This window comes from Benincasa hispida, chromosome 3, assembly GCF_027475165.1.
Source record: "Benincasa hispida cultivar pf3 chromosome 3, pf3_genome.v1.1, whole genome shotgun sequence".
Lineage (NCBI taxonomy): Eukaryota > Viridiplantae > Streptophyta > Magnoliopsida > Cucurbitales > Cucurbitaceae > Benincasa > Benincasa hispida.
The window spans coordinates 23298107-23370195 of record NC_143480.1 but is presented as its reverse complement, the minus strand read 5'-3'; the positions used below and the strand labels follow the sequence as shown (position 1 = coordinate 23370195).

At 34.0% G+C, this 72089-nt stretch overlaps 3 protein-coding genes and 1 pseudogene across 5 annotated transcripts in view; 2 read left to right on the top strand and 2 right to left on the bottom strand.

Annotated features, from left to right (window-relative positions):
• Window positions 1-15298: 15298 nt before the first annotated feature.
• Window positions 15299-16992, bottom strand: LOC120073937 (glycosyltransferase 6 pseudogene; annotated as a pseudogene). Its single transcript, XR_016528611.1, has one exon. The product of XR_016528611.1 is annotated as a glycosyltransferase 6 pseudogene (transcript).
• A 314-nt stretch (window positions 16993-17306) lies between these two features.
• On the bottom strand, window positions 17307-20992 carry LOC120073938 (heptahelical transmembrane protein 4-like). Of its 2 annotated transcripts, none has more exons than XM_039026858.2 (5): window positions 20661-20992; window positions 20488-20589; window positions 19881-20143; window positions 18761-19085; window positions 17307-18151 (listed from the first exon to the last, which is right to left on the bottom strand). In XM_039026858.2, the coding sequence occupies exons 3-5, from the start codon at window positions 20138-20140 to the stop codon at window positions 17498-17500; spliced, it is 1239 nt and encodes a 412-aa protein (XP_038882786.1). In that variant the 5' UTR covers window positions 20141-20143; window positions 20488-20589; window positions 20661-20992; the 3' UTR covers window positions 17307-17497. The 2 variants fall into 2 exon arrangements, with proteins under 2 accessions (XP_038882786.1, XP_038882787.1); XM_039026859.2 differs by having other exon boundaries at window positions 18761-19030; window positions 20661-20890.
• A 19873-nt stretch (window positions 20993-40865) lies between these two features.
• On the top strand, window positions 40866-43812 carry LOC120074768 (DUF4228 domain protein). The gene is made up of 3 exons (XM_039028009.2): window positions 40866-41627; window positions 42151-42302; window positions 43298-43812. Exons 1-3 carry the CDS (start codon window positions 41375-41377, stop codon window positions 43442-43444), a joined length of 552 nt encoding a protein of 183 aa, XP_038883937.1. The 5' UTR covers window positions 40866-41374; the 3' UTR covers window positions 43445-43812.
• Window positions 43813-71601: 27789 nt separating this feature from the next.
• LOC120072981 (putative amino-acid acetyltransferase NAGS2, chloroplastic) overlaps window positions 71602-72089 on the top strand; it is an 8031-nt gene continuing 7543 nt past the window's right edge. Inside the window, exon 1 of the mRNA XM_039025533.2 lies at window positions 71602-72089. This exon is cut by the window's right edge and continues 225 nt beyond it. Within this exon, the coding sequence (XP_038881461.1) occupies window positions 71910-72089 (180 nt within the window). The 5' untranslated portion in view covers window positions 71602-71909.

The following is a 72089-nucleotide window of genomic DNA, read 5'->3' as shown; positions in this document are numbered from 1 at the left end:
AGTTCTGTATCGAATACTTGACAAACATCTTGTAAATGTATGATGCCTGAGATAAGGCCAACAATTTTTTCTCTCTATCCCTAGAGATCTGAACACCCAAAATAAATTGTGCCTTTCCCAAATATTTTATTTGGGATTGGGCCATTAGCCATTGTTTTATCTTAGTCAGTAGACCTATACCATTTCTAATGAGTAGGATATCATCTACGTTAACACTAAAAAAGCTACTAAACTATTGATGATTTTCTTGTAAACACAAGGTTCATCAACATTTTGATCAAAGCTATAAGATTTTATCGCAATATTAAACCTTATATTCCAAGATCAAAAAACTTGTTTCAATCCATAAATAGATCAATTAAGCTTACAGACCTTTTGCTCTTGATCTTGGGTTATGAATCCCTCTGGTTGTCGCATATAGACGGTTTTCTCAAGATTGTCATTCAAAAGACAGTCTTGATGTCCATTTTCCAAATCTCATAGTCATAATATGCAGCAATGGATAGGAGTATTTGGATAGACTTCAACATGGCAACAGGTGAAAAAGTCATAGTCAACTCCCTCAACCTGGGTAAAACCCTTTACCAAAAATCTAGCCTTGAAGGTTTGCATCTTACCATCAACACCATTTTTTTCTCTTGTAGATCTATTTGCAACCTATAGATTTTACCCCATCAAGTAAATCTACACGATCCTAGACCGATTTGAAGTACATAGACTCCATCTCGAGATCCATAGCTTTGATCCATTCATCTTTATCTACATCCTTCATTGCCTTCTTATAGGACAATGGATCCTCAATATCATCATCAGATACGACGATTAAGGTTTCAGTTAAATCCATATAACGAATAGGCGGGTTCGTAACTCTTCCAATACGTCGAGGCTCCCTCAATGGTTGAGGTGGATGTGATCTACTAAATGAACCAACATCAACAACTTTTGTTGATGTATTTGGCTTTTCAACAACTCTTGTTGAAGGTTCAGTACTTTCGTTAAAAAGCTCATTCAATACTATCTTACTACGCCTAATATGGTCTTTTTCTAAAAATTTAGCATTTGTAGACACAAACGCCTTATTATCTTTAGGATCATATAAGTAACCATCTCTCATTCCTTTGGGGTAGCTACAAATAAACACAAATTTGAACAAGGTTCCAATTTTTTAGGATTAGCCTCAAGCACATGTGCTGGACAACCCCAGATCCTAAAATGGCATAAATTACCTTTACGGCCATTCCATAATTCCAAAGGTGTTTCATAAACATTCTTAGATAGAACAAAGTTCAAAATATAGGTTGCAATTTGTACTGCATAACCCCATAATGAATCAGGTAAATGAGTGTAACTCATCATAGACCGAACTATGTCCAACAAGATTCGATTTCTCCTTTCTGATACACCATTTAACTAAGGTGTACCAGGTGCCAAGAGTTAGGATACAATTCCATGTTCAATCAAATAGTTTAGGAATTTGAAATCCATATACTCTCTACCTCGATCAGATCGAAGTGTTTTAATTGTTTTACCTAATGCATTTTACACTTTAGCCTCGTACTCCTTGAACTTTTCAATGGCTTCAGACTTATTGCATTAAGTAAACATACTCATACCTTGAATATTCATCAGTAAAGGTGATGAAATATTCAAACCCTCCTCTTGCCTTAAAATTCATAGGACAACAGACTTATTGCATTAAGTAAACATACTCATACCTTGAATATTCATCAGTAAAGGTGATGAAATATTCAAACCCTCCTCTTGCCTTAAAATTCATAGGACAACAGAGATCCGAATGTACAAGTTTCAAGGGTTCTTTGGCTCTGTGACCTTTTCCAGTAAAAAGTATCTTAGTCATTTTGCCTTCAAGGCATGACTCATATACTGGTAGAGTATTTTCTTTTAATTCACTTAGAATTTCATTCTTAACCAATCTCTAAATCATATTGAGATTTATGTGACCTAATCTTCGGTGCCAAAGTTGGACATTTTCTTTAGGAGAAATTTTGTGTCTTTTGTTTTGAGTTACCGCAGTCCTAAACAATTCAGTATTTAGTAGGGCCTTAGATGCTAACGACCTTATCACATAAAAATTATCTTTCAACTTTGCAGAACAAATCTCAAAACCATTTTTTAAATGAAACTTTATTTACAATAAAATTAACAGTGTATTGTTGTTCTAATAAGCACTTTTTAGAAAGCAATTTCCTTTTTTAAATCATGAACAACATATACATTTTCTAGTAAAATATAAGATTTTTGTAAACAAAGTCGGAGCCCTTCTACTACCTTAGCCGAGATGACGTGCCCATTTCTAACCTACATCATCATCTCATCAGTCTTCAGCTGCCACCAGAAACTAATTCCTTGAAACGAAGAATAAACATAGTTAATGACGCATAAATCAATTGTCCAAGCAGAATCTATTGGTGTTGATGCCTAAATCTTGTAATGTTCTGTAGTTTATAATTGTATTGTACAAACATTTTATTTATTTAATGAACTATGAGATGTTTTATTTGACATTTAGTATAATTAAACCCATAAACCAATGAACTAACATCCAAGCTTATATTCTGTAGCTTAAACATGTATGTAGAGACATATAAGTGGATCATGTTTAAGTTGAAGGGAAACTCAACATGAGGAGTTTCTTGAGCGGAAGCAGATCTTCTAAATTCCATTGTGATTGAACGCATACATTTACAGTCATACATAATGGATTATGCATCAGAAACTAAATTACAGTGTCGAGTTGAGTATGACACTACCAAAAATTATTTCAATAAACATTAATATATATTTGTTTGATAACCAAATTGTTGGTTTATAGAAACATGTAGCGGAAGAAAACAGAATCATTAAGCATTCTAATTCCTCAATTTTGACATCAAATTAAGCTTGTTCATGAGGTATCAAGAGGGTTTCATTAAATACCTTTGAAGATCCTCTTCTTTAACGAAATACAATTGCAATCTTCTCCAATTCAGGTCGTGGACCACCACTAGAGCTTTCCTACTATTCTCTAGAAGTCTTAGATTGAGTTGTGGGACTTAAAACTCAGCAATTCAACTTTCAAAAACTTAGGGAAATTAGAGGATAGGTTTTCTGGTTTTTCAGCTTGTTGGAGAATAACTTCTTCAACTTTCAAAAACTCAGCAATTCAGCAATTGCATCGGCTTTTCCATCAAATCAAGAGTGGTTTTATTACATGACTCTTATGCAAACTGATCACTTGAAGTAATTTCAGCTACTCCTCAAATTTGGTGGTGGAATTATGTGTAAGAAAGTGACTAACCTTTTTCCTTGAAAGTGGAAAAATCCCACATTGGGATTTTTCTCCATTTTTAATTTCCCTTTTGATTTTGAAATTGATTTTCAAAATCAAAACTTTTTCCAATTTTAATTCTTTAATTTAAATTGAAATTTTATTAATTTTACAAAATTAATTCAATAATCATTTTTCTAATAAAATTAACAATTAATAATTAATTAAACAATTAATTAATCTATTAATTAAACAATTAGTTAATCTATTAATTTAATATCAAATATTAAATTAATTTGTCACCAATTCCATTACCGTGAATCCCTATTCATGAAATTAATATTTAAATCATATTTATATATTAATCGCTTCTCTAATTACATTTAATTCTATAATTAAACGTGTAATTATATCACATATGATTACTAATTCCCTTAATTTGAATTTAAATGTTTCAAATCAACTTATCACGGTATTCTAAGGCTAATTCTATTTGTGAGCTAGTAAAGAGACCTAATGTAACTACAGATCATAGGCTCCAACGATCCGAGATTAATTGGCTAAACTCTTTAGCCTAAATTAACCCTCATTCCTTAACTACCGGGTCACTCCACTAAAATCTAGTAGTTGCACTCCCCTCACTGTAGATATATTGTGTCTACTCGATATAACCATAATTAGTAAGTTAACCCTTCACAGGTTATTCAAAATAACGGTTGGGTCAAAAGGTTGTTTTACCTTCGAGATTACATCTTATTCCTTAAGTCCCACTGATTCTCTAATGAACAATTGGTTTGTGATCCGATCATTAAACTGAGTCCCTCTCGGGTTAATGACAGGGTAGGGCCCCTTTTTCAAGACCTGAAATCAGCACTTAAGGAAACAACCTCTCTACTATCTCTAAAAGCGGGTAGAAGTGAATTCCCTCTTGCACCCTATGTCCCCAGCTATCTACCCGGTCTTACCCCTGAAATGAAAGACTTATTGAGTCGGCGCTATTGAGCCAATCCTTACCCATAAAAATCTAAAGATAATACTAAATAAACAGGAGTTCATAGTTAGCTCAGGATTAAGGTAGAGTTACCTAGGTCATCATTTTGAAATAGTCGGTCTTAAACAGTAAACAACATTATAAAGAGTGATTTATTTCTTGGTCTGATCTTATGCAAACTCATTGTATAGGACACCCCCACTCCTCATATTGCCACGTGAACAAATCAAGTGAAGGAACTCTATGAGGAGAGAACCTTGAGCGGAAGCAAGATCGTCCCAAATCCATTTTTCATTGAATGTAAATTTTACAGTAAATCAAGAAAAAGATATGCATTTACATAAATTATAGCATGCATTAATAAAGGAAAACTTAGGGTTTCAGAAACTCTTACCTTTGAAGATTGTTCTTCAAGAATCCCTCGAATAAGTCACGAACGGATCTCCTTCTCTAAAAGGGACACTACCAAAATGAAGCCTCCTATATTCTCCTTAGGGATTGAGAATGACAGGAGATGTGGGCTCTGCCTTAGGGTTTTGGAAGAGGGAAAGAGATGGAGAGGAGGAGAGGAAGGAGAAGAACTTTCTTCTTTTTTTCGTTTTTTTCAAAGAGATCTATTCTCTCAGTTGTTTCATGGAGGAAGATGAATCTACAACATCCCATTCTCTGACCCCTCTCATCATGTATTTCGCTGAGAGAAATTAGGGAGAGTTACCTCCCTTTAATTAATTAATATTAATTTAATAAAATTAAATTAATAATAATTATACATATAATAACAACCTTAGTATATGTATATAAAATATATGTTATATCCCATATAATACATAATCTATAGTTACATATTGTATCAAATGCAATATAACATATAGATGTATTTTCTCTCAACCGTACATGATATTTAATATAAATCACATTTATAGTAAACTCACATAGATGAATCTCATTCATATAATTGATATTTGGATCATATCCAAATATTTAATTCCTCTCAACTTATTTAAAGTATTTAATATAAATCATATTTATATTAAATTTAATTACATGAATCTCATTCATATAATTAGTATTTGAATCATATTCAAATTCCTCTCATATTATCTTATATTATGATGTATCAAATACATTATATTAATTATATCACATATATAATTAATTTAATTAACTATATCATATATAATTAATTTCCTTAATTTAATTAATTTGAACACTTCAAATTAATTCAAAAATAATTCTCAATTCAATCCTTGTTGAGCTACAGAGGGGATCTTATGGACCTGTAGATTGAAGCTCCAACGGTACTTGGATAATTAATTAAACTCTATAATTAAATTACCTAACATCCGTTAATTGCCGGTCATTTCACTATAGACTGACAGTTGCACTCTTCGCACTACAGATAAATTTCTATGCCCATTGGATATAACCAATCAACAACGTAATGGCCCTTCACAAATTGCTCGTAAGTATAGCTGGGCCAAAATTATCGTTCTCCCCCTGTAGTTACATCTAAGTTCTTAAGTACCACTGATCCCTCTAATAACCAATAAGTCATAGTCTATCTATGACCAAGTCTCTCTCGGGCCAGGAGAGGGTGTGGCCACTTTGTTCAAGCCCCGGAATCAGTCATTAAGGGAGTAATTTATTTACTTGCCCCTGCATCAGGGAATGAGTGAATTCCGTCTCGTGTAGCTCTGTTCCCAGCTCCCCAATCAGACAAATCCCAAAAACGGTAGGCTTATTGAGTTGGCAATCTAGCCACTTTCACCCATACAAATCAAAGGACCGTCTTCATGAGCAGAAATTCACAACTCATTCCGGATTCAGGTCATGTCACCTATGTTCATCCTAGTGAAATGTAAGTCTCTATTATTAATGGCATTATATAAAGAGACTAATCATTTTTTGGTCTGGTCTTCTACAAACTCTTTGTATAAGGTACCTCCGCTCACATGTCTCTACATAAATGATTAGGATCATATCATTTGTAGCACTTTACAACACTTATAACACCTACAAAGCGGGTTGTAACCATAGTGTCACTAGGATAAGGTATCCAGCCTTATCCATCTACTATAGACCGTTTAGATTATTATTTAAACAAGATCCACTTGTATGTCTCTACATACTTGTTTAAATTACATAAAATAGCCTAGAATCTTAGTTTATTGGATTGAGTATATGCTTATAAAATAACTTATTTTATTAATAACAATATGTTTATATAAAGTTTACAAACTACGAGATTACAAGAAGAATTAGGACATCAATCCCAACATCAGGATCAATACGTTTGTAGCACTTTACAACTCCTTGTAACAACTACAGAGTGAGTCGTATCCAATAGTGTTACCAGAATAAGGCACCCAACCTTATTTGTATATTATAGATCATTTTGACTATTTACTCAAACCTGATCCACTCTTATGTTTCCATATAAAGTTCAAGTATTCATGTAATAGTCATGGATCTTTTAGTTTATTGGATTTATTTCTAAAACGAAATAAGCAATTCATATATTCAATAACAACTTTATCAATTTACAGAATTAGTTTATTGTTTATAAACCACGAGTTTTAGGACATAAAACCCAACACAAATCTAATATATAATACATATTATATTTAATATATAATATATACTAAACTGTATGTTATATCAAATATAACATATATCATATAGTTTAATATTGCATCAAATACAATATAACTTATAGTTTTCATTCTCTCATTAATGCACGATATTTAATATAAATCTCATTTATATCAAATTTAATTATATGAATCCAATTCACATAATTAATATTTGAATCATATTCAAATATTTATTCCTCTCGAATAAACTTTATATTATAATGTATTAAATATATTATAGCAATTATATCATATGCATTAAATTAAATTAATTATATCACATATAATTAATTGCCTCAATTAATTTGAAGAATTCAAATTAATCCAAAATTGATTCTCATTTAATTTCTATTGAGCTACATAGGGAACCTCATGGATCTGTAGCTTGAAGCTCCAATACTTACATAATTAATTAAAGTCCTTTAATTATATTATTCAACATCCATTAACTATCAGACACTCCATGAAAGACCGACAACTGCACTCTTCACAGTACAGATATATTTCTATGTCCATTGGATATAATCAGTCAATAGTATGATGACCCTTCACAAATTGCTCATAAGTATTGCTTTGCCTCCTGTAGTTACATCTAACTTCTTAAGTACCACTGATTCCTCTAATGAATAATAAATCATAGTCCAACTATGACCAAACCTCTATCAAGCCAAGAGAGACTGTGGTGTCACATTGTTTAAGTCCCGGAAGCAGCCTAAAGGGAGCAATTTATCTACTTACCCCGACCTCGGGGAAGGAGTGAACTTCGTCTTGTGTAGCTGTGTTCCCATCTCTCCAATCAGACGAATCCCCAAAATGGTAGGTTTGTTGAGTCGGCGATTTGGTCATTCTCACTCATACAAATCAAAGAATCGCCCATATAGGCAAGAGTTCTCACTCAAGATTCAGCTCATATCACCTATAGTCATTCTGGTGAAATGTAAGTCTCAATTATGAACGGTGTTATATAATAAGACTAGTCATTTCATGGTTCAATCTTATACAAACTCCTTTATATAGAATACTCCCACTCACATGTCTCCACATGAATGATCGGGATCAGCTCATTTGTAGCACTTTACAACAATTATAACATCTACAAAGTGGGTCGTGCTTGTAGTGTCACTAAGATAAGATATCTAGTCTTATCCATCTACTACAGACCATTTAAGTTATCACTTAAACATGATCCACATGTTTATCTCTACATACATGTTTATGCTACAGATGATAATCTTGGATGTTAGTTTATTGATTTGTGGGTTTAATGCTACTAAATGTCAAATAAAACATCTCATATTTTATTAAATAAATAAAATATTTGTACAATACAATTACAAACTACAGGACCTTACGAAATTTAGGGCATCAACCCCAACACTGTAGAGCCGTGGCACTATGAACTTCAACGAACGCGCGGTGCATCTTAGCAACGCGGCGCTGTCCCGAGCGCCAAAGTGCCACCGACCTACTATAAATGAAATTTAGGTCGTTTTTATAAAGGAAAATGTCGTTTTTCCATTTTCTTCACCTGTAATCTCCAACTCTCGGCTGTAAATGTTAGTTTATCCCATTTTTGGTTAAGATTGAACTTGAAGAACTTGATTTTGAAGATGACCAATGGATAGAGCTAAGAACTTAGCTTGGGTCTTTTGGTTTATTTCCATTCCTTTAGAATTTTTTAGACTTGGGATTGTATTTTGCTGAGATTTTCTGATTTAATAGAGATTTCATCTTGTAATCATTCTTCAATCTTTATTTCATGGGATTATCTGATAAATTAGTCGTGCTAGTTTGATTGTTTGCTTTCGAGTAGCACTATTTTGTAATCGGTTAGTAAGTAATCACTTAGAAGCAAAGGTTAAGTAAGGTTTTCATGTTAATTTGAGTTTCCAATTAATAAGCACTCTTTCTAATCTACATGAATCTCACCTTAAGTAGTCGATTAGATGATGGAAATTGATTATTCAACTTAGCATACCCTTAAGCTTAATGTTTATTAGTATATCATTTAGAGGAGGATTCTTGCTTAAGCTTTGAATTAACTCGATCTTGTGGATTGCCACTTAGAAATGAGTTGGTTAAGTTTTAATTGAAAAGTATCATGCTAATTTTGTGATTAAGTCTATGATAGAATTATAAGGAATGAGAAAACCTAAACCAACCCAAGCTATGTGTTTGCTAAATTAATTAATTAACACTCAATTCACTCAATTTGCTCAATTCACACTCCGTGCATTAAATGCACTCCCCAACATTTTATTTCACAGAATTTACATTTATTTTGCATCACCAATCACACACCCTCCGGTTACTTCCTATAAGCTTTGTGGTCTAGAAATCTTGACGACTCCCTGTGAATCGACTCTATACTTTCCTTTGCTATATTTAGTAGAGTAAGGCACGGAATTTATATGCCTCGGATCGTTAGGTTTTTATGATGCCCTAATGGTTGCGATCACAACTATATTAATTTAATTAATAAAAAAGATAAATAAAGAATTATTGCAAATAATAATTGAAAAAATAGGGAAAACCCGTCGTTGGACCACCAAGAGGAGTCGAACCGTCGGTCAAAACCACTTGACCACAAACCGCTTGTCAAAACGGTTCGTGCGTGTCACTCAACTCGGAGCATCACGACGCTACTGTACAAACAGGTTCTGTATAATGCATTTTTGCTCTAAAATTCTCCGTTTTGGCTCTGAAATTTACCAAATTGGCTTCGAATCTCGATCAGGATCGATAAGGACTTCAAATTACAGATTCGATAGCAATTATTATGCCCAAAAACGGTGGGCCCTTACATATCGAATCATAAATAAACAGTGGCAAAACTAAAGCTAATCCCAAAAATATCCAAAACGTGCAAACCCACATTCATCATACATAAATGCAAAACAGTAAACACCCACCACAACTCTAAATTTAATTCCAAAAAATAAAACTGGGACTCAAATGCACTCTTTAATACAAATTGAAGGATGCACGAACACCCGATGCGGAAGCGAATCATAACCCAATTTTATTTTTACAAAAGCATACATAAATTCATAGGACAGAAACAATCATATGCAATCAGCATACTTAATTATACAAAAAGAGAGAAAATAAGGGATTTAGTATTACTAACCCTGATCTCTTCATTGTGACTTCTCAAATTCTCCCACGAAATCGAACACGTCAAATATAGCAACACAAAAAACCTAAAAGCAGACACCACCACAGTGAAACCTAAGTATTCTCAGAGAGTGAGAATTAACGAGAGTGTGTGGGCTTCGCATTTAATTTTGGGAGAGTGACGAAGAAAGATTTTAAGAGAAAAAAAATTGCAGAGAAATCTTTTGGAGGACACTCTCTTCTGCATTGAATGTCAAGGGAGAAGACAAAAATAGAAGAAAAGAAATCAACGCTCTGCAAAGACCTCCCACTTACACGTTCATTTAGAGAATCAATGGGGAAGTTATCAAATACCTCCCTCCCAAATAAGTTATGAATTTAAAAATTAATTAATTAAAAAATATAATTTTTAAATTAATTAATTTAATATATATAATAACTAACTTACTATATACATCATATATCAAACTATATGTTATATCTAATATAACATATAGCCTATAGTTTATATTATATCATATATAATATAACCTATAGTTTAATATTCTCTCATTTAACATATAGCATTGAATGTGATTCACATTCAGAAAATTAACATTTGAATCATATTCAAATATTTATTTTCTCTCAAATAAAACTTTATATTATAATGTATCATATACATTATATTAATTATATCATATATAATTAATTCCCTATATTAATTTGAACTATTCAAATTAATCCAAAATTAATGTGATTCTCAATAATCTCAATTGAGCTACCAAGGGGACACAATGGACCTATATATTGAAGCTCCAATGGTACTTGATTAATTAATTAAAGTCTTTAATTGAATTAATCAACTTCCATTAACTGTGAGTCACTCCACTAATGATCAGTAGTTACAATCTTCACACTACAAATATATTTCTGTTGCCATTGGATATAACCAATCAACAGTGCATTGACCCTTTACAAATTGTTCGTAAGTAAAATCGAGCCAAAATTACCATTTTGCCCCTGTAGTTACATATAAACCATTGATCCTCTAATGAACAATAAGTTATAGACCACTCTACATGTTTAAGTTACAAAAGATAACCTTGGATCTTAGTTTATTGGTTTTGTGGGTTAATGCAACTAAATGTCAAATAAAATACTCTTATTTTATTAAATAAATAAATAATGTGTATAATACAATTACAAACTACAAGACCACGAGATTTAGAGTATCAACCCCAACAATTATCACTTTCTAAATCCAAGAATCAGAGCAGAACAAATAGAGGAAAAAGATACAAAGAACCAAAAATAAGAAAATATCTAATCTAAATTATATGAAAAAATTAAAATGAGGAGATAATTGAGAGGAGCAGCTGGACGGACGAAAAATTAAAACCTAAAATGGGGGAACTTACCTCTAGATGGTCGATTTGTTGAAACAAAGACACGAAGATGGCATGGAGACAATGCCAGTCGACGACAGGGAGTAAAGGTCGGAGATCAATTGAGAGGCACAACTAGGCGAAAAGTAACAACAGAAGATCGATGGAGAGAAATGCACGCGGTGTAAGCCCTAATAATTTGGATAGCAAATTTGGAAGGGGAGAGGAATAGATCTATCGATTTGAGGTTTTTTTAACCCATATCCCAACGACTTAATTAACGCATCGGAAGTTCTAACCCATCTTCTAACATGTAGGAAAAATGCGTATGGAGTTTTTACAAACTCACGACGGGCTCTATTCGGCGTCAGGATTAGTACTTACTCCCAACGCCTACAATACAATGATAGACGAGAGACTTTCTCTCGACTATCCATCTCCTAACAGGTAGTTGTAGTGTCAAGAGAGTATATTTTTCTTGTAGTGTTATGAACTCCGCAGATATATAAACTCCATAGACATATGAACTCCAAACATCATATCTCAACTTAGCACCCCAAAAAACCCCTTAGTCTTTTAGATGTTCAAATCATGTACGACCCACGATTTTCATAGCACACACATGGCAAATTTTCTATGTAGGTCACGATTTTTGTTTAGACCATGTAATCAGTGTATATCCAAGTCATGTAACTTGCCTAAATAGTAGACATGGTACATGTGTAAATCGTGTACTACGTCCGCGATCCATTAACGTACTCATGGATAAAGTACACAATTTATCTAACATTGTGTATCATGTCTACGAGTTAACAACCTTATTTTTAGTAATAATTTCATGTCAACTTTATTTTTATAATTAATTATTTAAATTACATTATTTTCTTTTAAAGAAAACTATTTCCTTACATATCTAGTTACTTTTGGAGTTCAACAACGTGGAAAAGGAATTTGAACCACCATTTCATTTGAGATTAATGACATTCAAGAAATAATTATAAATCCTGGTGATGCCAAAAAGTAGACTAATTGTAAGTTTGTAATTTAGAGAAAAATCATACTAATACCCTGCAAAATGAAGAAATTGAATGCTGGTATAGTGTCGAGCCATCAAGACTTGATGCTCAAGTTAATAACGGGTTAAGATAAGTAATATTAGTGGATAGTAGCATGGAGTATTTTTAAGGTACCTTTGTCGAATAAATCATGTTGCTTATATAAGCTTAGTCTTATGTAGCATACACTGAGACTCATAATTGCAGCTCTTTAATTCATGAATCTGCTAAGTTGTTATTCTTCATATAGTTACGATACTGTTACTCAAAAAGACAGCTGATGCCTCACCCACTCAACTTTCCACTAACTCCTCATGAACTTTTTGTTATGAATTTGGACCCTTAACGCTCACCTTAGTGCAAGAGTCTAATGATTCTTCTTGGTACTGCTAAAACTTTCATGGTACTATTAGGCCCTCCATTTTATGATTAGGTCCTCTACAAAAGTGTTCTATTGGTCTTCCATGATACTGCTAAGACCTCTATGATACCACTAAATTCGACTACATGTACATGGGTCCTTCATGATACTACTAGAACGTCCATTGTACCACTAGGCACTACTACATGGGTACAGTACCGTTATATATTACTAATTACCACCTTCATGATACCACTAGATACTACAACATAGCTCCTCTATGATAAATAGGGGTAATGATTGGGTACATCCCAAATGCATTCATCTTTATGCATCTCTCTCTCACCAAACACACTAAAAAAGAATTTAAATATTTTAGAAAAGAAATAAAATAAATTTTTCATATGATAAATTATGATTAGACAATTTAATTGAATGTGTAAAGATAGGCATCATTGAAACGAACATAAAATTTTTTTAAAAACAATTATTTCTTAAGACAAAAATAAAAGAATAGGTTGTGGGTAGAGTAAAAGTTCCCAATAATATAAAGCTGTAAAATGAAAATTGGTTGATTGAGGTGAGAGAGATCTATCGTTTTGAAGGGTACCCTACAAGAAAATTAAATACGCACCATATGTGTACACATTATAATGTCTGTCTCCAAAAAGCATCAGACCATCCTTGTGCTTGAGCTTGTGCTTGAGCTTGTGCTTTTGCAATCCCCAAAAGACGCAACGCCGACACATTTTTGGTAATAAAAGCAAAATTAGAGGAAAGAAAAATGAAAAATGAAAAAACAAAAACAAGAAAAGGGAAAGTAGTAATTTGAGCGTCATCCCCACGAGGCCAAATGATGAAGTTAAAATTCTTGATTTCCTAGATATAGATTTCAACTCACTACGAGTCTAAATTTTCAATTTCTTGTTTAATATTTTATTGACATTATTATAAAAAAAAAAAAATTCCATTCAAAATAAATTTAATTTTAATGAAATTTGATTTTTTTTAATGTTGTGTTTAATAGGTCTATAAATTTTAAAATATATCGAATAGGTTAAAGATCTATTAAACATAAATATGAAATTGGGGAATCTATTCCATTAAAGATTGAAAGTTTAATGACAAACTAAACACACTTCCCTTTAAATGGACGGCAGAAGATTTGGTATTAAATCTCTTTAACCTTTTTAGGTGTAAAATAAAATTCTATACTTCTCTTATTTTGAGTGTAAGTTTTCTAATTTTAATTTTTACTAATAAGACATGCATAATAAAAGTCAAATTTTGCAATTCAATCATCTAGGATATTCAAACATGTACACTATGCAAATCTCAAATTTATAGTCTCAAGCTATACAAGTTTAAATTTATTGGAATCATATAAGTCAAATGTTTTCGTGTCAATTTGAAGTACACTTGTTAGGTTGTTTGAAGCTAAAGTGAGCGAGCAAAATTCTGCGACAAATGAGATGTAATCTTTCTATTATGGTTGAAATGTTATATCTCACATATTGTATTAAAAAATATATAATTGAAGTAATAATTTTATATAGACTATATATTATATCTTATCTTAAATCATTTTAGATAATGTTTGGTTTATCGGAATCTTTGATGTCCCATCTTATTAATTAACATCCAAGATCCTCACATTTGTTTTATGGGATATCACATACAAAGATTTCTTACCCACTAATATAAATGAAACATTTTGATTCATGGCACTTGGTGGGTATGGGTATGAATAATGGCATGTTCATTCTATACTACAACATATATTGTGAAACTTTATCTTAAATACATTTGTATTCATCCATACATATGTGCATGTGTTTATTAGGTAAATTAAACTTTTAAAACTACATAAAATTAAAGAAGAACATCTATCTTGGTGCATTCCAAGTATTTTCTAATAAAATATTGTTATGTGGCATTTTTGTTTTTTAAAAAAATAATTTTTTTCCTAATTCTATTTTTGTGTGGTTAACAAGTGGGGAGTACAAGGGTTCGATGCAGCCAATCATTTTCCAAAATTAAAATTGTGTCCTATCCTTGGTCTCACCCAATAGTTCCTTCAAGTTGAATTCCAATGTAACAATCCTTAATGGGGATATGGGTATTAGAGCCATTGTTCCTCCAGTACAGATTTTTTTTTTTTTTTTTTTTGTCAGATTCCAATTCCCCGATTATCTAGAACATCTTGATTGGAAATCTCGATATACTAATGAGATTCAATTTTTTTTTGTTGATTCCCTCCATGATTTATATCAATGTCACTTGAGTTAAGGCTTTTTTTGGTCAATCGTTAGTATAACTAATGTTGCTCATGCTTTCATGCTTGTTGTTTCAAAATTTCAAAAATCCATGAGTGGATTCTATTTTAATTTTAAATTTGTTTAGTTCTTAATTTCTTTTGTATTCTTTTTTAGCATTGTACTAAGAAAAAATTGTGTAGTTGAAAATCTTGATTATTCATATTTGAGATATTTGAAAGTTCTGGGCATTCAATTTAGAGCCGTAAATAAAGTCACCTACACCAATTTTCCTAAAATTTTCTTCTTTATGGGAGTGAGAAAAAAGAAAAGCTCGATTCATTGATCATTCACCGTGAGGATAATCAAACGGCAGAGAATAAACCGCAGAGGAACTCAAATCAGAGTGGACAAAACCATACGTGCGAAGCACCTGATTATCCGCAAAATTCAAAGCCCTACCAATCTCCTTCCAACACGTGTCTCCATCATAAGTTGGATTATGATTTCCACTACAAGGCTGACATCCCGCGAAGTGCGTGACAAATGGCCTCCGACCGGCTCCACTTCTAAACCCGGCTTTCTGAATCTCCGGTTCTCTCAAACCCCCATAGAACCGGCTCACTCTCTCCGCGTGTCTTCTCCTCAACCTTACCTCTCGTTTCTCCATCTCCCTGTAACCGCAGGTGATGATATCATAACTCTCCACCACCCCAATCCAATGCGACTCCAAATAATACTCCCATTCTAAATAAACTTTGTCGCCCCATTTTCGTCTGTCCTTAGAGATCAAATAAATGAGACCCGACTGATCGTCCGGAAGTGGAAATTGCTTGTCCTTGAACGTCGACGTCAATATTGGGCCCCATTTTTTGTAATCAGGTGATTGGGGGCCCATATTGGCCCATGAGTCCATTAACTCCATGGACCATTGACAGTTTCTTATCAGGAATACTCCAGCATTGAGCCCGGTCCAGCTTTTATTATCTCTGTCCTCGTAAACCATATTGGGCCAACCGTGGACCACGAGGTTATGATCCTTGTATCTCTCTAATGGAACCTTGAATTCCATGTCTGTGAACACAGCGTCCGAGTCCATCCACCAGATCCATTCCACTTCTGGATGGGCCAACATTGCGGCCCGGATTATTGGAAGTTTGGCCCAATAAGAGCCCATTTGAGGTTGTAAATAAGCGTTGTTGTAGAAAATCTCATGGCCGTGGATTCGGCAGTAGTCCACCTTGTTTTTGAAAAGTCTCAGAAGAAGGTGATCGCCGATTGGGTTCTCGCACGACGATGGCTGTGATCCGGTGACTAGCAATATTCGCTCGCCAGCTCCAGCGGAGAAAAAGCAGTGGTGATCCAACCAAGTTTTCCGTTTGTGGTCCCAATTCTCCATTCGTCTCTCAATAGAGTAACTGAGATTTGGGTCGTCATAGAAGGTTGGTTCTGGTGGATCAATTTCGCAGGAGAATTCATCTCCGGCAACAGATGCATTGTTAAATATGGAAGTAGAGTAGAAGCTAGTTTTAAAGAGGAAAACCAGAAATGATCCTACGAGAAAGAGAAAAACATTACTAAAGAACCAGCAAGTTTTGGTTTGTATTGCCATGGAGAAATTTGGGACTTGAGAAGTGTAGGAGAAGGCAACCCCATTTGTAAGTGTTTGGAGATGTAATTTGTTGCACAATATTTGTATTATTACAATAGATGGCAATTTGGGAAAGTAGAGTGAGCAGATTCGTTGGCAAAAAAAGACTTGAAAGAAATCAATAATGTTCCTCGAAAGCTTTTGACTGTACTTGGTCATGGCGGGCTCATTCGCATCTGACAGATGATGCTTACCGTATAAATATAATAATATAATAGAGAAAGAAAAAATGAGCCATAAATGGTAATATAATTATGCATTTCTTCCATTCCATTTAAACAATACTAAAAAAATAAAATACATCACTCTTAGTCTTCACTCCTCAAAATCCCTCGGCTGTTGCACGCCTCGGACAGCATCATCATTTTAAATGATCGATCTCATGAGACAATTATAAAAATATAAGATCCCAATAATTTAAATCCTAATGACGCAGTTTAAGATAGATAATTATTTTTGATAACCGAGTTCACACGAAATACAATCATCATGCCCATGTACAGAATGTGGTAAAAATTTACTTCATTTAAAGGAAGAAGGATATAGGAAAACCTGTAATGCACTGCAAGAATGTAGAATTAACCTTTCAAAATAGTGGGAGTTGAACATTGAGAACGAACCCTCTCATCGATCTTTCAACCATATTGTAGGAAAAGCATGAAGCTGGTTCTGATCTTACACTGAAGTGTTGGGACTGGGAGTAAGCTTTTTTTCCAAGTCCAGCTACATATTATATACATACATATCCAAAATATTTAACTACATTCCAACAGTGCACTATGCTTGTTGAAATTCTAATCTAACAACCTTGCAGGTCACGCCACTTGAGGTAAACCAGTCCTGCATGATAATGAGTATACGCCCCAGCAACAACTAGAACATGGAATAGTTGGTGGCTGTGGCCAGCAATGTCAAATTTTCCAGGCATCCATCGCTCGGGAATCCTTGCCGCATAAACGAGGGCTCCAAGACCATAAAATATCCCCATCAGTATCTCATACCCTGTTGTATGGAGTGCTTCGGGTGAGCCCCAGAACAGGATAAGCTTGTGTAGAATAGGGGCAATCCCGCACAAGCCCATGCCGAGGAAGAGGGATGCCCGAAAAGTGCGATATGTGGGGCTTTGAAACATTGGCAGCAGAGACACCAAGATAGTTGCAATTCCCAGGAGAGTAATGAACCCCATATAGAGACTGCAAAAGAAGGGGTAGCACATGAAGGAGTAGTAAACGGGGGGGTAGAAAGAGGTAGATATAAGGGCAGCAATTCCGGCATAGTCAAGTCTGAGCATTATGTATGAGACACGCTCAGAGTGGCAGGAAAGAAGGTGGCAGGTGCTGCTGGCAAGCAGGCAAAACATGGCCCCACCCAAGAATGCGAAGAAAGGCCACCGAGTGATTGGTCTCATAGCTAAGGGTGCTATCATGTTGGCAACGTCCTCCTTCATACTTCTCTGGATTAAATCAAGAAAATAAGAATGCAGAAAACAATTAGTTTATAGCAAAACAAGTTTAGTCTTCTTATATTGTAAATCCTAAGAACTTAGAAGAAAAATCAGAAATGATAGATGCACTAAATACTAATAACATAAGGAGCTGCAACGTAAAGTATTTGAAATCATCACAAAATTACTTGAAATTTATTCCCATTAAATCATCAGGGATAGTAAGACTAGAAAAGCACGGCAAACCATTTCAGAAATTCATTCAACACTGCACATAAATATCAGGAGGTTTCTGCAAATGGTCCAAGTGTCACAATAAACTGTACAATGGCTTAATGGGCATCTTCATTGAAGGAATTTTTTTTGCCGGAATACAAATATCAAAGTCTACGCCCCAATAGTGAATACAATCTTTGATTAGGCCAGCAGAAGTTAGGAAATTATAGGATAAGTTTCAGGTAAAATTTCAGAGGTTTTGGACTACAGTAGGAAATATAAAATCAGGTTCTTCTGGATGAATCCCCAGGAAAAAAGGGAAGAAACTAATAACATAAAATTCCACAGAATCCAGTAAAATAACCTGGGAATCCCAAGATTAGAATTGAGCATACAGCTTACCAGAACACAGTCATCCGTTTGATTTCCATGGGAGAATCGCTCTGGTAAACAATTGTATAGAAGTTCCACGACATGCCACCGAGATAGTGATGAAAGCATATCCATTGAAGGCAATGCAGTTTTCAACTCCTCCCTGAGTTTCTGCAGATCAGGGAAGTGAGGCAAGGAAGGAAGGCACGTCAAGAGTTCTTCTCGCAATTTGTGCATATCAGCTTTCTTCAACATGTCAGGCAAACGTTGAAGAGGATGAATGTCAACTACATCAGGAATCTTCGTTGCAGTGTATATGGTCAAGGAGAGAAAGAGGAAAAATCCAATTAAATGCCTGAAAAATACAGTATTCAAATGAAGTGGGAAAGGGGCATGAAAGGAAGAAAATATCAATCTAGCACATAACAAAGAATAGGCAAAATTCGTTGCAAAAACTGATGCTGAACTTAAGGGCAAAGCACAAAATTTCTTGATGGATAAAAAGGATTATTTCTCATAGTATAATTTAAAATAAGTTTCCAAAGGAAGAGGGAAATAAAAGAGGGGGAAATAGCCCACTGCAATACTGAGTTGAAGATTGTTAGAATTTATTAAACTAAAGTGTTCAAGACATAAAGCAACTTCTTTAACAGTGTCATGAACCAGATTACTATAGAGGAAGCTTTCAGATTTTGATTTATACTCCTCAGAGATTTGTCTTTATTGCAAGTCCCATCGTCATATCAGAAAATATTATTACTTCACTTCTCCCGTCTCCCCAGCTAATAATCTTAAAAGACTTACACCAAACAAAGATATGGCAGACACCATGGTTTTCTAGAAACAAAATTTCCACATTGTGCACAATGCTCCAGAGATTACAGAACATAACAATCTAAACACGTTACTTGGTACATCTAATATAAAGTTCGACAATCCCATTGGTAATTAAATTTAAGAACAATGATGATTTTATAAACAAACATGATCTTCGTGCTTTTTAGTTTAAATTCGTATTTAATCAAAAGTTAACGACATCAAAGCGAAGAATGTGCCAGCATAACTTCTTCTCAATCTCATTAACATGAACAATTTTATATTTTTTAAAAAGCCTCCAAAGTAGATAGCAAAACGGAGTGAAAAGCCTTACGTCCAAACATTAAGAGTCTCGTTGTGAATGGAAAAGATGCTGAGCAATGTCTGCTTCATAGGCCAGTTGGCACGGTAATGACCTAGAATGAATTCATTATCCCTCAAGTAAGCTGGTAAAGCGTGGTATTCAACCAGCTGATACTTGACCTTCTTCCAAAGTCTTTTCCCCTTTCCCTCCTTCGAAGAATACTTATGATGGCCCTCCATTGTTTCAGCAGTAGTTTTAAATTTCTCAGTCATTTCCTCGTACGAATCCATCTCCTGCTCAACCAAATGAACAACACGCTACGAACTATAACCAACCAATATTCTTCCTCAAGCCAATCAATTCAAAATAAGAAACAATTGAAAATTGTCTCAAACATGATCATAAACTTCTTATTTCCCGCCATGATTGACTAACAAAACATAAGTCTTGAAATCGATTGTTAGAAAATGTAATATTCCAAACGATCAAACCAAGAAAAGATAACAAACCCATTTTCATTCCTCTTTTTCCAAAAAAACACACTCAGAGGTAAAATTAGAAGCGAAAAACACGTCAACAACTCGGAGAATCAAAGAAGCAAAGAAAGCCCCAGAAGAAGCAAAGAAAAAAGAAATACCTAAAATTGGAAGAAGCCCAGAGGAATAGAGAGGGTTAGAAGCAAACCCTCGTCCCCTCCAGCAGCAGCAAGGGAAAAAAATGAAAATTAGCGGACGGAATCCTGCAAGAAGGAGAATAAGAAGGGGAGCAAAGGAAAATGCATTAAAGTAGGGAAGAACAGGAAAATCTAACCACTAAATTATGAAGGAGAGAGAGTATGGTGGATGAATTCCCGACGTCGGAGACCCCCACGAGGAGAGAAAGCTTAGAAGTTAACGAAAATGAAGCTATATGATGCAACGAAGACAAAAGAGAGAGATTCGTTGGCGAGATGCGAAGATGCGATTTGGCATGTACGAGATTAGTTGGCGCAACTTCAATTTCTCCTCAACTTAACCGCACAATTTGATTCTATCAACCTTTCTTTCTCTTCCATTTTTATTTTGCTTAATGTATGCTTTTTCCGTAATTAAATAATTAATTAATTTTGTTGGTGTTGAGGATTACACTCTTTAAGCCGACATATCTGTTGAGGATTTAATTTGAATTTCCCACTTATATCCTATTTGTCACTCTCTTTTTCCTTTTGGAACGAATATTCATGATTTGTCGAAGTTAAAAAAATAATTTTTTCATTACAAATATCACTTTAGGCTAAGACCATGTTTACTTTCCATTTAAACATAATTCATGAAATTTGAAAAGTGAGTCTTAATTTATTACTACTAATGAAATATAGATTCCACTATGAAATATGTAATCAACACAAACGCAATGCTATTGCAGTAGAAAGGGTCATCAATTCAATTATCTTTGAATATTACTTGGAACTCACGCTCTCTTTTTACTAGTTTTTCATCATTTACGCTTTTCATTATGTTTACCTATGGAAGTAAACAATGTCAATGAATGTTTTATTACGATTGTTTAGTAAATACAATTAAAGGAATCTCATTCCCTTTGCAATTAAGAGTCATTACAATTGATACATGAATGTAAATTTATTACAATTGCGGCAATTTTAGTATAGATTAGTAAACATGGCCTAAGTTCTATTCACTAGAACTTTGAACTAACAAGGCTCGAACCCAAATGGAATCAAGACGAGGCATAAAGGAACCGATGTGTTGAAAGAAAAATGTTAGAGCCTCAGAATTTGGGTCAACCAACCGAGCTGGTAAAATATACCAATAAGAAAACTTCAAGACCAAGTATAAAAGAAAACAAGTAAAGTATAAATCAATTTTAGAACTTTAAAATGTTATAATTTAAACATGAAATAATTTCATTTTAACAATTGAGTTGCACTCAATCTAATATCTTGTAGCCTCAAGCGTAAAAAATAACCCTGACATCACCTAAATTACACGTAACCATAGACAACTGTAAGGAGTAGGGCATTATAAACAATCTCATTTGACGACTCAAATGAGAGAGTATATAATCTTCAAAGGAGAGCACCAAATCTCATCAATGTGTACTTAATTGAACTATGCATTCTTTATACTAACTTAGACATTAGAGTATGATATACTTGACACCACCATCGGTGCAAGGGTCTCTTATGCAAATTCGCTCGAAAAAGCAAGATCATACAAAGAGAAAAACGTTAGAGGTCAAATCCATATAAAACTCACGATGAGAACAAATGCATACAAGGTTAGAGCACCAATAATATTTTTCCTAATTTGAAAATTTCGAAAGTGTGCCTTAATTTATTAATATTTAATAGTCTTTAATGCTTCATAAATATAATACAATTTGTCTAAAAAGAATCATAATGAATATTGAATAAATTATGGACTACATCAATCCATGTCGATATTGCGTAAGTGGATTTTATATCAGGATTTCAAACCTGCAGGCTGCGTCCCAATTTTTCAAATATTTTATAGCCACCTTGTAGGTATCCAATTTCTGTCCAAGTAGTTATCTCCAACCAACTTTTAGTTACCTATTAAAAACATCTAAACTTTTGTATTCATTTCACTGGTATGGAATATAAATTATTGACCTAAAAATTAGAAGTTTGATCTCTCACTTCACTTATTGTAAAAGAATAAATTTGTAGATTAATTATAAAATAATATATTAAAAACGAAGGCGTAAAAGTTATTGCAAACATGAGTTTCTGGCATTTTTTATATTATCAATGAATTTGATTTAAATTTTTTAATTTTTAAATATTTTATTCATCTCTCCCTTTTGAAGTATTTATAGAGTAATTTTGCATACCCAACATCTTTGAGATGTTCACAATTACAAAATGCACAGAGTTCATATAAATACATGTACATGTTTGTGAATGAATTTTGAAATGACCAAGTTAAAATTATTTTTACAATGTCTTATTTAAAATTACTATTTTAATCATTTAAAATTAATTTAATATTTAATTTTACATTTTTAAATAAAATTCTCATATTATCAAAATTTGATTTTAAATTATTAATATATTTAAAATTGATTTTGAAAATGAGAAAAATAATTATAACCATCTTACAATTACTTACAAACTTGTTCAAAATGTTAAGTTTAAATCAAATTTAATTTTGAAAAAAAAAAAAAAAAGAAGTGGCGTTTGGAAATTTTTTATTTGAATGAATAAGATAGGGGTTCAACGTATTGTGTGGTATCTTGACTAGGAAATGGCGGCTTCGTTTATAGTGAGAATTCAATTACCGTATTGTATTGTAATGGACGTTTTTTTTTCCTTCGAATTAATTGTTAACAATTTATTTGGATTATAGACTAATATTTTCATTTAAAACATGACGAGCTTGTTTTTTTAGCATTATCTAGTGGTTGAAATGTGTGGAAGTTGCGATAAAAATTGCACCACAACTACTAGGCAATAATAATAGAATTGTGGTTGAACATCTTAAATGTAACAATAAATCTTCCAATACATAGAGAACGAAAGGGAGCAGTAAAAAAATTTATCCGAACTAGAATAAAACAGAGACAAAGTTTATATTATATGTCACTGGCTCGGTTCCGTCCCAATTAGGGGTATACATGGGTTGGATTGGGTTGGGTTGAAAGACTTTTTAAACCCAACCCGTTCGGATTGTAAATTTTTTCAACATAAATAACCCTTATTAAAAAAATGAACTCAACCCAACCCAACCATGAAAAAATTTGGGCTGGGTTGGTTCGGGTTAATCGGGTCATTTATTTAAAATTTTGTTCTAAAAATAAGCCAAACGTAAATATGTAAAAATCTAATTTAATTATTTTCATATATTGAATTAAGATTAACTACTCAACTTCAATTTATATAGTATAAATTTTCTTTCTAAAGTGCACAGAAACTATTTTAAGAGTTGTTGAAGAATAAATTATTAAAAAAATATTGGAATTAAATAAAACTAAAATCAACATATGTATAAATAATTGTGTTATAAGTAACAAAATAATATATTTTAAAATTAATAATAAATTTGGGTTGGTTCGGGTTGATTTGGATTATATTAAGTGAACCCATAAACCAATCCAATCAATAAAAATTTCATTTATTTGAACCTAACCCAACCCAAACCGCATGGGTTGGGTTGGGTTGATCGATTTTTTTGGGTCATTGGGTTTTTTGAACACCCCTAGTCCCAATTATTATTATTATATCCTTAAAAGCATTCTAAAACTTTGAGGTCTATGTTGTTGTAATATTTAAAATTGTATTTTGGTTGAAAATAAATTATTCTTTTGGTTACAATTTTTTTTTATTTATTATTATTATTGAAATTAGTGGGCGCCTGAACATCTCAACGATGAAAGGATGGTCGGCCCAACTTAGCTGTACACGATGAAGTTCGATTTTAAATACACGCTGCCCATGTTCAGTTCTAAGGCCCAATAATATGCATTCTAAAGGCCCAATCTTAAATTATCATGCAAATTTGCTAAAGTTATTTCACAAATGTTATTTTTTCTTCCAATCTTACCCTTATTTAAGATTCTACATTTTGAATTTATATGCTTTTCTTCGTATTTTATTAAGACCGTTATTTCATACATTTATGATAGATCTGATCCTCGAAAATAAATTGTTTTATTCATTACACATAATATTTATAATTGTAGATACTAAAATCTAGATGAAGAAAAACACACCTAATTTTTATGGGATGGTATCGTAAATTTTTATTTCAAAGAGGAGAGGATCTGCAAAATAAAGAAAAAATGGCTCTGATACCTAAGTCGAAAATAGAGAACTCTAGAATGGAGAGGAAGTCATAAGTTCAAGTTTCGTATTAAGATCAAGTTCAAGATTGAGATCAAATTAAGATAGCTCATATGGAGTCTAGAGTTATACGAATGCAATATCTACAGGGATAATAACATATTAGGATGAGAAGAATCTTTCTTTATCCTACATAAATTAGGATTAGATCTTATTGGATTTGACACCCGAACTTATTTAACCTCAAACCACTTTATTTTGGATTTATTATCTGATTTTTTTTTCTTAACATTCGACCTATTTTGTCAAGATCAAATCACCCATAATATTAACATCCACTCCAAAATTGGAATTCATGGTTCAACTTTTTAATTGTTAGAGGGATACTTGAAACTCAACTTTTGAATACTATTTTCTAGAACATACGGTTTTACAAAGAACCAAATAGTTATAATAAAATAATCATATCATGCATCATTTGGTTATTATCTAACATGAGATTTTGATAAGCTCGCTTTCAATTTTTAACGTAGCATTAGAAATAGTGAGTTTGAAATAAAACTTCTTTAGGATTTTGCAATTTGGTAAAAATCTTCAACATTGAAAGACACTTTATGTATGATTTCTTTGTTTCAATCTAAGGTCATAGTGTCTTGCATTATTTGTTGTTATTGTTCGTTCTAACCTTAAAAGGGTTTGCCTGTTCATTAGATTTTTTTTTTTTTTTTTTTTAAATTTTTAATGGGCTGAAATTCTTCAATATCTCGTGTCACAAGATACTTTTTCCCACCTAAAGTTTGTATTTCTCTAGTTTACGATGGTTGATGTGAAAGTCCCAATGTATTTTGTCGCAAGGCTTTTCTCTTAGGTTAAATTACGAACAAGTTCAACTTGGTCTTTATTTTCTTAAGTTTGGAATACAAAGGTAGAGCACTCTCGTCCCCACAGATGCCACCAATTGTTGATGGAAAAATCTGATCAAGAAATTCATATGACCTTTATGTGTCCCTAACTGCAAAGGAAAGAGACTTGCAAAACAAAAAAAAAGAGATACACCAGTGGAGTATCTGCCATAAGAACTTCAATACTAAATCAATTTCAGCAAAGGACCAAAGCAAGTGCTTTTAAAAGAATATCAACTTACCTCTCGTTGATGTTTTTGTCTCCTATATATAGAGGAGGGAACCTAGGGTTTGTCTTTTTCTATTCTTGGTAGGACTCAAAAGGAGTTAGGTTTGGGCTTCATTAGATAGATAAGTTGTGCCCTATGGGAAGCGGACTTCCTCAGAAGGGAGGATGTGGCCAAGTTAAGCCTCTTGGGCCTCAGCCTAATTCCCTCACTTTCCCTATGCCAGACTTTCTCCTGGCCTGTTTTCTAGTATGTTTATATTCCAAGGTTTACCTTTGGCATCACATCTCTTTTAGGCTTGAGGTTCTCGTTCAACATTTCAAACTTTTAGGCGAAAAAAAGCCTCACATATACCACATGCACATTTTTTTTTTTTTTTTTGTATTGTTCATTGTAGCCACATATACCAGTTATTATTATTGTCACACCAAATATAAGTAATAATATTAATTTAATATAAATACAATATATGTACACCATTATTTATAAATTATTCCACATATTTCATCATATACACTTAATATATTTAGTTATTTGCAAATATGTTCTTACTATATTCATATCTTAAAGAAAAATAAACAAAATGTACCATATATTATTAAACATATTCATACATTTCAAAATTATATAAACAATTAGACAACGGTAAAGAATTCTCCTAGCGTTTAGTTTTTAAATATATAGTTAGTTTTCTAGCCATTTTCTACAACCTAGTTTTCATATTTCAAATATTTGAATTATTAGTTGATTTCTTAAAATAAGAACAAGTTACAACTATTTTTTTTTTTTTAAAAAAAATCAAAACTTCATTTTGTTTTTTTAAAATTTAACAATTATAGGGATGAGATCAAAATTTCGACCTCTAAAAAGAAAAGTTATACCGAAACTGTTGAGTTAACCTCATTTTGATTTTTATCTTGACATCTAAAATACTCTAGAAAAACAATAGATTACATAGCAAATGAACACAATTTTTTAAAACTTTACCGTTCACACCCACGACTGGGAGTGAATGAGTAATGATAGCGTCGTGGAAAATTGGCAGCCGCATTTGTGTTTTGGCTCTGAAAAAATTGGAGTCAAAGGGGGTTGCCAGTTGACTTTCATCTAACAAAATTCGGTAAGAAAAATTTGATAGTGGTATTTCTTTTTCTTGTTTGGTAAAATAACATTAGTTTCCGAAAGCCTAACTAAAAGAATACGTACATGAACACGATGCATTCGTTATAACTTCACCATATCCTTCAATTCTCATTCCTCCATCAAAATGTGTAATTGACACATGTTTTTAGTTTCAACTTCAAACTTTTACATTTTTATTTGTTGTACTAACAAAATATTTTCTCCCACGTGTCAATTTTAAAAGGTTTTGGATTTAAATCTTATAGTCAAAGAGTGAATAAGAACATCAAATGAAGAATTTATGAATAAAGAATGAACTTACTTCTTCTACATAGCTACAAATAATGTATTTTATTGCGGTAGTTGATTTGGGTTATCTCTAATAATCTTGAATTTATAGTAGAATTATCCTTTCATTCAATGGCCGAAGCATGCGAGGGATGTGTCCCATTTGGCCTTTTGCTAGGTTCGACCTAGGCGATCACTTTCTTCTATATCTATTTTGGCCAGGCGTACCCCATTAGATATTTTGTTAGGCAAAACCGTGGCCAAGTAGATTCGCTCGAACAGTCCAAGTCAACACATTCTCTTAACCTCATTTTGGTCATTGGGAGTTCTTTTTTGTCCAAATCTAATTATTTTCATGCCCCCTCACTTATGTTATTGTTTCGTATCGATTATGTATTATTTTATCCAACATCACCTATTATATAAGAAATTATTTTAGGAGCGATGGGAAATTTGATTGATAATTGAGAGTCTAAAACCACTATTAGAGGTAGATAGATTTTAAATATACAATAACGAATAACAATTCTTGACGGTCCAACTGCTGCCTATAACATAAAAAATTATTTGAGGAGCAATGAGAAATATGACTGATAATTGAGAGCTTAAAACAATTATTAGAGGTAGCTAGATAGATTTTAAATATACAATAATGACTAACAATTTTTTATAGATTAGGGCCTTAATAAAAAAAAAAATTGGTTGTAGCTTCTGTTGGACACATTTAAAGAATAATATGTTTAATTAAAGTATGGGCTAGGTATGTGGATTAATAATTTATCACATTGGCTTATTTTATTAGATTGGGCAGTGATCTAATTAATTAAGGTCCTAGATTCCTAATTGAGTATGGACATGATGGATAGAAGTCTATTCCTAGTTAATTATGGTTTAATGGGAACCTTAATTCAACTAGTATATAAAGAAATCTTAGGGCTATAGTTTCCTATATACAAAAAAACACTTCATCTTTCTTGAATCTCATCTAGAGAGATCCCGGGCATTCGGAGTTTTGGTTGAGGAAAACCATAGTCATCAATCATCATCTTGAAGCTATCATCAATTTTGCGATGGAATCCGATATGTTATTCTTGACAATTTGGCATGAATGATCTTAGGGTTTATTTATTCAATATAGATATTAAAATTTATGCTAACAAGTGCTATCCATGAATTTCGTATTGGACTGTTGGTGTAGATTTGTTTTCCGTTGGGATTTTGATTTTTGGTTAAAGAATTTAAAGATTATTTAAAAGAAAAAGAAAAAAAAGGTTAGAACACAATTTTACTGAATGTTCAGATTTTTTCATGCGGATTTGTGTTCTTTTGCAATTTGAATTGTGTTCTTTAGCATTTTAATGTGATGAAAATTGGCATGAACAAAATTTTTATTTCAAATTTTTTTTAATGCTTTTCGCAATTTGGTACAAGTTCTTGGGTAGGCAATTTGTGTTTTTGCACAGTTTTTTTTTCTTTTAATCGACGAGTTCAGTAGATTCAAGTCCAAAGAACTGATTAATCAATTTTGTTAATAATTAATCGATCCATTTTATTCCCAATAGATGTTAGATTAGAAAAAATGGATCAAATTGATTAATCAGTTCTTTGGACTTGAATCTACCGAACTCGTCGATTAAAAGAAAAAAAAACTGTGCATTTAAATTTCAATTTGATTGATGATATTTAGCGATATTCACATGTTTATGTCGCTTTAATTGTATTATGTGTATGCAATTATTAAGTGAATACTGGTAAAGGTTATTTGGTATTTTTCCTCCTTTATTTTTATACAATAATATTATTATATTATGTGTCTTATATTTTCGATTGAATTGGTCAAAATAATATTTATCTAAATTAATTTAATTCTAAAATATAAGATATGCATATTCATGAATTTATGCGGATAATTATTAGCCCAAAAGAAGATAATTATTTAGTCAAATTATAGGTATGCATGTGGTAATGAGTGTGTGACAATTATAAGGATTGCTCATGTGAAAAATAGTCTGTCCAAAAAAAGTAATTGTTAGTACTTTGATTACTACGTTGAGAGCACCATTTACAGTTGCTTTTGCCCAAAGGTTGGACATCAATGTTGTGTTAGGTATCTTGTTAAAGGGGTCCACCACATATGTGGGATTATTTTGTTATATTTTAATTGTGAGCATATGTTTTGTTGTTTATTGTTTCAGTTGGTCTTACTCAAATATGTGGAAATTTGAGTTCAATCCCTAAGTTCAATGGGTCGAACTTCAAGATTTGGAAGGAAAGCCTAGAGATACTTCTTGGGTGTATGGATTTGAACCTTGCATTAAGAACCGATAAACCTACTTCTACTAAGGAACAACCAAATAGGCTAATATAGAGAAATGGGAACGGTCAAATCGCAAGTGTCTACATTCCATTTTGGAATCTTTTCGAGGCTCTATCACGGAAAGTGAAAATGCCGATAAGTTCCATGCTCAAATTGAGAAATATGTTGCAAAAAACGAGAAAGGGGAAAAAAGTAGTCTTTTGACTTCTTTAACTTCTATGAGGTATAAGGGCAATGGAAACATAAGGGAATATATTATAGAAATGTCCAATCTCACAGGTAAATTAAAGACACTTGATATCAAGATAAATGAAAATTTACTCGTGCATCTGGTACTTATCTCTCTTCCTATACAATTCACTCAATTTAAGATAAGCTATAATACTCAAAAGGATAAATGGAGTATTAATGAGCTTATCTCACAATGTGTGCAAGAAAAAGATAGGATTAAGAGAGAAAGGACAAAAAGTGCTCATTTGACAACATGCTCTCGTTATAAGAAGAAAAGGAAATTTGTGGATGCTGTAGAAGGGACATCTCAGCAGAATAAAAACAAGAAACAAGCTATTGAAATCCTTGTTTTTTCTGCAAAAGAAAAGATCACTTCAAGAAAGATTGTCCCAAGTATGCCAAGTGGCGTGTGAAAAAGAGTAAACTTCTTACTTTGGTTTGTTCTGAAGTTTACTTAGCTTCTGTACCTACAGATACTTGGTGGCTAGATTCTGGTGCTACTACTCACATAAGTATATCAATGCAAGGTTGCCTGTGGAGTCAACCGCCAAATGATGCTGAAAGATTCATCTATGTGGGCAATGGAAAAGCAATTCTAGTTGAAGCTATTGGAAATTTTAGATTACTTTTAAAAATTGGATGTTATTTGGATTTGAATGAGACTTTTGTCATACCGTCATTTAGACGAAATTTAGTTTCTATTTCCAGTTTGGACAAATTTGGTTTTTCTTGTTCTTTTGGAAATAATAAAGTTAGTTTTTTTCAAGATTTTAAGCTTATTGGTACCCGTTCTTTAATTGATAGTCTATATATGCTTGACTCTTTTACTTCATTTAACAAGATCTTGTTATCTAATTCACGTGGTACAAAGCGTAAATTAAATGAGAATTTCACTATGTTATGGTACAAGTGTTTAGGTCACATCTCTAAACAGAGAATATAGAGACTTGTGTCAGATGGAATTCTTGATTCCTTTGATTTAAGGAACTTCAATGTTTGTGTGGAATGTATTAAGGAAAAACAAGCAAACATAAGAAAATTAGGTGCCAACAGATGCTCAAACATCTTAGAAATAATACATACAGACATTTGTGGTCCATTCCCTACGACCTCTTGGAATGGACAACAATATTTTATTACGTTCATAGATGACTATTCAAGATATGGGTACCTATACTTAATTAATGAGAAGTCTCAATCCTTGGACGTTTTCAAGTCTTTCAAAGCTGAAATTGAACTTCAACTTGGAAGAAAAATTAAGGTTGTCAAATCTAATCGTGATGGTGAATATTACGGTAGATATGATGGATCAGGTGAACAACGTCCAGAGCCCTTTGTCAAATACCTAGAGGAATGTGGAATCGTCCCACAATACACTATGCCGGGCAAACCCATCATGAATGGTGTAGCGGAAAGTCGAAATACAATACTTAAGGATTTGGTAAGAAGTATGATTAGTCATTCTTCTCTACCATAATCCCTCTGGGGTGAGGCACTAAAGACTGCAACATATATCCTTGATAGGGTACCTAGTAAAGCAATAGCCAAAACCCCCTATGAGTTGTGGATAGGAAAGAAGCCTAGTATTAGGCCTCTTCACATCTGGGGTTGTCCAGCTGAGGCTAGGCCTTATAGGCCTAATGAAAGAAAATTAGACTCAAGAACTATTAGCTGCTATTTTATTGGGTATTCTGAGTGCTCTTAAGGTTTCTAGATCATTGTTTGAGATAGGAAATGCTAGATTCCTTGAGGATGTTGTGTTTGGGGGAGGGGGGGAGGGTGAGTTAAGATTACATAATTGGTTTCTTTTCCTCATGTATTATAAATGATGTCCAGGCTCCAATTCTAATTTCATTATTGAACCAATTATAGAACAAGACAACATTGAAGTCTCCATTTTTGGACTTGAAGTTCAAACTCAACAACCTCAAGAAGTGCCACTAAGAAGATCTACTAGAGAGAGAAGAAGTACAATTCCAGATGATTATATTGTGTTTCTTCAAGAACATCTGGATGATGTGGGCGTAATGGAATATGATCCAATTAACTTCCAACAAGCTTTACAAAGTTCTAAGTCTCAAAAGTGGATAAGTGCTATGGAAGAGGAAATAAAATACATAAAAGACAATGACGTTTGGGAACTCGTCAAACTGGCCTCGGAAGTGAAACCCATAGGTTGTAAAGGGATATTTAAAACCAAAAGGGATTCACATGGCAATATCGAAAGATATAAGGCTTGTCTTGTTGCAAAGGATTTTACTTAAAAGGAAGACATTGATTACAAAGAGACTTTCTCTCCAATTTCATCGAAAGGCTCTTTTAGGGTAATCATGGCACTGTAGCTCACTTTGATTTAGAGCTACACCAAATGGATGTAAAAATTGTGTTTCTCAATGGGAACATTGATGAGACGATTTATATGGTGCAACCAGAAAACTTTGTGTCAGGTAATTCAAAGTCGATGGTGTGCAAATTAAAGAAATCCATCTACAGTCTCAAGCAAGCCTCTCGTCAATGGTATCATAAATTCCATGAAGTGATAACCTCGTTTGGTTTTGAGGTGAATATAGTGGAAGATTGTGCATATCACAAGTTCAGTGGGAGTAAATCAATCTTTCTGGTGTTATATGTCGATGATATACTCATAGCTAGTAATGATGTAGGTTTATTGCATGACACTAAGAGATTTCTCAAAAGGAATTTTAAGATGATCTTGAAGATGCTTCTTTTGTATTAAAAATTGAAATACTGCGAGATCAATCTCAAGGTATTTTGAGATTGTCACAAAAGAACTACATTGAAAAGATTTTGAGTAGATTTGGCATGAAAGATTATGCACCAGGAGATACCTCGATCGCTATAGGTGATAAATTTCATTTAGGTCAATGCCCCAGACCACACTCGGGACTAAAGAGATGCAGAAGGTTTCAAGGTGATGCCATTTGGTCTAAAGAATGCCAGGGCAACCTACAACCCCAAGTATAGAAATGTGCTAAACTTGCTTTCCTTTCTTATTGATGGTGATCTTTTTCTCTTTCAGGGCACGGACAACCTTGAACTCTTCCATGTCCCACAGAAAATTCTCGTTTAGATCGATATTTATCTGCTTCTTGTCTGGGCCAGAGCTCCATGCAAATTATCCTTTCAAAGTTGCAAAACACAATCCCTAACGTAAGTCGCAATCAACTTGATGCACTTTGTTGGACGGATTCATGAGTATAGGACGAGGACGTAATGTGAGGTCGTGGGCGCCCATATACCACTTCAAACGGTCTTTGTTTGGTTGCCGAATGAGTTGTGGTATTGTACCACTATTTTGCCCATGGTAACCAATGCGTACCCTATGCATCGACCATTGGAAGTCTAATATATGCTCAAGTATGTACCGTCCAGATATTGCGTTCATAGTTGGAGTGTTAGGCAGATATTTAAGTAAACCAGGGATGGATCATTGAAAAGCAGCCAAACGGGTTATAAGGTATTTACAGAGAACAAAAGATTATATGCTCACTTATCGGAGATTAGAAGTTTTGGAGATCATTGGGTATTCTGATTCTGATTATGCTGGATGTCAAAACACTTTGTGATCCACTTCAGGCTATATCTTCATGTTGGCTGGAGGAGCTGTATCTCGAAAAAGTATTAAACATACACTTATGGCTTTTTCTACCATGGTTGCGGAGTTTATTGCATGTTATGAGACATCCAATCATGGAATATGGTTGCGAAATGTTGTCACTGGGTTACAGATAGTGGTTGGCATAGAAAGACCACTAAAATTATTTTGTGACAATAAATCAATAGTGATATATTCCAACAATAACAGAAGCAATGAAGTCAAAGCATGTAGACATGAAGTTTCTGGTTGTTAAAGAAAGAGTTCAGAATGGTCAAATTTCGATAGAACACACCGGAATAAACTCTATGGTGGCAGATCCATTGACTAAAGGTTTACCACCTAAAGTTTTTCATGAGCATGTTGCTCATATGGGTGATAGTCACTTTTTTATTCCATGGTTTAGTGAGAGTTTGTTATTGAAGACGTTCTTTGACCTTATTTTGTTTATTTTCTATATATAATAAAGTTGATGGTGTATGTTTTATTATCTAAACTCGTTTATCATGCATACAGTTTAGCATAAAGTTTTTTTAGAATGATCTCATTAAGGAATCTGGACCAGTTGAAAACAGGCATGATCTAGGTCATTTTGCATGTAGTTTCCATGATATCCATCCATACTTGATCTATGTCATTGAATGTATTGAGATTGGTGATTAAGAAAGGTTTAGTTACAAGGATAGTGACGAAAGTCACCTTGATTCCATGCTAATACAGGATATGGACCAGATTGAACTAAATGGAAATTCTATTATTGAAATAACCTGTTTATGCACGCTTAAGGTTTATGTAGTTTAATTATATCAGGTGCACATACATAGCCCAAATGGGAGATTGTTAGACATATTTAAATAATAATATGTTTAATTAAAGTATGGGCTATGTATGTGGATTAATAATTTATCATATTGGGTCATTTTATTAGATTGGACCCTATTATGTGATGTAATTAATTAAGGCCCTAGATTCCTAATTGAAGATGAACTTAATGGGTAAAAGCTTATTCCTAGTTCAATTAGGGTTTATCTATTCAACATAGATATTAAGAATTTATGCTAACAACTTCTGCATAGACACTAAATTTTCTTGACACACGCACGTCTCATGATTATTAATACACTTGTATGCCTGTTGAGCAACGTCTACTTTACAAAAATTTTCTTATATTACTTATTTGATTCCTTGCATATAAATGATTTTATATAGTACTTCGAAATAAATATTGATTTTTTTTTTTTGGCAAAGGAAAAGGTCTTTATATATGTATACATATGTGTGAGTGTGATCCACAACTGTTAATTAGCTGTGTTTTTTCATATAGTTACAAAACAGTGGCTCTTGTAATTAAAATATTTTATATATCAACATTTATAGTCCGAATAGTTTTGGCCATACCATGCCCATCCGAAATCTTATTTGGCATATGATTACAAGCGTTGAAAAGTCAGTAATATCTAAGATTGTATTAATCGTTAAGGCTTAAATGATGAGAAATGGATCCCATTCATTTTAATGTAAACTATGATTCAGCTCCTCTTGTCAAATTTTCTCTCTCTTTCTCCATCCCTTTAAATAAGTTTGGAATTTTCCCAACAAACGAAAAAAGAATGTACTATTCAAAGCCTTTCGTAGTGGGACACATAAACGATTGTTACTTGTAGATCCGTTTTTCCAATAACATGCAATAATATTTGATATACTAAAATTATCTAATATTTGTTGTGAATTTTAGGAATACAATGGGAATACGGATGGTAATAAAATATAATATTAAAATAAATAAATATTAAAAAATAAAACATAATATATAAATAAAAAAATAAAATAAAATAACAAAATGAGAAATGAGAAATGAAAAAATTCTCAAATTTCTCCACTTTCTACAATTTGTATGAAATTTGTCTAATGTGTGTGATTTTAAGATCTATCAAATGTCACTATTTATATGCAAAGTGGCAAGTAAGATATGGACTTACATAGACTCCAAGCATGAACAAGGCACATGAACAACATGAAGGGTGACACATGGCTTTTGGGACACTAACCAATGGGCATCTACTTATTATTATAATATTCATAATACTCCCCCTTAGATGCTCATATATATATATGAGATATATCTTGTTAAAACCTTACTAGGAAAAACCCAATGGGAAAAAATCTCAGTGAAGGAAAAAAAAGTACATATTTCATATAATATATACTCCTAAAAGAATACAATATATTTACTCCCCTTCATGAAAACATCACTTAATATCTTTAAGTCGTTGTATTCCAATGTTATACACCAATTTTTTAAAAGTTGCGGTTGGTAATACCTTTATAAATAAGTCTGCTGCAGATTATCCTTCGAACAAATTTGTTGTATAGTGATGTCGCTATTTTCTTCAAGATCATGAGTGTAAAAAAGCTTCGGTGAAACATGCTTTGTTCTATCTCCATCAATATATCCTTCTTTGATTTAGGCTATGCAAGTTTTGTTGTTTTCGTATAATATTGCTGGAAGATTTTTATTAGAAGACAAGCCACATGTTTCACGAATGTGTTGAGTCATTGACCTTAGCCATACACATTCTCGACTAGCCTCATGAATTGCAAGAATTTCAACATGATTGAGGAAGTGGCTATCATAGTCTGTTTCACCGATCGTCATGATATAGTAATTCCTCCACATGTGAATAGATAACCTGTTTGAGATCTAGCTTTATGTGAATCATATAAATATCCAGAATCTGCATAACCAACAAAATTTGATTTATTTGAATAAAATAAACCCATATCTATTGTTCCTCGGAGATAACAGAGTATACACTTAATTTCGTTCCAATGTCTTTTTGTAGAAGAAGAACTAAATCTAGCTAATAAATTTACTGAAAATGCAATATCTGGTCTTGTATTATTAGCAAGATACATAAGTGCACCAATTGCATTAAGATATGGTACTTCAGGACAAAGAAGTTCTTCATTATCTTCTTGAGGTCGAAATATATCTTTTTTTATATCCAATGAACAGACTTCCATTACAATATTTAATGGATGTGCTTTGTCTATATAAAATCTTTTCAAAATTTTTCCTATATAAGTTGAATGATGAATAAATATTTCATCTGCTAAACGCTCAATTTGAAAGCCAATGTAAAAGTTGTTTTTTCAAGATCTTTCATCTCATATTCTTTCTTAAGATATTCTATTGCCTTTGAAATCTCTTCAAAAGTTCCAATTATATTCAAGTCATCAATATATACAGTTTTAATAGCAAATTCTGATTGTGATTTCTTTATAAAAATACACAAACATATTGGATTATTTTGATATTCTTCTTTCAATAAATATCCACTTAGGCGATTGTACCATATCTGTCCTGATTGTTTCAATCCATATAGTGATCTCTGTAACTTTATTGAATACCATTCCCGGGAATTTGATGTATATGTTTTAGGTACCTTAAACCCTTATGGGATTCTCATATAAATATCATTATCAAGAGATCCATATAAATATGTTGTGACTATATCCGTAAGATACATATCCAAACTTTTATGCACAGTCAAGCCAAGTAAATATCTTAGTATCATTACATCCACCACTGGAGAATATGTTCTCTTCATAATCAATACCAGGTCACTGTGAAAAATTTTATGCAACTAGTCTTGCTTTATATCTTGTGACCTCATTATTTTCATTTCTTTTCCTTTACAAATACCAATTTGTATCCCACAGGTTTAACACCTTCTGGTGTTTGGACTACTGGTCCAAAAACCTAACGTTTTGAAATTGAATTTAATTCTGCCTCGATTGCTTATTTCCACTGAAGCCAATCTTTTCTATGTCGACATTCTTCAACAGATTTTGGTTCAGGATCCTCATTTTCAGATATAATATCAAAAGTAATATTATACACAAAAATGTTGTCAATAATTACATTAATACGCTTCCATCTTTTTTCTGACATGACATAGTTTATTGAAATCTCATTATTATCTTTAGGTATTTCACCTTTCTCACTAGTCATGTCGAGGATTTCTTCATGAGTATTTACATCCTCAACCAAGTCTTTTTCACTATTAATTATTTTTCATTTTCGAGGATTTTTATCTTTGGAACCCGCTAATCTAACACGCTTCTGACGTGTTCTAGACTCATTAATGACAATTTATTGTATTGAGATATCAACTTTTTATGGAACATTTGCAGCTGGTATATGTGACTTAGTTACTTTCCTTGCATTTTTAAATGCATCTGGTAATTGATTTACTATATTTTGCAAATGAATTATTTTCTGAACTTTAAGTTTACAATGATCTGTAGGGGGATCTAAATGAGACAATAACGATACATTCCATGTAATTTCTTTTTCTAATTTCTTAATTTCTTTCCCTAATGTTGGAAAATTTGTCTCATTGAAATGACAATCGGTAAATCGTGCAGTAAAGACATCATCCATCAGGGGTTCAAGATATTTAATAATTGATGAAAAATCATATCCAACATATATTCTTAACCTCCTTTGATAACCCATCTTAGTGCGTCGTGGTGACGCAATTAGAACATATACTGCACATCCAAAAATTCTCAGATGGGAAATATTTGGCTCATGACCATAAACTAATTATAATGACAAGTATTTATGATAAACTACTGATCTAATGCGTACAAGTGACGTTGCATGCAAAATACATGTCCTCATACAGATGAAGGAAGCTTAGCTCACATAAGTAATGGTCTTCCAATTAATTGCAAACGTTTTATTAATGATTCTGCTAAAGCATTTTATATATGAACATGAGTTACAAGATGTTCAACACTCCTAATTGATATACAATAATTATAAAAAAAAACTTGAGATGTAAATTCACCAACATTATCAAGACGGTCTTAATTGTATAATCAGAAAATTGTGCTCTTAACTTAATTATTTGAGCAAGTAATCTTGCAAATGCAAGATTTTGACTTGATAATAAGCACATGTGTGACCATCTACTGGATGCATCTATTAATACCATAAAATATCTAAATGGTCCTTGGTGGGTTAATAGGTCCACACATATCACCATTAATTCGTTCTAAAAATGCAGGTGTTCAGTCCCCACTTTAGCGGTCTAATTATCAATTTTCCTTGAGAGGAAGCATCACATAATAATTCATTAGATTGAAGAATCTTCTGGCTCTTCAATGGATGTCCTTTTGAATTCTTAACAATTCTTTTCATCATTATAGATCTTGAATGACCTAATCAATCATGCCAAATTGTAAATATGTCTGGATTCATGAACTTCAGGTTCATTGTTGCTATGTTTCAATTACTCGTATATAAGTATTATATAATCCAGAAGATAAAGCAAACAACTCTTCCAATATACGTTTTTCATTTGAGACAGTGGGTATAATATATAGATATTCCACATTATTCTTACTACCAGTCTCAATATGATAAACATTGCAACGTATATCTTTAAAACTTAGAAGATTTTTCTTTGATTGACTAGAGAACAATACATTGTCAATTGTAAATTTTGTTCCTTTAGGCAAAATAATATTTATTTTTCCAAACCTTTGATTAGTTTGTAGAATCTGATATCATTTTGACTTTTGCTTCCAGTATTTTGGAAAAAGATTTTTTACTTATAAGTATTTCTATATGTAGTTGCATTGTCTATCAGACATAGATATTCTTTGCTCATTTTTAAAATACCTAACATATGAAAATGATCCATGTTTTTTTAGTAGGAAAAACGACAAGAGCTCGTGTTGATAAAGTATTGTGAATTTGAGGATCACAATGGAAACATGGATGGTAATAAAAATATAATATTAAAATAAATAAAATAAAATAAAATAACAAAATAAAAAATGATAAAATTCTCAAAATTCTCTATTTTCTCCAATTTGTATGGAATTTACTCAATGTATGTGTGATTTTAAGATCCACCAAATGCTACTATTTATAAGAAAAGTGACAAATAGGATGTGGACTTACATGGACAATAAGCATAAATAATTACAAGGCACATGAACAACATCAAGGGTGACATATAGCTTTTAGGACACTAAGCAATGAGCATCTATTTATTATTATAATATTCATAATAATATTCAATTATCCTATATTATTTGTATTTATATAGTGCCATCTCACTTTAGTCGTTGTCTTACTTTATATTGTATTTAATGAATCTCTCATATAACTTTATATATCAATGATACTATTAAGAATTAATTAGTAACAAGAATACAAATGATCTTTTTGATGTAAGTTTATACTTTGATTCTCAACTTTTAAAGATATCAATTTCTATGAACTTCCAAAAGGTGTCCAACTTAGTTACCATATTTGTTGGGGCTGTTTAAGGCAAGGCCCAGACCCACACATGGTCCCAAATTCAAGGGCATTCTATAAGTATGTCTAGAAGTATCAGTGTCTATAAATAGAAAATTAAAGCCTTGAGTATTGGATAAGTTATGTCGAACTTGATCCTTATCACCAAATGGATATCAAAGGCTAATGATTGGAAATCTGTAACATTGGAGACTATATTTATAGTGACATTGGTGATATTACATATGTCCCACGCGGATGTTAGACATTGGACTCTATAAATAGTCTCGTTTTTCCATCTCAAGAGATAAGTAATACTCAGAGTGTTTCGGTGGATTAAACACTTAATGTATTAGCTGAAACACTTAATGTACTAGCTTAAGTACCATAATATGTTCGACTGACATTACACCTGTGCGAGTTTTTTTAACAAGAGAGTACGTTAGAGGTTTGATTGCAACCATTAACAAACTATATAAAGGTCAATTAATCAAATTAAATAAGTCAAGAATGTAATTATAATGAACTATATAGTTCAAGGGGTGATTAATCAAATTAACCGTTTGAGAAGGTAATTGTAACCCATTCGGATAGTTTTTGCAATTTTTTCTAAAAGATTAGTAATTAAAATGAAATTTAAATCTACAATTTAAAAGTGTGTAGGTTAATATATATATTTTTCACGAGGGTAAAAAGTAAAAGAGGGAGGCACATGTTTTGGCGTAGGCAGAATAGGTTGGAATCTCCCGTCAAGTTTGAGTCACATCCCAAAATTAATTGTCCACGTCAGCATCCCATACTTGGACCTTTTTTTTTTCCTAAAAAAAAAAGAAATAAATATTTGTTTTCAAAAAAGAGCCCGGCCCAAACCGGTCCTTGGGGCCAACTCTGACCGTCCCTGAAACCTGAGGTCAGTAACTCAGCATTAAAGAGATACAGTCGGAGATGGAAATTCAAGTTTCCAACCTCCTTTTTCCTCAACAAAATTCATATTTTATTATTATTATTTTTAAAGTTTATGTTTCAAATTGATAGATTCTAAAAACGCTAATTTTCTTTCCTAAATGAAATTGAGCAAATATTTATCACTTTGTAAAAATTTATGTTTATTTTCTTCTAATTTTTTACCATTGCGGTTATGTTTAGGGATGAGATATTGCATATTAAAAAAATAATAGAGGGGGCCACCCCTATCTTGTAAGGACCCAGTTGGGTTTTGCAGATCTTACACGTTTCGAGCAGATGGAGCTTTCAGTTCGTACTCCAATATTACGTTCCTTCTGATCCATTATAAGTACCCATTACCCAACTCACCAACTTCATTCCATTCTTTACCTTCTCTCAAAATTTTAAGAATTTGAAAAAAAGAGGAAAAAGAGAGAATTGGGGGAAATTTATTTATCTATCTTCGTTTGTATCGTATACCTTTTCTTCTTATTGTTGTTGGTGCTTTAATCGTTTAGAGTGATCTGGAAAACGTCACGTCCTTTGTTCAGAGTAGAGATTCTTGACGTGCATCGTGGAGAGAGCAATCAAAGAAGGCGTCAGACTCATTTACTCACAATATATATCATTAATCTCGCTCGTGTGTAGTCTCTGATTTTGTAGCTTAAAACTAGCCTTACTTCCAAAAATTAAGCCACTCCCAACAACAACGCACGCGACGCACACGCGCAGTTGGAATTTTGCTGAGTTGAAAGAATGGGAAACTGTCAGGCGGCGGAAGCAGCGACGGTGGTGATTCAGCACCCTGGGAATCAAAAGATCGAGAGGATTTATTGGTCCGTAAGTGCACACGAGATCATGAACTCTAACCCAGGCCATTACGTTGCTCTCCTTCTCACCTCCTCTACTACGAAAACCGAAAATGGAACCCCAATCAAGCAGCTCAAGCTCCTCCGCCCCGATGACACGCTTCTCATCGGCCACGTCTATCGCCTCATCACATTCGAAGGTTTTTTTTTTTTTTTTTTTGGATTATTATAACATGATCGTATTTCTTTATTTTTTTCCTTTGAACTTATGAATTGAAGTTTATAGAACTAGAACTATTCATATTTTAGCTATGAATTATAATTTTAAAAATAAATAAATAACTGTATTTTGAACTTAGATATCATAGTTATTATAATTTTTATATAATAAGAAAGAGGAGAGAACGATGAATCTCTAACTTCAAGTTGAAAGAATATTTTTTAGGACAAATACTGGACGTAGCAGCATCCCCTTTTTCATACATAGGAAAAACAAAATCAAATGTTTTATATAAAAAATTGACACATGACAGATTTTTATTATGTTCTAGGCTAAACTACACCCAAATCTTTTTTCATTCTTTGTGCGGATTGTGTCCTGCTATTTTTTCTGGTTATTAGACCTATTTGCTAACTGTAAATGTATATCTTATTATTATTTTTCTTTATCCCTTGGGTCAAATTTTTTCCGGTCTAAAATTGGATTTTTTTTCCCTCTTTCAGATGTACTGAAGGAGTTTGCTGCAAAGAAATGTGTGAAATTAGGGAAGTTGCTGAAAGAGGGAGGAGCGCTTTCGGTTGGGATGAAGATAAAGGGCTCAGACAATTCTGCTTCAAATCCTAATGCTAATTCGAAATCCCAAAATTACATGAAGGTAATCAAAAACCCATAACTCTTAATCATGCTACGAATCCCAGAAAGTGGATCTTTTTTTCTTTTTCTTTTTTTTTTTTTTAAAAAAATCCCATTGGTTGGGAAAATATAGCGATTTTATTGAATTTCGTTTTCATGATTGCACTCTGATTAAAAGCCAAGAAATAAAAGAAAAAACAAAAAGTTGTTTTTCTGAATAAAGAAGCATCTGAAATTGGTTTGAAATTTAAGGCCACGGATATCGAGGGAGAAAGGCTTTTTATGGGTCACTTCATGAATCTTGTCAGGAATTGAAGTAGAACTGTATACCGCAGATGTATTTAATTTTATTTTAAAATTCAACCCCATTATAAATTAAGTAAAAGAAAATAAATAAATAAAGCGGAAAATTTTAATCAGCTTTTGCAAGCATTCCCTGCATGCTGTGTCTTGTGGATTTAGAAAAAGAAAAAGAAAAAGAAAAAAAAAACAGTTTGCTTAACTTAAAAGTTGAATTAATCATTCAAGGGACCAAATTATAATGCGGCTTTGCCTGTATATTGAAATTAACTCATTTTGAATTTGAGTTCCATTTCCCACTTCAACAACAATTTAAACATTTAAATTTAAAGTCTTTCGGTATGATTAAAAATTATTTTTATTTAAATTCTTTAGTAATAACCATTTAAAATACACTTTGACGATACAAACTATTTTGAGTAGTTGTCAAATATTAAACACGTGAAAAGTTAAACACAAGACGTCTTTTGAAACTTTTTTGCTGTTGGGATCTTTTCAAAAGAACACTTTCTTTTTCCCTCTTTTTAAAAAAAAATGTAAATAACATGGCCTTTTCTTTGATCATAATCATAAAGTTGAAAGATATTTATTTGATTTCTCTTTTGCAAAGTCTAAAACCCAATATCTTCAAATGAACGTGAACATTCCTACTTTTTCATCTTTGGGGTCAAATCAAAACATGATGCTAAAATAATCTTCTATCATCAATATGGTCAGCCGGAGCAGGACGGTGGACGTAGCGACGCCGGAAGCAGCGGCGGAGGAAGAGGCGGAGGAGGACAGAGAGGCATGGGAAGGCATTATGGTGGTGGAAGTCAATGGAGGCCAGCTTTACAGAGTATTGCAGAAATTGGAATTAATTGAAAAAGAAAAAAGGAAAAGGAAAAGGGAAAAGGCAATATGAACAAAAAACAAACGCTGGCATGAATATGATCTTCAGATGCAAATTGACCCTTTCGCTTTCATGGTCTTCAATGAATAATTACCAGAACAAGTTAACGTCAAAAACCCAATCTCTATCTTTATATACCTTTGATATTTTTCCCTCTATTATTTAGATACGCGTTTCTGTGTATTTGCAGTAGTGTTTAGTTCTTTCCATCTAAACTTTGCACCTTTTTTCATTTGGAAATTAGTGTAAGGAACTTCATTAGTTTAGATGCTTTAGTTTTCATGACTTTTCTTAAATGTAAATTATCAGCAATTACCCATAATAATTTTCTGTTAATTAACTTCCTTTCATTTCATTTTAAATTAATTGGATCATATGTCATGTTTGATTATATTGGATCAATGTATCATATAAATTTTGATTATCCAGAATAGTACGTGTTGTATTGAGGATCCTACTTAGAAAGATCATAGGATCTCACATTTTTATAAGATATATTGTTTATTCCTTTCATTTTTAGTTGGTTTTGAGATGTAATTCTACATTATTTAATAGGTTGGATATATTAATTGCATCAAACCAGAAAGCTTCCTATTATCGTTAATAGTTGTCCTTAAGTGAGAGGTAAATTGGAAATTTCTATTAAATTATAATCTCAAATATATTTCTAGAAAGAAAACAAATCTAATCTAAAATAAAATTGCCAATTAGAGAGAATTTTGAATCTTGAAAGATTTGATCAATTATTTTACTTTCGAACTATTCATATCCAGACTTTTTTATTATAACCAAAAGGCACATATGGTTCCGGATCCGATATGATTGTGATCATTGAGCCAATCATTCATACATGTTGTATTCATAAACAAAATGATACCGGTACGGCATTATATACTTATGGATTCATTTGAATCATTTCTTGAGATTCTAATTATTTTTTTTATCATATATTTATTTGTAATTGCATTTTTTTACGATAGGTAGGTGGAAGAATCAGATTTCTGACTTCAAGTTTGATAATATACGTACTATGCTAGTTAGGTACACTCATTTTGGCTTGTAAACTGTATTCCTTAATCACTATTCTTCCATTCTTTTCAAAATCTACGCGTAGAACTTAGAAGGATTCTATCTAATTCACAAGCCTTCCATTTCCAATTTCAGACATATATATTTTTCTCATAAATTATTCATGATTTAGGTCGGTTGAATGATAAATTTTAGCTAATCACAAGTTGTCATGTCATCACAACGAAAGCGTGGACTCATTATGAAAATTATAAATTGGATCAGGTAGAGTAATTAAAGTTGCTCGAGTCTAACCTAATTCAAGTCCATGGTGAAGATTTGGTCCAAATTAAAGACTAGGCTTGTAAACCTCTGAACTTGTCTTACTAGTTAATTAAGTTTAAGTCCTCTTGATTATGTGTCTAAGACATGTATTAATAATAATGGAAAAAAATGTACTAAGTATGTTTAATGAAGATTGCATTTGAAAGGCTAGGAGAGGAAATATTTTCTAAGTGTTGCTTGTATATGCGTTCAGATGGTGAACCTGGTCGATGCGTAGGTACTGGAGAACAATAAAGGCAAGTAAGAGGAATGGCAAGAAAATATGCTAAGTATAAAAGCTTAAGCTCTCAAGTAGAAAGGGATACAATGATGCCTAGTGGTAAGATGGAGAAATGGCTGTGTGAGATAGATGTTGAGAGCCATGGTGAGTCCAAGAAGGTAAACGCATAGAGGATGCAGCAAGGGAGACATTGAGTCAATGGCTAGATGGTTCACAGGACATAAGACGTATGTTGACTAAGGGCGAAGCCTAGGCATCGTACTTGTGGGGCAATGGCCAAGTAGTTAGAGCTTATGCGACAGACCAGGACGTGCGTATAAGCTTAAAAGGACGATGAAGAGTGCAGTGGAGGCTTAAAAGTAGTGATAAGCAGCATGCGTTCATGCATGGGTTTAAGTAGAGATTTCCACGAGGCGGGGTGGGGCCGAGGATGCCATTCCCCATCCCCATCCCCATCCCCGCTCCCCATTCTATTCCACATTCCCGTGAAATTTTCCACGGGGATTGGGGCGGGGATTCCCCGTAGGGAATTTACGGGGATCGAGTTCCTCGCGAGGAATTTTTCCCTGTTACCATTTTTTTTTGTTTTGTAAAAAGCTAATTAATTTAAATTGAGCAAATTTTAATTAAATAATTAACTTTATTACTAAATTGTTTATTATGGTTAGTTTTGATATGAAAATTTGAATTTAAAGATAAATTACTCAATTTTTTGCCTAAAAAAGCTAATTAATTTTTTTTAGTAGAAAGAAAAAAATATAAATCAAATTATTCACATATATAATCTAAATTTAAATACTCAATTTAAACATATTCATTATGTTTCCCAATAAATAATCAAATTTGAAATTTAAATGTAATATTTATATAATAATAATAATAACATAACATTGATAACTATACTAAATAGATATGTAAAAGCTAAACAGGGCGGGGACGGGGTCGGAGAATGCATTCCCCGTCCCCGTCCCCGTCCCCATTTAGCTCACAGGAAATTTTTTCCCCACTCCCTCCCCCATTCCCCGCCTAACAGGGGAATCTCCGTCCCCATAAGGAAATTGGACATCTCTAGGTTTAAGCTGTGAAAGCGTGACACAAAGGTTGAGATGCGTTGGCCGAAAGAAGGGAATGTGTTGCAAATTTAGCCAATGCGATGGTTTAATAACCTAGGCGTTGGTGAGGAGACAGAAGATTTCAGCTTAATCACTGAACTTAGTGGAACAGCTATCGTGTTTAGATGCTCTATACATGTTTAGTGGACTAGTTGTCATGTTAAGCATACATGATAACCATGCACTTCCAAGTATATAAAGGAGGTTGAAAGAAGAGTTCAGTTTGGTTGATCCAATTATGCTAAGGGAGAAGAGTTCAACTGACTTAGAAACTTCATTGAGGTTGAGGAGGATTGAAGGTGCCGAGAGGAAATTCTCGGATTGTGAGTTGGAACTCGAGGAGTTTTCTAAGGATTCAAGAGCTTGTAGACCTGATCGAGCAAAATGAGAAGATTGATGAAATCTAGGCTCGTTAGGAGGAATTAGGAGCTCAAAATTTGAGGTAAGAAAGTTAGGATAATTACGAATAAGTTTTTAGAGGGAAATTTCTTGAATTAATGTCTGGAATTTAAATTATTCATGCGATAAAGTTGAAATCTAGAAATTGGTGGTTGCATAAGCAGGCAGCTACTTACGAAGAATAAGCAGGCAACTGGAAGCTCCAGTTGGGACGTTGGCAAGTGCACGAGCATACATGTTAGTGGTATGTGCAAGGGGTGAACACACGGCCGAAAAGGAGAGTTTTAGCTGAAGTCGAAAAGAGATACGTGAGCAAAAGCGTGGCACATTAGCACGGTAAGCATTTCTTAAGGCATAAGAAAACACTTGTGGTTGCATGGCATCCATAAGCCAAATGCGAGGTAAATTTGGCTAAGCGTGGGATGCGTTGAGAGGTGCAATGCGATGACGAGTGCGATGGTTACCTTAAGTTTAATATCAGGCTTTATTGTTTAAGCTAAGCTCAAAAGGGAGCTAGTGGCGTTAACCCAAGTACAAACGTCTATAGAATAAGCCTATCAACTCGATTGAGGGAGGAGTAATGCATGCCTGTAAAATGAATGTTGAACGCATAATCAATATTTCCAAATGTTGAAGTTATTTATGAATTTAGCATACGTTTTACAGTGAGCCTTTACTATGTTGTATCGCATAATGGAAGTTATGTAAGGAAATTTTATAAACATACTCCATATTTTACAAGGTACCATGCATTACTATGAAATCATGAAATTTAATCATTTTAAATGCACTTTGTATATGTTTTATGCGTTTATATGTTTATGCCTTGTACAAACCCTACTTCAATGTTGGTATTGAAGGTATGGTAAGGTACCGAGATTCCAGTGATGTTAGGGATCCTTGACACTGAATGTATGGGAAGGTGGTCAAGGTCCACTTCAGCTCTGTGCGAACGTATGACTTTGTTATCGACGTTGATGAGATCGAGTAAAAGTACTCTCCCTCAACTAAGGTTATTAGGAATTGAGCAAAAAGGCTCTCATGCATGATCAAACAGTGGAGTAGTGGAGTTTCTGAATGATGTTAATGAATTTATTTCAAGGTTTCACAAAATATATCTTATGATTTCACTTTCATTTTCAAAACCCTGGTTATGGTTTTATGAATATTTCCAGCCTATATTATTTATGATTTAAAGTATAGTTTTTATTTAAGATAGTCACTCACTAGACTTCTCAGCTCACACTTTTAAAATATTTTCCTCCCTAGGTAGTGATCGACGTCCCGAGGCTTAGTTGCTCTATAAGTCAGTCAAATCCCTGATCACACAACAAGTGAAAGTTTAGGTGGCTCATTATGTTTTTGTCTTTTAGGTTATGTTCATGTCAAGGGAAAGGAATTTGAGGAAATTTTGTGATGTTTATAAATTTGGTCTCTGAACTATTATATATATGTTGATATTTTTTAGTAACAGTAAACTATATGTTGAGTTCCAGAATATAATAAACGGTTAATCGAGTTGAACAGGTGTCAGTAATACAGGTGTTTAGAAGTTATCATAAAAGGATTAACAGTTGCTGTCTTCACTTCCCTTCTCGGGTTAAGAGGGTAATCTAGGGAGGGGTGTGACGGGGCTGAAGCCTAATATTTGGGCTTAACAACATCTGTGTCCAAGCCATATAAGGCCCATGAGATACCTTTATAAATAGAGGCCTTGCCTTTTCATTTGGGGGAGGTTGAAAGAGCTTGGGAGATCAAGATTATAGCTTTAAAGCTCTCAAGACTTTAAAGTTCTGATCAATCTCGAAATTACCATCTTTTGAAGATTGAAGACTTGGAAGACTAAACCTTTTTTGAATTCTAAAAGATTAAAGCTCAAATCGATTTAAATATTACAACCTTCTGAAAATTGAAGACTTGAAAGACTAAAACTGTCACACTTCCTCCCCGATTACCCTTTGAACCCAAGAGAAGATGTGAGGACAGTAGATGCCAACCCTTTTATGACATCTACCATCCAACTGACATGTTTTGCCTTAAACTTAACATAATATAACATACGCATATAACTTGAAAATGTAAAGTCAACAACTTTAATTATACAGAACAACTCATAACATTCCTGAATGCAAGTTTATTTTACAACCATGACCCTGACACCACCTCTATTGAGGTTAATGAATACATGTTGACTTTACAACAAAACTCTTGATACTTAACCTATGAAATACTCTTGGACGGTGGCAAACTGACTCTGGCAGACGAAGTGTCACGATCATACTTCTCCAACCATGTCGCACCATGATTCACCCATGATCATGTTCAGCCTTAAGGGATACTCAAGTCCCAATTCACTTTTTGGTTTACTCTTTGAAGATTCGTCGGACCTTAGGCGAGGTTATTCCATCCTCAACCGAACTGAACTCATATGGAATTGAAATTCATTCGGCCATACACATCACCCGTATGTGTATTTTCCCTCATGTGCATCTCTAGCCGACTTTCCTCTACTCTAGGTCAAATCCTGAGGCTCGACCTTGCCCATATATAAGACTAAGGTCATCACAATGCAATGTCGCATCTCTTTTCGTGATCTTGGCTCCCAACAACACATCCCCTACACTTCTACATCACAATTTGTTCGTTTTTTAGCAACGTAAATATGGCTACCGCCACATTAGCTATTTTAAATGCCGACAAATTGACTAACGAGAATTGCGCTAGTTGGAAACACATGATCTACCTGAGGTTCGTCCTTACGGAGGAGTGTCCTTCTATTCCACCTCAAAATGCCACTCGAAATGTTTGGAAGGCATATGAGCGTTGGACACGGGCGAACGAGAAGGCCCGAGCTTAATCTTGGCCAGTCTTAATGACGTTTTGGCCAAGAAGCTTGAGCCTATGGTCTCAACACGTGAGATCATGGAGTCCTTGCAAGGAATGTTGGACAACCGTCTGGACAACTCAAGCATGAAGCTTTCAAATGCATCTTCAACTCCAAAATGGAGGAAGACACCTCTATTTGTGAACAGTGCTTAATATGATGGTCCACTTCAATGTGGCCAAGATGAATGGGTCACGTATCGATGACGGCAACCAGGTTAGCATAATCTTGCACTCGTTGCCGGATAGCTTTCTTCCTTTTGTCAGTAATGCTATACTAAACAAAGTAAACTATACCCTTACAACTCTCCCCAACGAGTTGCAGACATTCCAATCCTTGTTGAAAAGTAAGGAGAAGAACGTTGGTGAGGCAAATGTTGCCTCGTCATCAAAGAAGTTCCACAAAGGTTCAGGAACGAAGTCTACACCTTCTACTTCTAACACTTCTGCGTGGAAGAAGAAGAAGGGTAGTAAGAGGAAAGGGAAGACACATGCTAATCCACAGTGTGTTACCCAAAGAAGGCGACCAACGCCCATTGACAAAGAAAAATGTTTCCATTGCAACCAGAATGAGCATTGGAAGCGGAATTATCCACGTTGGATCAAGAAGAAGAAGAAGGCTAAGGCCAAAGCAAAACAAGGTAAATATGATTTAGTAGTTTTGGAAACCTGATTGGTGGAGAATGATGATTCTACCTAGATTATTGGCTTTGGGGCCACTAATCATATTTGTTCTTCTTTTCAGGTGATTAGATCCTTATGACAACTTGAGGCTGGAGAGATGACGATACGAGTTGGCATTAGACACGTAGTCCCAGCAGTGGCAGTGGGAGGGTTCCAGTTGACTTTATAGAAGAAGTTTATCATTTTGAATGATGTTTACGTAGTTCCCAAGTTAAAGGGGAACTTAATTTCTGTAAAGTGTCTGATTCAGTGTAGACTCTTAATTTTGAATTGAATAAAGTGTTTATTCATAAAGATGGAGTTGAAATCTGTTCAACAAAACTGGAAAATAACTTGTATGTGTTAAGGCCGTTAGCAACGAGTTCCCTCTATAACATAAAGATGTTTAAAATTGTTGTAACTCAAAACAAACGACAAAAGGTTTCTCCTAAGGAAAATGTACAACTTTGGCACCTTCGATTAGGGCAAATAAATCTTAATAGGATTGAGTAGATGGTGAAGAATGGAATTCTAAGCGAGTTAGAGAAAAATTCTGTACCGGTGTACGAATCTTTCCTTGAAAGCAAGATGGTTAAAAGACCTTTTCCTGGTCTAAAGAATGTGCGAGCCAGAGGAGGCTATGAGTATTTCATCACTTTTACTGATGATTACTCTCGTTATGGGTATGTTTATTTGATGCAACGAAAGTCTGAATCCTTTGAAAAGTTCAGAGAATTCAAGGTTGAAATTGAAAACGCATTGGATAGACAGATTAAAACACTTCGATTGGATCGGGGTGGAGAGTTTTTGGATTTAAAGTTATAAAACTATATGATAGAATATGGAATCATTTCCCGACTCTCAGAAGAATGGTGTAGCAGAGAGAAGAAACAGAACCTTGTTGGACATGATTCGGTCGATGGTGAGTTACGCTTCCTTACCGGACTCGTTTTGGGGTTTTGCAGGCTGCAGTGTATATCCTAATCTGTGTTCCTTCAAAAAGTGTTACGAGAATACCTTCGGAATTGTGGAATGGGCGTAAAGCTAGTTTGCATCACGTCCACATGTGGGGTTGCCCAGCACATGTGCTTGAAGCTAATCCAAAAAAACTGGAACCACATTCGAGGTTGTGCCTCTTTGTAGGCTACCACAAGGGTACATGAGGGAGTTACTTTTATGATCCGAAGGAAAACGGAGTGTTTGTGTCTACGAACGCTTCCTTCCTAGAGAAGGATCATATGAGGGAGCATAGTCCACGTAGTAAGTGTTGGGTTTGATGCCCTAAAGTTTCGTGTCTTGTAGTTTTTAAATAGTATGTACGAACGCTTGTATTGTTAATATATGATATTTACTTTACATATTGTATTTTGCTCGATTGCTTGTTTTACTTGCTTTACCATAAACCAATAAATATAAAATCTCTAGTTATCTATATGTGACTCAAGCATGTATGTGGTGACATACAAGTAGATCATGTCTTGAGTGATAACCAAAATGGTCTGAAGTATATGGATATAGGAGGGAAACCATATCCTGGTAACGTTACGGATGCGGCCCACTTTGTGGAATGGTCACAAGTGTTGTGATTTGTCACAGATAGTCTGATCCTGATCATGTGTTCGGGAAATGCGAGCAAGGGAATCCTATACAAAGAGTTTATATCAGACCTAACCACGAAGTGTTAACATCTCGTTATATAACACCGTTCATCACAGAGACTTCACTTCACTAGGATGACCATAGGTAACATGATCTCAATCCTGAGTGAGTTGGGAACTCCTGCAATTGAGGGTGGTTCTTTGATTTGTATGGGTGCGAGTGGCCAGTTCGCCGATTCAAACCTTCTATTTTGGGGATTTGTCTGATTTAGAAGCTAGGAACTCAGCTACACAAGATGAAATTCATTCCTTCCCCGAGGTAGGGGTAAGTAGATAGATAGCTCCCTTAAGGGCTGATTCCGAGGCTTGAAGGATGTGACGCCATATACCTTTTCTTGGCCTGAGATGTATTCACACATAGTAGAACTGTTGAAGGAAAATTAGGGATGGATGGGGTTGTGCACAAAATCATGCATTAGACATGGCCTAAGCTATACGTTTACGCCCATGCATCTGAGGTCACGCGTCGGAATGATAATGCGTTAATCTGGTATGCATTGACCACGCGTTCTTATCACAAGTTTTCTGACGCTCACGTCAAGTATAACGCGAACACAAGTTTCTCGGGTAATCCGAGGTCGAACACAAAGACTTGTCACTCAATAATTCTTGTGAAGCAATACGTTTGAGGCAATGAATAAAAATAAAAAGAAGAAGTTTAATGGATATACACACTACTTCTACTCTTAACTAAACAGATAGAGCAATAGGAGACTTGCGATGAGAATTAGTAGATACACAACAACCGTTAACGCATAGTAAATATTTATTATCTTAAATCGCCCGAGTAATCCCAGCTCATTGCACTAACGCATCGCACACCTCTCGGTGGTCAGCCGTATGACTATATCTCTATAGTGCATGGTTGCATCGAGCATAAGATTGTGCCTATCTCTAGGAACAATGCATACTTTGCTTTAGTGCGTTCCATCTCTTACCTTCTCAGGTACTTAGACGCGGCTATTTAACTTAAAGATAAGCAATGCAACAACCCATAGACAAACGTTGCTACAACCTTTCACCAAGCAAAGAGGATTAACTCGCTATACTCGCACAACGCACACCTCTCGGTGGGTTGCTACATGCGTCCTATCTCTAGGCTACACGATTAAGTATGCGATCGCCTTTGATAAATAACTGCTGAAGATAAACAATGATAGAGATAAAGATGATGAAGAAGATGGCATTGAAGGAATCAAGAGCTGCATCGATTACAAAATGTCTTATTATCTTAAGCTAAAATTTAATACAATACAGAGGTTAGAAGAGAAATGAAGAACTCTACATCAAGGCTGCCGGTGGTGCCATGGATGAATAGTGGAGATGTCTCTCTCGAGCTCTATCTCCAGCGAAAGCTCCAATCACTCGGCCTGTTTATGGATGTAAAGAAATCAAACTGAAAATCTTGCTCAAGCTCTCATCTGTGATCGCAAACCTCTGCCTTGAGGCAAAAGTTTAGATGATTTGAAATGAAGGTCCAAGGGGCTAATTATAGAGTTTACACGCCGACAGCTATCATGATTGTGTTATGGCTCACTGCTGCTTTTGTTGCGGTATAGGCATTGTCACATCATCTTATCTCGTTGATACTCCCAAGATATACGTCCGAGCTTGATTCAGCTGAAGTTATCAACGCGTTCTACCCATCTTGCCATCTTCTATTATAGTTATCACTCCGTGGCCGCAATCTCCAAGTGATCACCGCATTCACTTGATCACCGCAACTTCCATTCAATGGATGCATGCAATCACCACATGCATTCGTCTATGCAATAGCTCCATTTTCAGCGCATGCGTTTGTCTTTGTGTTCGCCTGGCTTCAACACATGCGTTTGATTGCGAGTGCTTATTTCCAACTCATGCGTTTGATTCCTGCTATAGCTACAAAAATAGACACTTTGGCATAAAGTAATGCATAATATTGGGTCAGTGAGGACTTAGGTGCTAATTGACGCAAAACTCAATTTTTCACAAATTCTAAGTATTATCATCGCGTTTTCTACTTGTTAGCCCTCATAATTCTAAATAAAAGGCTCATAATAACTGGCATTATGCAAGTTATCAAGAACTATGTTGTATTGTTTATTAGAGGAATCAGTGGTATTTAATGAGTGAGATGTAACTATAGGGGCAAAACGGTAATTTGGCCCAGCTGTACTTATGAGCATTTGTGAAGGGTCATTGTACTCATGATTGGTTATATCTGATGGGTACAGAAATATATTTGTGGTAAGAAAAGTTCAGCTGTTGGTCTTTAGTGGAATGCCTGACAGTTAATGGATGGTGGATCTCATGGCTAAAGAGTTTAGTCAGCTATTCATTGACCATTGAAGCTTCGTGCCACAGGTCCATTAAGTCCCCTGGGTAGCTTGGATAAAGTCGGGAACCAGTGTTTGGATTAATTTGAAATGTTTAAATTGACAAGAGGAAGTTTGATTATATATGATATAATTGGACTGGTTAATTATATATGATATAATTGGCTAAATGTATGAGATACATTATTTTGGAGGAAATTAGATATAAATATGATTTATATCAAGTAGAGGAGAAAATACTATAGTAGATATGTGATATCAAACTATAGCTTTAAAATATAATATGATTATATTAATTAATATATGATAATTAAGCCAAAATTCACTTTCGGACGTGGGTTAGTGAGGAAACATCGGTTATTGTAACCGATGAGTTAAAATGAAAAATGTTTTCATTTTCCACCGCCCATCGGTCAATCGCCCAAAAAGAAAAGCGAGAGCGCGCATTGGTAGAAAGCAAAACGATCGCTTAAGAATTTTGAGAGACTATACGATAGCTCCCCGCGCATAAACGATCATCTACCTTGCACCTAAACGATCACATGCTATTTCATATACGATCGGATAGCTTCTCTAAATGATCGTATAGTGTGTCGGTTTTAGCTAAACAATCGTATACCTTTTCCTAAACGATCGTTCAGCAATAATACATGTTCGTGTAGCTTCTCATAAATGATAAGCAGTCTGCTATGCGATAGCGTTTTCTTTTTTCCTCCCACTTGTTTATCACCTACACGATTCGTGTTTTCTCCTTCCTCTACCAAATTCACCAAAGCCCACCTTTTGAGTTTTCACTCCGAGAATATCCGGAGCTCTTTAGTGGTGGTGTCATCCCTGTTGCGGTCGTGAGTTCGCGTTATTCGTGCAGCTGCAGTCGATGTTTCTGTTGGGTGTTGGTAGATTGATTAGAGGGTTCCGCTGCTTGGAATGCCGAAGTGTGAAGAAGTCTTCAACAGGTATGGCTCTCTTTCCCTTGTTATATCTTTGTCTTAGTATTCCATTGATTAAGTTTTGTTTGCATAACTGTTTGTATTGAATGTATAATATGTATTTCGGTCATGGTGAGATCGAAGCTATCCGAATGTGCTCATGGAACTCTACGATATGAGATCCTTCAATAGTAAGATCGTGTTGCGTGAACTTTCTAACTAAACTACTGAAACTTCAACAAGATTTATTGAAGGGCCTGCTCCATCAACAAGAGTTGTTGATAGTAGTTCATCTTGTAAGTCAGTGCCACCTCAAGAGTTTAGGGAACCTCGACGTAGTGGGAGGGTTGCGAACCCACCTATTCACTATATGGTTTTCACGAAAATCCTAACTATGGTAGCCGATGGCGACATTAAGGATCCATTGTCTTATCATAAGGGAATGGAGGATGTTGACCAAGATGAATGGGTCAAAGCCATAGATCTCGAGATGAAGTCGATGTACTTCAACTCATTATGGGATCTTGTAGATCAACTTGATGGGGTAAAACCTATAGGTTGCAAATGGATCTATAAGACGAAACATGGTGCTAATAGGAAGGTGCAAACCTTCAAGACTAGAATTGTGGCAAAGGGTTATTCCTAGGTGGAGGGAGTCAACTATGAGGAGACTTTCTTGCCTATTGTCATGTTGAAGTATATCCTCATCCTCCTGTCCATTGTCACATTTTATGACTATGAGATATGGCAAATGGATGTTAAGACTGCCTTTCTAAATGGTAATCTTGATGAGACCATTTATATGATGCAGCCCGAGGGATTCATAGCCCAAGGCCAAGAGCAAAAGGTTTGCAAACTGAATTGGTCCATTTATGGACTAAAACAAGCGTCTCGATCTTGGAACATTCAGTTTGACACTGCGATTAAATTGTACGGTTTTGACCACAATGTTGATGAGCCTTATATCTACAAGAAAATCATCAACAGTTCAGTTGTTTTTCCAGTATTGTATGTAGACGATATCCTACTCATTGGGAATGATGTAGGTCTACTGACTGCAGCTAAGAGGCTAGCAACTCAATTCCAAATTTAAGATTTGGGAGAGGCTCAGTTTGTACTTGGTATTCAGTTCTTTCGGGATCGAAAGAACAAAGTGCTAGCACTGTCTCAAATATCATACATTGACAAGATATTGCTCAAGTACTCGATGCAGAACTCCAAAAGGGGCCTACTGCCTTTCAGGCATGAAGTTACATTATCTAAGGAAATGTGTCTTAAGACACTTCAAGAGGTTAAGAAGATGAGACGGGTCCTCTATGCATCTACCATTGGCAGTTTAAAGTATGCGATATTGTGTACTAGATTAGACATCTGCTACGTTGGGGGATTGTCAGTAAGTATTAGTCTAATCTAGGACAGGGTCGCTGAACCACGGTAAAAAATTTTCTCAAGTATCTTCAGAGAATGAGGGACTATATGCTCGTGTATGGATCTAAGGATTTGATCCTTACTGGATACACGAACTCTGACTTTCATACTGATAAGGATTCTCAGAAATCCACTTTAGGGTCAATGTTCACTCTTAATGGAGGAGCTGTAGTATGGCGAAGCACTAAGCAGGGGTATATCATCGACTACATGATGGAGTTCGAATATGTAGTGGCTTGTGAAGCTGTTAAAGAGGCTGTTTGGCTCAGGAAGTTCTTGTCGATTTGGAAGTTGTTCCAGACATGTCTAGGCCCATCAACCTTTATTGTGATAATAATGATGCTGTGGTGAACTCCAGGGAGCCCAGGAGTCACAAGCACGAAAAACATATAGAGCAGAAGTATCATCTCATCTGCGAGATAGTGCATCAAAGGGATGTGATAGTCACGAAGATTGCTTCAAATCACAATGTTGCTGAACCGTTTACAAAGGTTCTCACGACTACAATTTTTTAGGGTCACCTTCAGAGCATGGGTCTACAGGACCGCTCGCGGCTGGACTAGGGCAAGTGGGAGATTTTTGTACTGGACCTTAGTGACCTAGTTAATGTTTTTGTACTTTTTGGGGATGATGCCCTAAACTCTCGTTCGATCCTGTAGTTTGTAAACACCTGTATTAAATAAACGCTTGCTATGTAATAATATGATATATTTTCTTCACTGTTGTCTAAGAAACATGAGATGTTTTATTTGCTTTACCACAAACCAATAAACTAAGATCTCTGGTTGTCGTTGTAACTTAAGCATGTATATGGAGACATACAGGTGGATCATGCCTTAAGTGATTATCAAAATGGTATGTAGTATATAGATATATAAGGGAAACCTTATCCTTCTGACACTATGGATGTGGCCCACTTTGTAGAATTTTACAAGTGTTGTGACTGACGGAACATGAGACATACGCAACGGAATAAGGATCTAATTACACTCTAATTTCTTTTAATTAAAAGGAAAAAACATGCAAAAAAAAAGGAAAAACAGTAAATTAAAAAGGAGTAAAGTACAACCTTTGTAGCTCCCGAAAAGAGTTTTTCCTTGTTGAATCTCGACCAAAACTCTTTCGGACCACCACTAAAGTTTACCCGCTATTCTCTAGACTTAGAACCGGGTTGTGAGACCCGGTGAATGAAGGAATGAAAAAAGGAAGAAATGGTGGTTCAATGTTAATGTATGAAAGAAAGGATAAATTTTGGTGAGAATTATGGAAAACCAAATTAGAAAAAATTTTCCAAGAAGAAAAGAAAAAGATTTCGAAAATCTCTTTTTATTAAACAATTACATGCATCTAATGCATGTAAAAAATCACTAAAATTTAACACCTCACAAAGCACTAAACCAAAGTGGGCTATGTGTAATTCTATAATGTTTACACATAGTCAACTTAAGTTAGTGGGATTATCTAACAATGTTGGATAATCCCACTAACTCTTAGTCAAGGGCAAAATGCTCTTTTTCTATTTGGTCAAAGTCAAACTTTGTCTTTTAGCGAAAAATTCAACCCTTTGACTTTTTACAATTTTGACCCTCTTGACTAATTTTGACCTCCCGAACATGAATCCGCATTCATATTTTTGAAATTCAAATCACATTTGAATATAGAGCGCCATATAAAAACCGATAGTGATATCGCATATACTTGTCGGTTTTAATCTCTTTTCCTAATTCGAACAATTCGAATTAATCCAACATACTGTTCTAAGTTTAATCCATATGAGCTAGTAAGGGGACCTAATGGACTACAGATCATGGGCTCTAATAATCCGAGATTAACTGGTAAAACTCTTTAACCTAATTAATCAAAATTTGTTAACTAAAGGGTCATTCCACTAAAGTCCCGTAGTTGCGCTCCCTTCACTGTAGATATATTTCTATCCATCTGATATAACCATAACTAGTAAGTCAATCTTTCACAGGTTGTCTGTGGTCTTGGCTGGGTCAAAATACCGTTTTAACCCGAGAACACTTCTTGTTCCTTCAGTCCCAACTTCTAAAGATCAATTGATTTGTGGTCCAACCAACAAATCCAGTCCTTCTCAGCCTAGTGAGAGGATGAGGCCCCTTGTTCTTATTCTGAAGTTAGCACTTAAGGGAACAACCTATCTACTACCCTTAGAGACGGGTAGGAGTGAAGTTTGTCTTGCACCCTATGTCCCCAGCTATTTACCCGGTCTTACCCTTGAAATGGGAGGCTTATTGAGCCAGCGCTGTTGAGCTACTCTCACCCATGTAGATCTAAGGATAATCCCGAATAAACAGGAGTTCATAGTTAGCTCAAAATTGAGATCGAGTTACCTAGGTCATCAAATTTGAATTAGTCAGTTTTAAACAGTAAACGGTGTTATAAAGTAAAAATGACTAAGACTTGGTCCAGTCTTATACAAACTCATTGCATAGGATGCCCCCACTCACATATCTCTATAGGAACGATTCAAGATCACATCGATTGTACTAACTACAAAGTGGGCCGCATCTATAATGTCCCCAGAACAAGGCGCCCAACCTTATCCCTAGATTATAGACCATTTTAAGCTATATACTCGAACTTGATCCATGTTTTATGTCATCACATAAAGTTCAAGTCTACATTAAACAGCCTCAGAACCTTAGTTTATTGGATTCAAGATTATAATTTCAATAACAATTTTATCGAAAAACAAAACAGAATATGTTTATCAATTTACAAACTACGAGTTTTAGGACATAAAATCCAATAGTGACGTGCTACAGATGGTTTGACTGATCATTCATGTGGAGATAAGTAAACGGGGGTATCCTATACAAAGGAATTTATATAAGACCAGAAAACGAAGTGTTTAGTCTCGTTATATAATGTCGTTCATGACAAAGACTTCACTTCACTAGGATGACCATAAGTAACACGACCTTAATGTTAAGTGAGTTGGGAACTCCTGCCTTTGAGGGGGGGTCCTTTGATTTGCATGGGCGCGAGTGGCCAGATTGTCTACTCAAACCTACCACTTTGGGGATTCATCTGATTGGGGAGCTGGAAACTCAGTTACACAAGATGAAATTCACTCCTTCCCTGAAGCAGGGGTAAGTAGATAGATTGATTCCTTAAGTGCTGATTCTGGGGTTTGAATGATGTGGTGCCACACACCTTCTCATGGCCCCAAAAGTGTCCACTCATAGTAGGACTATGAGATATTGTTCATTAGAGGGATCAGTGGTACTTAGGGAGTTAGATGTAACTATAGGGACAAAATGGTAAATTGGCCTAGCTGTACTTATGAGCATCTAGGAAGGGTTATCGTACTGTTGACTGGTTATATCTGATGGACGCAGAAATATATCTGTAGTGAAAATAGTGCAGCTGTCAATCTTTAGTGGAGTGTCTGACAGTTAATGGATGGTAGATCTCATGGCTAAAGAGTTTAGTTAGCTATTCATGTAACGTTGGAGCTTCAAGCTACAGGTCTCCTTGGTAGCTCAATAGATTCAAGTTGAAAATTAGTTTTTGGGTTAGTTTGAAGTGTTCAAATTGAAAAGAAAGAGTTTAATTATATATGATATGATTAAACTGATTCAATTATATATGAGATAGTTGACATGATGTATGAGATACTTTAATTGGAGGAAAATGATATAAATACGATTTATTTCTAGTGAAGGAAAAAAGGACTATGGTTTAAATGTTGCATATGATATGATATTAAAACTATAGGTTATAAATATAATATGTTAAGTTAGTTATTATGTTTATTTATATTTAAAACAATTATGAGATAATTGTTAGTAGTTTTTCCATAACAGTGCGTGAAAGTGAGAGGTTTCATTCAGTTTTTCATAATGAATGATAAAATGAAAAATGTTTTCATTTTGGAATGAATCAGAGTATCGTTTGATAATTATACACTGCCTATCGTTTAGCTCACGAGAGCCTACACAACAGCCTCAAGTGTTTCCTAAATGATCGTGTACATGCGCAATTTCCTAAACGATCGTGTAGATTTTAATAAACAATTGTCTAAACGATCAAACCTGTTTCTTAAACGATCGTGTACCTTTTTTCTAAACGATCAAGCCCAAGTCTATACGATAGACACAAAACCTCTCTCACTTGCTTGGTTGTTGAATACGATCGTTTTTTCCTCCTGTCCTCTACCAAATCCAACAGAGCCCACACCTCTTGGATTCTCACTCTGAGAATACCAAGGTCATTGAGTGGTGGTGTCCTAGTTGTTGCATGTTCGTGTAGAAGATTGTTCATTTACAAAGCGACAATGAGATTTGGGTAGACGATTGGCTTGCCGTTTGCAGCAACAGCGAGATGTGCTGTTCTTGATGAGAGCGAGAGGTAAACAGAATAAAAGTTCTTCAAAGGTGAGTCTATTATTCCTTTGTTATTTATTTATTGAAAGCATGTCGTAATTTGTTTTGAAATACATAACTTGTATGTATGTTTATGAATGTTTGCTTTTCTGTCACAATGAATTTGGAACGATATTGCTTTCGCTCATAGGTTCTCTTTGATAAGAGTTCCTTCATTCAGGACGCTCGACGACCATAAGGCTGGCACGTGCAAGACACCATATGTGTGCAACTTGGATATCTACTGACAACCAACCTTCCTCGCCTATCTTCTTTAACCTATAGCTGATATCCTCTCTTCCAAGATTCCTATTTTCCACTATTTTTTTCGTACTTAAAACATTAATTCTAGCCCAAATTAAACCAAACTTTTTTCATAAAACTTGTTAAATATCATCTTAAGAAAATTACCTTCAATTTTGGGCTTCTAATTCCTTTCTAAGTGCTCAAAATCTCTCAAAACATTCAGCTTGCTCCAATTGCTCCAAAACTCAGACCTTTCTTGAGTTTTCTTCAATTTCATGCATCATCTCGCTCGGCTGAGATCCTCTTTGGCAGCCCAGGGTCTCCTTCCCTACTGATTTCTCTAAAGAGTAACGGAAGAAACACTCTTTTTGCCGAGCCAAATGATCAAATTAAGCATATCTTTCTATCCCTATTTATAGATTTGGTTGCATGACTTCCTTGCTTTAAGAACTTGACACCTCTACTCCCACTTGGCTAACTTCTCCACTTGCCACCTCAACCTTCATGCAAAAGAGAGCCACCAAACCTTTAAACTGACTTCCCTCTCTCGGCCACCAACTACATCAACGCATGGTCATGCTTCTCCAACACATGGTCATTTGTCTTCTAAACTCTACGCCTAGCCAAAGCCTTCCCTTGCCTTCCACATAGAGACCAACATAACCTTCTACCACATAGTTTGTCTTTGATTCAAAGTTCCCATAACTCATGCGCTTATCAACTCTTGACTTGATCACCTCTTCTCACCAAGCCTTGGCCCTATGGCTTCCAATGCCTGGCTAACCTTTATTATCTTGACCTTCCATGCATGCATGCTCCTTTAATACCCATGCATGCTAGCTTAGGCAACACTCCACACTAAGTCCTAATTCTCATGCCATCCTTAGCCCGACTATGCCTTCCTTTGCTCGCTCAGTAAGCAAGACTCCCGACATGCCACACAATTTACTAACACATACTCACCTTTCTTTCCTTTGCAAGCCAATGCCTAGGCCTCTCTTCCCACGACCAACACTTAAATTTCTGTAAGTACTTTAAGCCAACACATACCTCTATTTACCTTAGCTTGGAAAATTCTAAGGGAAGAGTTGTAGGGCTTACAGAAACTTTCTTGGGTTCTAGAAGATTGAAGTTCAAATTGATCGACTGTAGAATTTTAAATTTTAAATTTTATCCCATGTTTGAGAGAAAATATCAAAGGATCAAATATTAGGGATTATATCCACTATACTATCCTGAAATCAATATAAAAATTCTACGAATTAAATTTGTCTGAAAATCTCGTGTGAATAAGACCATTGTCTTCTCTTATGATCTTTTGTTGTAATTAGATCACAAATAATAACATCGGTTTCCTTTTTTTTTTTTTTTTGTTGACATAAATTATTTTCCTACTATCACCACTATATTTGAACAACCTTATACGACCATAAACGTCATAAAAAAATGAAATAAATGCCCACTTTTTGTTATTTAGAAAAACTATAAATTTTAGGTTAAAATACCATTTTGTAGTTTGAGTTCTATTTCATTATTTTAGATCGGATCAAAATTAGTTAAATAATAATAATATTTTACATGCAAAGAAAAGAATATATAAAGAAAATGCTAATAGAGATTAAAAATTTTAGAACAAAGTAACAATAAATTAATTGCGTATATTAATTTTAAAGTTTATTGAAAGTACTCATATCAAAATTGGATATTAAAAAGTACATTAATCTAACAAAAATCAAAATTATTTTTTTAAAAAAACGAAAATGATATTTTTACAAAAAAATTCAATTTCCTCCATCAATTTTAGCAGCTTATGTTTATTTTTCTCTTTCAATAACACAAATTTCTTTTTTTTTTTTTCCTTTTTTTTAAAAAATCCTTTTGGGTAGGCTTCAATTGGAAAAGGTTACTAGTCTTAATCTTGTAAAAATAAGGTAAAGGAATAAAACTTTGGTTTGTGGTTATGAATGGAAGAGCACCGATGTGAAATGATAATTGATATTGGCTTTTTCACTAAAAGGAAAAAACCGTGCCCTTTTTACCTTTACCAAATATTTGTTTGAAGGTATGGTATATATGTTGCTTTTCTTGGATTCCTATGGTCCTTAAGAAAATATAGCTTTTCCCCCCACCTTTTGTTTTGTTGTATTACACATTACATTCTTTTGAGCAATATTATTAATCAATTTTTTTCGGAACTAGGTACGGTTTGGCGTGGCTTTCGGTAGTTTCATGTTCATCCATCTTTTGGTGGGAAAATGACCAATTCGCTTTTAGATGTCAAAAAAGAAATTAACACATTCTCTACATTTCTACCTCATTGGGTCTTTTACTTTGTCTCCATTTTATTTTTGGGTCCACGTCAATTTCGTTGCTTGTTGTGGATGCTTAAGGATATATTTGGCAGTGATTTTGATGAGGCTAAAATCACTTTTAATATTTTCAAAATCAATTTTTTTTTTAAATGATAATGTTTGACAAAGAAATAAAATTGATTTTGTAAAAATCAAAATCATTTAAAATTAATTTTTAGAATATCATTTATAGGTGATTTTTGTAATGGCTCATCGACCAGGAATTACCATTGCCCTCTTTTTGGACTTCTATTGGAACTCCATTTATGAATAGGGTTGTTTTTAAATATAAAAAAATAAATCAAAATATTTACAAAATATAGTAAAATTTTAGAACTGTTAATGATGGATGTTAATGATGGATGCTGATAGATATTAATAGACTTCTATCAGTGTCTAGTCTATCATTGATAATTTTAAAATTTTGTTATATCTGGTAAATATTTTCAACAGTTTTACTATTTGAAATAATTTCCAATATTATAATATCTTAAAAGATACGTCAAAACCCCTCTCCTTTTATTACCAAAAGTTACCTTTTTAATCTCCTCCAATTTTTCTTGTGAAAGTTAATTTTCAATCCATCAAATTAACAACCAAGACACTAACATCATATTTTCAGAACCTCTCCCATGAAGTGTTTGTAATTAATAATAATTTCAATAAAAAAAAAAAAAAAAAACAGACACAAACATAAATACACACAAAGTTTCAATTTTTTTTTTTTTTTTTTTTTTTTTTTTTTTTTTTTTTAAAATGTTAGAGTGTTCAAAAATTGCAGTTCAAGAAGAAACTATCACATCATCAGAAGATTGTAAGTTTTATACTGGATTTTATTCTCACGATTGTAGAGGGAAAAATCCTCAAATTTTAGTATTAAACTTTGCATGATTTATAATTTTTTTAAAAAAAGATTAATATGCATTTTACAAGCAAATTTTATCTCGCTGAAGCCGAATATCCACAAATTAAAGGATATCAAAGCCTTATAAATGTGGAAGATAGCATCTTCTTGATTTTCATTGTATAGGGGAGTCAACCAAGAGGTAATAAAAAAATATTTAATTATAGACATTAATCATAAACATTTATCATTAAGGTGCATAATTGAGAGGACATTTGGTGTTTAGAAAAATAGATGGAAAATATTACGTCATATGCATTTCTTTCCTTTTAAAAAACAAGTGAAGATCATTGTTGTATCAATTAGGGTTGGAAATGGGGTGGGATGGGGCCGTGGATGCACTCCCCATCCCCATCCTCGTAGGGATTTATATTCTTTGTCCCCACCCCATTCCCCGTTTTGGGGAGTCGGAGATCGGGTCCCCGTGAGAAAAATTTCTCCGTTTATATTTTTTATTTTTAATTATTTATTTATTTAAAATCAATTAAATTTTGGTATTTATATTCAAATTTTAGATATTTAATATAATAAAGTAGTATTATTATTATTTTATTTATTTAAAATAATAATTAAATAATAATTATTTTATTTATTTAAATTAATAATTAAAAATATTTTAAATTTAATAAAAAGTATAATATAATTATTGTAACAACCCAACCTTTTAGTACTCTAATAAGGGTTGTTACTCATAATTACACATTTACATTCAAAATATTTTGACCATTGATGAAAATAAATTTTATTAAAATAATAAACATAGTTTTCCAAAATAAATAACAAATAAGTAAAACCTTTTTCGGGGCCCCTAAAATAATGAAGAAAAAAAATAACTTAAACAAATAAAATTTTGACCAACATTGAGTTTCAAATCAAAACTTTTAAATAGCTTGAAAACGTAAACTGAGCGGAAAGCGATTTACATGTCCCATATGGCACGATCACAGGTCCCTCTCGTCACTCGCCAGCCCGTTCCTATCATTATCTGAAAAACATAAATTAAGAACGGTTGAGTATAAAATACTCAGTAAGTGATCCCATTATCGGGATCAGGCTATGCATCCACAAGCAAAGAAAAATAGCCCGTGGCTCATACAACTACATCGGTTTTTTATGATGAAAGGAAAACTAAAAGACGTACTATCTTGCCTTGATACGCATGTCTAGCGGCCGTAGGCACACCGTCAAACATGAAAATAACATGAACGTGAACCTGTCGACTCACGCATGTCTAGCGGCCCCGTAGGCACACCGTCAAACATGGAAATAACATGAACGTAAACCTGTCGACTCACGCATGTCTAGTGGCCCGTAGGCTCGCCGTCAAACATGAAAATAACATGAACGTAAACCTGTCGGCTCACGCATGTCTAGCGGCCCGTAGACACACCGTCAAATATGAAACATGAAAATAAAAGTAACATGAACGTAAACCTGTCGGCTCACGCATGTCTAGCGGTCATAGGCACACCGTCAAACATGGAAAAATAACATGAACGTGAACCTTTCGACTCACGCATGTCTAGCGGCCCGTAGGCACACCGTCAAACATGAAACTAGACCCGTAGGTCATCTGAAATAAAACATGCGTCAAGGCGAGACAGTAAACCACTCTATTGGTCTATTCATGCACCACATACATAATATCAGTACTGATTAGAAATTCGAACATGCTCATAATACTTATAACTGTCATGCAACAAGTAAAACATAATGACAAAATCATGCTTCAAGAGTCCATTAGTTAACTTTATAATTCTAGACTAGGTCGCCTGGCACAAAGGCACCGATAATAGTACCACTTACCTCAACTTGGTAAAAAACGCAAAACAAAATCTCCTTAGAACTTCTTTAGCACACTTGAATCAACCTAAAGTTGTGGCTTGGTCCAAGACAAATTCCAAAACTTGATTCAATTAGCCAATCTGATCAAGAATTAAATCCAAAATCAATAACTTAATTTTCCACTATTACTCTCAATCCAAAAGAATAACCATCCAACAACTTACAAAACTTACCGATCTTCACCAATTTTCTGCAAAACAAAATGGTCTCTAGCTTGATGGTCAATGCCTCAAAACTTCCAAATCTTGAATCTAAGTTTCACACCAAAGAGAGGTTACTAATTTAACCCAAAATCAAATGGGTGAATTTCACCTCCCAAATTATAAGGAAAATAAGTCTTACCCAAGGTTTTTCTCAAGATTCCGGCAAAGATCGGGCAGTGGCGGTAGATGGCGCGTCGGCTCGTGGATACTATAGATAGGCAGCGGGTGTTGCTGTCAGACGGCATAAATTGTTTAGGCTAGCGCTGGTAGCGAGGGTCTTGCATGAGGAGGGTTTGCGAGAGTGGGAGAGAAGGGGAATTTCTAGTTTTACAGATTTTATTCAGCAGCAATTACGAACAAACCATAGCTTCAAACAACGATCCAACCGTTCAAAATGAAACTCCATATGTCTCGAACAGACTGACCAAATTTGAGCACGATCCAACGGTTCAAACTCTGGAAATCGACAATTTTGTGAAAGCTGTCGCTGAAAAACCGAATTGCTTTCTCCCAATTTTTTTTTTTTTGCCTTTTTTCACTCTCATTTAATTTCGAAAAAATCTCAACTCTTTTATTTTTTTTTTCAAATTTTTAAAAGATAAATAAAATATTTTATCACAATATCTCCAAAATCTCCAAAGATTCTATTAAATTTATAAATCAATTAACTTTTCAAATTATCTTAATTTAGGCTTCAAAAACCAAAATTAAAGGCATAAAATCCATCAATTTGATACAAATTAAATCCTTCCAAATATTTAAATCAATTCAAAACCACATGAAATTAATTATCTCTTTAATTTTTTTTTAAGTTGGCCCTAAAATCCAAAATCAAAGGGAAACAAAATTCAATATTTTCAAGATAATCAGTTCGAATATCTAATCAATTAAATTCAATTTAACCAATAAAAGTTTTTCAATTATTTCAATTTAATCTCAATTTTCCAAATGAAGGGAAATTTAAACTCAATAATTTTAGATAATTAACTTAAATTTTTCTGAAATTCGGGATATTACAATTATAATTAAAAAAATTAAAAAAAAGGTTAAAAGAATAAATAGTAGCAGCTACTATTACATATACATTTATACGTATGTATGTGTATATATACATATATGTATTAATTATTATTAAAAAATATTAAAAAAATATTTGGGGCGGGGTCGGGGACGAGGACGGTTTGGGGATACCGTCCCCATTCTCGATCGGAGACTCGTATTTTATCCCTGATTTGACTCCATCCCCGATCAAACTGGGGATCGGGGCGGGACTCGACCCACCGGGGATTTTTGCCAACCCTAGTATCAATACACTTCAAAACTTTATAAAAACTCATTCTGCAACTCACTTTGAGTCCAAGTTTTATGACAATGATGAAGATTTTCTCTAGACTCAAGTGTTATAGAAGAAAGTGAAATTTCTTGTCATGGAAAGGAGATGGAAGAAGAACGAAGTCTATCAATATTACGTCATATAAATTTCTTGTCACATATCAATCATGCATATAATAATTTATTAATGACACAAATGAAAAAAAAAATTTAATAAAATTAGATATTTATTTTAATTATTTTTCAAAATAAATGTCCCAACGTAAAATGTCCTTTTTAGTAATTTGATAATTTTAAAATCACTTTTAGAACCAAATATAATAATTCAAAATTACTTTTATATATTTGAAAATCACTTTAAAAAGTTTGGAACCAAACATAAATTAAATTTTTTAAAAATCAATTGTACTGAAATCTCTTTTTCTAAAATCACTACTCCAAGTATCACTACCAAACATACCCTAAGTCCACGGGTTTCAAGTGGATATGAATATGGTTAAATTGGTGAAATAATTAAATTTATTATAACTCAACATCTAATAAACATTAACTCCCTGAAAAGAAGGTGATTCAGCCACGCTTTCTAGTATGGCTACCTAGCTTTAAACTTTTTAGTCAATCAGTGATTTAATATGGTATCAAAGTAGGAGTTCATGTGTTCAAGCTTTTGTAATGTCATTTTTTCCTTAATAAATTTTGAGATGTATCGATGCCAACATACGGACAGGCGAATATATATTTGACCATTACATGACAACGATGGTAAATTTATAATTCGAAGAACCAGTTCTTCAAGATGAAAAGATCTTCATACCAGTGTATATATGTGCAACAAGTAGAGAATTTGAGTATTGTAATAAACTTACTTTTCCATTGTACTATCTTGATGTATTGATAAATGTAGGTAACCTAGGTCCTCCAATAAGATTTCGAAGTTGCATTGGGGTTATTTTTTTTAATTCATTGGGCTGGAGCTTGCCTTGTTTGGCATTTTGTTGGGGTTGGCTTGGCCACGCACCTTCCCATAGCCCTATATTGGGCCTAAGGTGATCCCATGGGGTCGGGGAATGGGTGAGACATGCCTCATTAGATACTTGAGTATGTTGGGTTGGGACAAGGCCCAAACCAACTCCCTTCTTTAAGTCCATTTTGGTCCTAGGTTTTGTCTCGAATCTTGTTATCTTTTTAGTTTTGTCGATTTTATCCTTCCTTGATACTAACTAGTCCAAAATCACCTACAACGAAATGAAACTCATTTTATCTAATAAAAATCCATAAAAATTAAATAAAGGTGTTCAATTATTTAATTATTTCGCTAAAAATGACCGCAATTGACATAAAATAAAATTAAAAAAATAAATTCAATTGAAGTACAACGGACGAAAGCTTGCACAACCACGCATGAAGAGAATGACTATTTGATTGCAATAAACTTGAAAATTTTGTGTTGTTCAACTAATTATAGCATTTATGTCTTGAAATTTCGTGATAAAAACATATATTTTTTTTCAGTCTTAGAGAATAAGGGAGAGAAAGTGAACAAACAATTCTATTATATGATGTGCATGCATTTTTACAATATTGTAGGGATGATTTTGGACCAAAGGACACAATCGACATCAAACAAAAGTAGAAACAACATAGTAAAAAAGATAGCAAGATTCGAATAAGAAGTGACAACTTAGGATCAAAATGAGGTTGGAAAAGCGGGCTGGTTTGGCTGGCTTTGGTAAAGGTTGAAGTTGAGCATCACAAAATACTAATGGGACATGCCTTGCACATGCCTCACCCGAAAGGATCATCTTAGAGCTAATATATGATCGAGAGAGGTCAAAGCCGACCTTAGAAAAATACCAAACGGGTAGAGCTCAAAGCAAGGTAAGCCCCAAAAAAGGAAAGTGACATGGGCTTAGCTCATGCCATGATGCTTGACCTACATGAGCCGAAGCTAACCAAAAGAACCCGCCAAAGAAGGGATGCCACATGGAAAATCCAGACCAAAAAGGAGGATAAGATAAAAAATAAAAAAAAACTCAGAAATTAGAAGAGGATGAAAACAACATGCATTATAAATACATGGCAAAACTCCAGGGAAAATAAATCATTCTAATACTCCAATTTTCTAGTTGCTACACAAATATACTTTCTAACCTAGCATTGTGTGGTAATGGCAAGCACCACACTGATATGTAGATTTTTTAATCTTGCATGTCACCTTCTTCCCCAAATTACAAATTTACAGTTGTTTTTACATGAAGGTCAGATGCGTTTTTCGTAGTTTAAATTTTAACAATAACAAATATAATATCATAAATAAAAGAAAACTCAAATACGATGGTGTTAATGATCTAAATTAATAACCAACAACTTAACTTGACCAATTAAGATATACATCATCCACACATAGAGATCATGAAACTATCATCTCCATTCTTAAAAAAAAATTAAAAACAAGAAGTTTGATCACTGTAAGTCCATGCATGTTTGGCTAAATATTCTGACTACCTCTCTTGAGATGCAAGGATCGAATCTCCATTTTTGTAGGTAAAATAAAAGATTATATTTCATTTTCCTAAGGCTTTTGACATAATTTGGGCCTATGCTGAATGCATAGTACCACGAACTGATGATGTTACAAGCCCGATCTACAATATAATGACAGCTGGGCTTCAATCTTGCTTTCTTGCGTGTGTCTTTAGTGGCCCATTGGGCTTTCCTCGTATTTCACGAATAATGCGATTTTTCTTTAGCATCTTTTGAACTGAACACTTGGCATTCATGCAATATCCATTATTGATGACACACAATAGACTGTCCGGAAGTTTAAAATTGTTTGTTCTCCAAAAAAGGAAAAAGGCTTAGACTGTTCCTCCGGAATTTATCCCAACAGATTGTGTAATTTGATTATTTTTTAACATCAAATCATGCAAATTCCTCTATAATAAAATCTCCATTCCCATCTCAGTAATTGTGAGAATAATACAAAATAATAATAATTTATGAAAATCTGTGCTTCTTTTTCTTGCGTCCGATTCGTCAATGTTCTCTATAGTCCGCACTTTATCAATTTCACTCCTATCAATCTAAATCGATCCTTTGAATATTTTGATTTGTAAAAAAATATTAATTTGAATGGATTTTTTATTTGAAAAATCAACCAAAATCGAATTGATCAAAGTATATATATATATATCCTTAAAAATATATTCTAACATTAAGTATGTTTTAATATTTTAATTATTATGATACATATGTATTTGTTGTTTAGAAAAAAGACCATATTTTTATGGTGTTTATATATATTTTTATTTTAAACGTGCCAAAAAAATAAAAGAAAAATCAAATTTCAATTTCTAGAAAAAAAAATCAATTTTAATTTAAAATTAGCAAAAACTAAACGATAATAAGCGAACCAAATAAAAATCATTCTATTGATTATATTCTTTACTGAACATTAGTTTGAATCTTCGTAAAATAATTAGTTTAATGTGATTAAACCGACTATCTCTGCTTCTTATGAAATAACACACCTTTTTTTTTCTAAAAAAAAAATCCTAAAATGTCATGGGTTAAAAAAAAAGATTTATATTGAATTTACTAAATTGCCCACGACATTCCTCCACGTGCCCTTTCCAAATTCGCTCCCATCTGCTGAGCTCAACTCAAATGAAATTCCCCATCCACAAATGAATATTCCCGGCTGCAAGTCACGTGCAATGGGTACCCCGCCCCATCCTAATTTCTTCTTAATTTCTAATTACGAAAAGTTCAATTTAAAAATCGAGACAGGAATAAGCATAAAGAAAAAGAAAATTCGAATAATACCAATGACTCATTTCTTTTGTCTTTCTCTTAAATAATTGACATGGATTCAGACTGTTTTTTTTCTTCTTTATAAAAAATTCTAATTTACGTCCATGAATGCAGAGGTCATCAACTTCCCAATTGCCATTGCTCAATTATTATATAAATATTAACGAATAAGCTCAAAATCGAACCTCACCAACCGCTTCCCCTATTCTTCTATTTTATCGCCACTGCACAATTCCTAAATATTTTTTACTCTTCAAACTTGATTTCTCTTCTCCCCACCGTTTCGCCGCGTTTCGCCATTCTTCATCCTTTGCTCTGTTCTCTCTGTTTCAGTTTCCCAATACACTATTGAAAAGAAAAAGTGTTTTCTGATCTGGGCGGCGGCGGTGATGGCTACTCCGACATCGAGGACGTGGGTTTTTCCGAAGAGTTATCACCGGGAGTCATGGTCTGATTTTAAGTCGGTGGGTGTGAGGCGTGGGTGCAGAGAGAATTTCCGGCGGCGGCGGACGATTGAGGGTCCGATGAACCATGAGAGTGGGAGAAGAAAATTGAATTTGGGATTGGCG

Coding starts and splice junctions, on each gene's coding strand:
- LOC120073938 (XM_039026858.2), bottom strand. CDS start 20,140: ATGGATTCGTACGAGGAAATGACTGAGAAATTTAAAACTACTGCTGAA. Junction 19,086..19,880: donor GAGACTCTTAATGTTTGGAC/GTAAGGCTTTTC, acceptor TGTATTTTTCAG/GCATTTAATTGGATTTTTCC. Junction 18,152..18,760: donor AAACGGATGACTGTGTTCTG/GTAAGCTGTATG, acceptor GATTTAATCCAG/AGAAGTATGAAGGAGGACGT.
- LOC120074768 (XM_039028009.2), top strand. CDS start 41,375: ATGGGAAACTGTCAGGCGGCGGAAGCAGCGACGGTGGTGATTCAGCAC. Junction 41,628..42,150: donor TCGCCTCATCACATTCGAAG/GTTTTTTTTTTT, acceptor TCCCTCTTTCAG/ATGTACTGAAGGAGTTTGCT. Junction 42,303..43,297: donor AATCCCAAAATTACATGAAG/GTAATCAAAAAC, acceptor CAATATGGTCAG/CCGGAGCAGGACGGTGGACG.